Below are 72,089 nucleotides of genomic sequence, written 5' to 3'. Positions count from 1 at the left end.
AATCACTCCTTCCCTTCTGAGTCCTGCCATGCACCCAACTGGTATTTTTTGGTCACATGTGAGGCATTGCCGTACCCGGGAGAAATTGGGGCACAGATTTTGGGGTGCTTTGTCTCCTTCATTCCTTGTGAAAATGAAAAATTTTGAGCCAGATCTGCATTTTTGTGTAAAAAAATGTAATTTTTTACACAAAAATGCAGTTCTGGCTCAAAATTTTTAATTTTCACAAGGAATGAAGGAGACAAAGCACCCCAAAATCTGTGCCCCAATTTCTCCCGAGTACGGCAATGCCTCACATGTGACCAAAAAATACCAGTTGGGTGCATGGCAGGACTCAGAAGGGAAGGAGTGATTTTTGGTGGTGGAATGAATGGTGGGTGCTATGTCGCATTAGCAAGACCCCCGAAGCACCAATACAGTGGAACCCCCCCACAAGTGACCCCATTTTGGTCACCAGCTTTGGGAGGGGGGCTGGCGCTGCGGCTGGCGGGGGGGTGGGAGGGGTGCTGGCGCTGCGGCAGCCGGGTGGGTGGGAGGGAGGGGGGCTGCCGGGTGGGAGGGGGGGGGGGGCTGGCGATCGTTGGTGATCGGTGCGGTATACACACACACACACACACACACATATATATATATATATATATATATATATGTGTGTGTATATATATATATATATATATATATATATATATATATATATATATATATACAGATAGCGCAGGCCTTATGCTTGCTGGCGAATCGCCAGCAGCATGCTGCTGGCGATCCGCCAGCAACACGGCGCGCCATCTGACTGAGACGCGCGTGCGTCCCCCACGCACGCGCGTGCGTCCCCCACGCACGCGCGTCTCAGTATCCGGGCGGCCGGGCGGCGAGGCGGACACAATACTGTCCGCCTCCCGCTCGAGGGGGGCTGGGGGGACCCGAGGAGGCTGTGGGGGGGTGCGGGCGCCCGGTGTGGGCACCGGGCGACCGAGGGCAGCACCGTCGGAAGGGGACGCGCGCGTCCCCTTCCGACACACAGATGGCGCGGGAGCAGGGAATGGCGATGGCGATGCCATCGCCATCCCCTGCAAAGATGAGCCCGGCCCCATCTGTATATATACATATATATATATACACACACATATATATATATATATATGTGTGTGTATGTGTATATATATATATATATATATATATATATATATATATATATATATATATATATATATACACATTTGCAATATTTATTTTTGGAGTCTTATTTTATTTTAACTTTTCTAGCAGCATGCTGCTGCTGCTGCTGCTGCTGCTGCGGGAGGGAGGGAGGGGGGAGGAGGGCAGCGCTGCGTGCGCACCGGGGGAGCCGGGGGACCTGAGGGAGCTGCCGGGTGAGTGCCCGGCGGGTGGGAGGGGGGAACTGCACATCGGTGGTGATCGGTGCTGCACCGATCACCACCGTTTTCTGTGTTACCGAGCGGCTTAGCCGCCGGTAACACAGGAAACGCTGTGATTGACTGTTCAGATTTGAACAGCCAATCACAGCGATCGCCGACCGGGGGGGGCACCCCTGCCCCCCCTGGGCGACGAGGGGGGATGTCTGCTGTCAGGGACAGCAGACATCACCTAACTGTCACTGCGTCTCTAGACGCAGTGACAGTTAGAAGTCATGACGTATATATACGTCAACGGTCGGGAAGTACTTCCCGACCATGACGTATATATACGTCAAATGTCGTGAAGGGGTTAACAAAAGATCCATAGGAACGCACACGGGATCTTAACCACAAATTAAACAATAAATCACACGACACATGTCAATAGCTTTAACGGGTTTTATTTTAAAACATTTTTTAACCGATTTTTTTTTTTTTTTCATTTTCCAGCAATAACTTGCTTTTTTTTTTTTTTGGGAAAAATAAGTACAAAATAAATTAATACATCACACAGCATTGTTTTTTTGTCTTTTTTTTTCTTGTTTTTTAACTTTTTTTGGGCATCTTTAAGAAATTTTTTTTTTTTTTAAGAACTTTTTTTAGTTTAAAAAAAAAAAAAGATAAATACAGAAATACAGGTAGAACATAGGTTCATTAAATGCAGAAGAAGTTGATCGATCAGTACAAAGAGAATAGATGCCTGGCTATCACAACCAGGCAAATTGAAATGAGGCATGGGAAGATAACGGCACACTAGAAAACTGTGCCCACTAATGCAAACAATCACATGAATCCGGAAGAAAACACAAATATGCAGAACAGTGGTTAGTGAAGGAGCAAAACAAGTACGGTCATCGCAAACTTCAGGAAGACCGGACTGCAACGTTCACCAACCAAAATTGCAGTACATGACCAGAAACAGTTCATTATGGAGAAATCAGAAAGGAACAGAAACAAGAACATTGCTGCCAAATTATAAATTGAAACTCAAATTAGCCGAATTACAAATTAATAATTGAAGTAACGCTCTTCGTCTGGGGTGGGGGTCTGCACACTTCTCAAAGCAGACAAAAGACTCCCAGACAAAGACGAGGGATCACTGGCAGGTGGCATAGGGGGTCCCGGCACGTAGTAAGGGGCAGGCGGAGGAGCAACCGGCGCACTGAACATGGGGGGGGTGATGTGGGTATGGGCATGGTGGCTCTTCGTGCGCAGTGCGGCATGTCGTTACCTTGCAGTCAGCACAGAGGTCATCCTCGGCTGCCCGCAACATACAGTAATACAGCAAACGCTTAAAGTGGTGTACCGTTGGACGCTTCCACTTTCGCATTTCTGCGCACACATGATTTGTGAACATTTGAAAATCATCGGGGGGATTATTTAATGCTTCCTCCTTGTAGGGGCAGCAATGTTCTCGGCCAGTAGCAGCAGGTCTTGTCGGCTGTCTCCTCCTACGCCTCCTGGGGGGAGCTGATGACTTGCTCGCCACCACAGGAGCCGCCACCTCCGACACCGACTCAGCCGGCTGCGTTGACTCAGAGGGAATTACCTAAAATGAAAAGAAGCAAAAAAAAAATGTTAAAACATTGCATTTCACTTCCATTTACATGCTGAACATGTTTGAACTAGATACTTACTACGTCCGCACTCTCCTGTGCACTGGATGAAGAGCCTTCATCCGTAGTAGTTCCCTCTGCTTCTGTCCTTCCTTGTTCCTCCACAATGAACAGCATCCGGTCATAATACCACAACTTCGGTTGGTACACGTTGGCCGGATCGGTTCCCGAAGCTTGCGACTCCCGGACCCGATTATGCTCCTTCACCAGCACTGTCCGCATATTAGTGAGTTTCTTCCGGACCCATGTGACATCAGCATTAGGGACACGTCTCCTAGCGTAGGCCGAGATCTTCCCAAACGCCTCATTCCGCTTTGCCTGATTGTGAAAATCAATATGATCTTTTCGCCATAGGCATCTATTCTCTTTGTAGAGATCGATCAACTTCTTCAACAGATGGCGGTCCACATTACGCTCCATACTGTAAAAAAATATTCAAAAATGAACTTTACCCTGTAAACTACAATGCACTCCACTGTTATTCAGTAATACGCAACTGAAAGCCACTAATATTTACCTGAGGCGGTGTAGGTTTAATTAAATTTGAAAAATAAATCAAAAATGGCCTTTCAGGCACAATAAGTCAACAGAACTGAAATAGAATACGAGAAAAAAAACAAGGCTTTAATCTGAGACACTCATAGCATAGGACATAATAAATGCAATTTACACCACATTTGACAACAGAAGTACTGATATATTTGTGTCCCCCACTATCCACGCCATCCCGAAGCGTGGCGAGCGGCGGCGGTACGCGTCCTCCAACCTTTTCATACCCCCACTATCCACGTCGGCGTGGAGTTGAGAATAAAATAGTGTGGCGAGCCACCGAGCCCGAAGCGTGGCGAGCGCAGCGAGCCCCGCGGGGGGGGCGCTGATACCTTCACTGATCCCTGCGTCCCCTCGCGGGCCTCACAGGTATCCACGTCCCCTCATGGGCTTCACAGGTATCAGCGTCCGCTCGCCACGCTTCGGGCTCGGTGGCTCGCTGCGCTCGCCACACTATTTTAGTCTCAACTCCACGCCGACGTGGATAGTGGGGGTATGAAAAGGTCGGAGGACGCGTACCGCCGCCCCTCGCCACACTTCAGGATGGCGTGACATGGCCACTGTGATGGGACACAAGTTACTCAAAGTCTACTCCAACAAGTCATCCCAAAAAAAATGTGAAAAAAAAACCACCTCGCACATTAATACTAAAAGGACACATCATAATACACATTTCGAACACCAAAATTTAGAAAAATGCAGTTTTGCATGGAAAACACTACACACTCCACTGTTATTCATTAATACACTACAGAAAGCCACTAATATTTACCTCAGACGGCGGCAGGTTTAATTAAATGTGAAAAATAAATCAAAAATGGCCTTTCAGGCACAATAAGTCAACAGAACTGAAATAGAAAACGAGAAAAAAAACAAGGCTTTAATCTGAGACACTCATAGCATAGGACATAATAAATGCAATTTACACCACATTTGACAACAGAAGTACTGATATATTTGTGTCCCCCACTATCCACGCCATCCCGAAGCGTGGCGAGCGGCAGCGGTACGCGTCCTCCGACCTTTTCATACCCCCACTATCCACGTCGGCGTGGAGTTGAGAATAAAATAGTGTGGCGAGCGCAGCGAGCCACCGAGCCCGAAGCGTGGCGAGCGGACGCTGATACCTTCACAGATCCCTGCGTCCCCTCGCGGGCCTCACAGGTATCCACGTCCCATCGTGGGCTTCACAGGTATCAGCGTCCCCTCGCCACGCTTCGGGCTCGGTTGGTCGCTGCGCTCGCCACACTATTCTATTCTCAACTCCACGCCGACGTGGATAGTGGGGGTATGAAAAGGTCGGAGGACGCGTACCGCCGCCCCTCGCCACACTTCGGGATGGCGTGACAAGGTTGCTGAAATAGGACACAAGCAATACAAACTATACCCCAGCAGTTTAACCCACCCCCCCTTCCCACCCAATAAAAAAAAAAAAAAACATTTACATGCACATTACTACAAAGTGGACACAGCATACTGCCTGCTGCACCATTCCAATAACAACCACATGACACCTCAAACAGCTATATTTACATATGTGTACCAAGAAACCATTACAGTCTATGTCACCCTGCATTACTATCACAAATAGCAGAGTATTCTGCATGTATTACAACACACAGTACATAATTTCCAGGCACATGATACCCTCTGCACATAAACAGGTTTTACACAGATTTGCATTATTAACATCACCCTAAAGCCATACACTTCATAAACTCCTTCACATGATCACTTTCTGGCTCTATAGATAAACAGTACCCCTTGAACATAAACATTATCCACTCTATATACCCAATGGTGACCCCTAATCCACAAAAATTGATATATGAAGCACACATGTATATATATCATTAACCACACTAAGCGCCCCCCCCACCCCCTCCCCCCCAAACCCCCACACTCCCCCCAAGCCTGCATATGTTCCTCACAAACCCCAAGGCCCACCTATGCTGAGGAATCCTCAAATTCCACTTACTTTTTTCAGCAGGGGCAGGGAGCCAGACACAGGTGTTTGGTGTTCTCTGCAATTACCATTAAAATGGCTGCTGTTGTCCTTCCCCAGAGTGCTTTTGGCGCCTTTCCCCCGGCAGAAAAATCGCGTCGGTCAGGCGGTGATGTTACGCACCCGTCAATGCATAAGACCGACCGACCGATATTTCTTTGTAGACGTACGGCGCACCACGTATCATGTACGTCACATCGGTCGCGTGTAACTGTATAACGGAAAGTAAACTCCGAAAGACGCGATTAACATGCTAAATGCGGCGAGGTACTTGGAAATTGATCAATCGCGTCGGTCGCAGCCCTTGTAGAATGCTCCCGACGCGACTGACATGCTAAGAACTGTATTAACACTGTATAGTGCTTATACAAGGAAATGTCACGTCGGTCGGCGGCATTGAGCTGTAAAGCGGACAGTACATTGCGTCCGACGCGATATGCTTTTAAACATGTCAACATGTGTATCATGTCGACATAACATGTCAACTTCAAGTTGATCATGTTTAGTATACTGATAACAGCGGGTCTCTGTGTCCAAACCATGGTGAGGCCCACAAGCCCCAGATGCCTATGCAGATTATTATGTTAGTAACCCACGCACCCTTCTTGGGGCTCGCTGCGCTCACCACGCTTTGGACTCAGTGGTCCACTGCACTCACCGCGCTCCAAGAATTATTTGGATACTGGTGGTGTGACTGCAAAGCATTCATCCATCTGAAATCATTCAGCTGAGACAAGAAAGACAAGTTTTTTAAAAGCATTTTTTAAATTTTACTTTAGAAATGAAAAATGCAAAATTGTAGGGAATTCACTGAAAATAAAACATATAACAGCAACAGGAATGGGGGGAAATTTCAAGAGTACATGTCAAGGTTGTTCAAAATTCAGTCCTTAGGCAATAAAGTCAAGGCATATAATATGCGGGCAAAAGGATTTTCATGTCCAAGGCTCTTCCGCCACATAAATTCTTCTAAGTAGCTTTGAAGCATATGCCTGGCGGTGCCCCTGTGGCGTTTGTTACGCCATTTGCATGCCCCCCACATACGTTCAACATTTTGGGTGTGAACCCCTGTTGTAGGGTCCACAAAGTTATACCTGTGGTTCACCTGGGCATGCTCATATCCTGCGGCATTGAGCTGGGCCGTACTGTATGCTCTCCAACAATCTGTATAGACAGTAGACCCAGGCTCCACAAATTGCAGGATAGCTTCCATGAGGGTGTTGGCGTCCCGAGTGGCAACTTTGGTGGCAAAACACTGGCCCGTTTCTCTGCAAATGCACCAAAAACCCATTGCTGAGGTAAAACTCGGCCAACATTTGCCTGCCTCTTCACGAACAAGGTCTCGTCGACCTCAACGATCTTGCCGGGACCTCCAATCCGGCGCTGCGGCTGCGCCATGAGGTCGAGCAGGCAGGCCTCCCTCATGTATTTATTGTAGAGTACGGCCGTCTTCTTGGAGAGGGACAGGTTCTTCTCACAGTACTCTACACTGGTAAATTCCTGTACCCATGAAAAGATGAAGCGGACCAGCGTCAGGAATGGTAAACGGCAGCCAGGGAAGAACATTCCTGCTCTAAGACTCCTCTTCAAGCGGCAGTCCCTCACATTAAAGGCGAGGACATCTAGGGTAATTTTCTCGGAAATATTACCAGTGCCACGCGCTAGCTCAGGGAGGCAGAGGGAGATCAGGGAGGTAAATGTGTGGCTTAAGGATTGGTGTAGGAAAGAGGGATTCGTGTTCATGGAACACTGGGCGGACTTCTCGGTCAGGCGCCATCTTTTTTGCCGTGATGGATTGCACCTGAACGAGGAGGGGGCTGCGGTGCTGGGGGGAAGGATGGTTAGAGGGTTGGAGGAGATTTTAAACTAGGCGACGGGGGGGTGGGGGCAGCAAGACATTATGGGACCATCAGGGAGAGAAGCCGGACTGGGATCAGGAATCATATGGGGGAAGGAGATGGGGGGGGGGGACGGAGACATAGACAAAGTCCTGGGACATAACAAGGGTATAATCGGGGGTAACTCTCAGGGTGCATCAGGAATGTCATGTAATAAAATGTTATGTTGTAACAGTCACGTTACCCCATTACAGTTCTTAGGTACAGATGATCTTAGTATACGGGAAGGAGGGAATGACAGAGGAAGAATTCCCGGAACTATGGAGAGGGCAGGCAGTGTGCATGGTGGGGAGGCCTGTAGAGAGTCTATTGAAGGGGAGAGGGGAAAGAGGAAGCTAGTAAAGAATTCAAATGGGTCCTGGGGTGAAACTAATCACAATATTAGAGCCATATCTAAAAATAAACATAAATTAAAATGCTTACTGGCTAATGCAAGAAGCTTAGTGAGTAAAATCGGGGAGCTTGAAACGGTGATCAGTAGGGATGACTATGACATCATTGGTATTACAGAAACATGGTGTAATGAGTCGCATGACTGGGCATTAAACATGGAGGGATATACACTCTACAGGAAAGACAGGGAAAATAGAAGGGGCGGGGGTGTGTGCCTATATGTAAATAATAACTTAACATCATGTGAGAAAAATATGAGCACAGACCTGGAAGACGACAACTCGGAGACAGTGTGGGCAGAGATAACCGACAATAATAAGAAACCAAAAAACAAATTTATAATAGGGGTATGCTATAGACCACCAAATATAAATGAAAGGGAAGAGTCTCTTCTTTTAAACCAAATCAAACAAGCATCAAATCAGGGTCAGGTATTAATTATGGGGGATTTTAATTTACCCGACATTGATTGGGAAAACGAAACAGGTAAATCAGCAAGAAGCAATGGGTTCTTAAGCTTACTTAAAGACCAGTTTATTACACAAACGGTAGAAACTCCAACTCGTGATGAGGCGCTCTTGGACTTAGTATTAACAAATAACACAGACTTAGTTTCAAACACAAAAGTAATTGAACAATTAGGGAATAGTGATCACAATATGGTTTCACTGGAAATCAACTTCAGTAAATTACATCAAAAAGGATCTGCAAAAATACTAAACTTCAGAAAAGCGAACTTTGAATTATTCAGGGAAGCCCTAACAGGAATTGGGTGGGAAACGGTTATGGAGGGAAAAAATGCAGAGGAAATGTGGGACACTCTAAAAAAGGTGCTTGATTCACTAACTATTGAATACATTCCTAAAGTAACTAAAGGTAAATTCAACAAAAAAAAGCCACCATGGTTGGACAAAGAAGTAAGGTCAGCTATCAACAATAAAACCAGAGCCTTTAAATTCTATAAAAATAACTTGAATGAGGAGGCATTCGCAAAATACAAAGAATCAAACAAAACTTGTAAAGGGGTAATCAAAGCAGCTAAAATATTATATGAAGAGTGCATAGCCGCTGAAAGCAAAAACAACCCAAAGAAATTTTTTAAATACATAAATAGTAAACGTTTAATTAAGGAAAACATAGGCCCACTAACTGATACTAGTGGAAAAAGTGTTACTGAGGACAAGGGAAAAGCAAAACTGTTAAATGAGTTCTTCTCATCAGTATTTACTAAGGGAGAGCAGACTGTGGAACGAACATTTACCACAAACGGGACAAATAAGCCAGATCTCATTGTGGATTTCACGCCGAAAGAATTAATACTGAGGCTAAGCAAACTCAAAACAAATAAGTCACCAGGGCCAGATGGGATTCATCCGAGGGTATTAATGGAATTAAGGGATGAACTAGCTACCCCCCTACATTATATCTTTAGCAAGTCACTATCGTCAGGTATAGTACCAAAAGATTGGAGAATAGCAGAGGTAGTGCCAATATTCAAAAAAGGAAAAAAGGAAGATCCCGCTAATTACAGACCCGTTAGTTTAACATCAATTGTGGGTAAACTATTTGAAGGATTTTTAAGGGATGGTATCCAGGAATATTTAGATCATCACCTTCTACTCAGTACTAACCAACATGGGTTCGTGAAAAATCGTTCATGCCAAACTAATCTACTAGGGTTCTATGAAGAGGTTAGCAAAAACCTCGATAATGGAAATGCTGTAGATGTGATTTTCCTAGATTTTGCTAAAGCATTTGATACTGTCCCACACAAGAGATTGATTAATAAAATGGAGAACCTAGGATTGGGTGAAAATATCTGCAGATGGGTAGGGAATTGGCTATGTAATAGAGAACAAAGAGTGGTTGTGAATGGTGCCGTATCAGATATGATACCGGTACTAAGTGGAGTGCCCCAGGGTTCGGTTTTGGGGCCCATTTTGTTTAACATTTTTATTAACGATATTGGGATAGGGTTACTCAGCAATGTATCCATCTTTGCGGACGATACAAAACTTAGCAAAGTCATCAAATCACCAGAAGATGTCACCATGCTTCAAAATGATCTTGCAATTCTAGATGAGTGGGCAAAAAAATGGAAGATGAGGTTCAATGTAGATAAATGTAAGGTTATGCACCTTGGGAGACACAACCAGTGTGCAAGTTACAACCTTAGCGGAGAGGAACTGGGTAATTCCATACTTGAAAAGGATCTAGGAGTCCAAATAGACAGCAATCTAGGATGTAGTGCCCATTGTAATGTAGCTACAAAAAAGGCCAACAAAATTCTGGCATGTATTAAGAGGGGAATGGAAACTAGGGACTCAAGGGTAATTATGCCACTATATAAAGCATTGGTGAGACCTCACCTAGAGTACGGAGTACAGTTCTGGGCCCCACACTATAAAAAGGACATCATAGAATTAGAAAAAGTCCAAAGGCGAGCAACAAAGCTTATTAGGGGAATGGAGAATTTAAGCTACGGGGAGAGATTAAGCAATTTGGGACTATTTACATTAGAAAAGAGACGTTTAAGGGGGGACATGCTCAACATGTACAAGTATATCAAGGGCCAATATAAGGAACTGTCACACACCCTATTTTCTACTAGAAAGGAATCTAGGACGCGAGGGCATGAGTATAGATTAGAAGAAAAAAGATTTCATTCAGCTAGTAGAAAGAATTTCTTTACGGTCAGAACAGTCAAACTCTGGAACTCTCTTCCCAGAGAGGTGGTAATGGCTGGCTCATTAAATGCGTTCAAGGCAAAGTTGGACAAACATTTACTGGAGAAAAACATCCATGGGTACAAATAAGAAATATAATTTGTCTGTAAAATACCAGAACCAACCAAATCAGCAATGGATATCTATACCAGGTTGAACTAGATGGACGCAAGTCTTTTTTCAGCCTTACCTACTATGTAACTATGTAACTATGTAACATTGCAGCGCCACATGGTCTCCTTAAGATTCAACCGCATCGGATGACCATTGGCGCACATAGCCTCTGCTGGCAGCAGATGATGGCGCTGCAGAAATGCCACTGCCTCCTCCTCACTTGTAGGCAGTGAGAAGATATTCACCCCAGCCATCTCAGAGGTCAGGGAATCAACCACAGAGCAATCCACAGCACAGCAATCCACAGCACAGGACTAAGGATCAGCACGGCTCAGGGTCAGGATCAGCAGAAATCAACAGCACAATAGTCAGGATCAGCAGAAATCCACAACACAATAGTCAGGATCAGCAGCAATCCACAGCACAAGGCTCAGGATCAGCAGCAAATAGTATTCAAAGCACAGGATCAATCAGGGAGATATCACCAGCAAAGGATCAATCAGCCAAAATTTCACCAGCAACTGAATACACGTCTCACTCCTACCGAGACAAACCCACAAAGAGATTGGGGAAAAAGAAAACAGAAGGGGCTGTCAATGTAAGGGGCCGGATTACCACAATAAATATTGACATTGATGCTGTAACTGAGCAGATTACAGAGAGCAGATTTAATATTTACATAGAAACACACATTAGAACACATTAAAACATATGTTACTAGGAAGATTTTATAGGGGGCAGGACTACAAGGGTTAATTGGGCCTATTAAAAAAGGGCCTTAACAGTGGGAAAACCGTAGGACCAATGGGCCAGAATGACATCGTGTGCATCATGAACATCGTGTGCTTTTGCATAAACATGCGACGCGACCGACGGGATTAACGCGATTGACGGCATTTAGAAAAAAAAACGATCGGGAGTAAAGAAGTACATCGGTAGTATCGCGTCGGTCGCGCGTACATACTTAAAGGAACCCGACGCAATTAACAAGATGGCGATGTGAAGACCGCCGAAAAAAAAAACATCGGGAGTAAAACAGTACATCGGGAGTATCTCAAGGGTCGGGATCATCGTAACCTTAAAAAAAAGACACCGATGCGACGCGATGGTCAAGACTAACCAGATACATATCGGTGTGGCCGTGCTAGGAAACAAGTACCGACTTTTTATTAGTAAGACATAAAAAAACAAATTGTAGGAGCTTATCTTTTAAAATGAGATATGTTCAGGAATCACCCAACGCGTTTCAATGTGTGGAGCAGGCTGCATTGTTCAGCTCCTACCTCTTCTGTTGATGCCTTAAAATGGAGGCGCGGATGTTTCTTCTGCCCCGTGGCTGTGACAGCAGCGCGCACATAGAGTAAGTAGATCCGCAACAGGTGAGGGAGCGGAGGGGAGATAAGGAGGTACTGTAGGTGGTTGGTCATAGTTAAGAGAAACTACTTTTTAGAATAAGTTTTTTTTTAAAGATAATTGGGTTTTATTTTTGTGTTGAAGAGGCTAAGGGGCCCATTTATCATATTAAGGGGCCCATTTATCATGCCAATAGCCGCAAATATATTAAGTATCATTGGAATGTATCAGGAGGGACCACAGCAAGAATCTCTGATCCCTGCTGCGATCCCTCCTGCACTGCCACCGGCTGCTTCCCCCATAGGTTACTATTGGGTATGCGAAGCTGGCCGATGTATCAACATCGGGCAGCAACGCTTTGCATCCCGGGGCTATCACCATTCTGAGATGGCGGTAGCCCATTGTAGCCTATGGGCTGTAGATTGCACTTCCGCTGGGGCAGTGCGGTTAGTGGGGTCGGTAAGGGGTCAGCACTAACCACACATGTGCAGACACCCCCCGGCGCCCGGCTCAGCACATCGCATGGACAGGCTCCATTCGGAGCCCTGTCCCTGTGCGCCAGGAATGATACATCCCGCCAATAGGATCGCATTTTTACAATGCTATCCTGGGTGGTAACAATCCGCCCAGATCACATTGTAAATGCGATCTGTGATAAATGGGCCCCTAATGCTTTTAACTCCTTTGCCGCTGAGGGTTTTCTCACCCTGGTGCTTAGGGTATTTATATAGTAATTTAGTTAGAATCAGGGCTGGGTGCCGGGACACGGAGGCAGCACGAGTGTGGTGCAATGGGGGCCTTGATGGCCTCACTGGTGTCACCAATGTGGGCAGTACTGCGGCGCCAATGTCAATATGGGACCGGGTGGTCCCACCAACTACACCGATGGAGGCGTGCCCGGCACTTACATAGGAGAATGGGAATAGATGTCGTGTGTGTGTGTAGGGCATCTATTCATGTGACGGCACGGGCAGGGTGTTTTAGCAGGGTGCTGCTAAAGTGCCATACAGAAAAGGAAGAACCACAAGTCTAGCTATAGCTGCTGTATAAGGAGTGTGTAAGTATCCTATAAATTGATAGGCCAAAAAGAAAAAAGAATTATACAGCGCTAGGTTTGACTGAATGAAACACACTACCACATGTAAAAAGTTAATAACACAGGGTTGCCGACCCTCCCGGAATTATCAGGAGTCTCCCAAAAATCGGGTCCCCCTCCCAGACCCCCCGGAAGGGTGGGCAACCCTCTTGGAATCAGACCCCCACTGAGCCCCCCCGATCGCTGCATTTAAATGAGGAGGGAGCAGAGCTAAAATGGCACTCGTGTCGTTTTAGCCCCGCCCCCTCCATGGAGATCAGTGATTTTGACTATTTCCCTAATGGGGGCAAGGCTTAATGACGTCAGTCAAGCACCCCCCCAGCAGAGAATTTGAAAGTCGGCAACCCTGCGTTATACTATACAGTAACACCCTTATAAATGTTTTGTTACACAGTAGTATCACTACACAGTACACTACACAGTATTGCCACTTACACAGAACACCCACAGTAGTTGTGCCACACATCATGCCCACAGTCGTAGTGCCCAGTACACATAATACCCAAATTAACAGTGCACAATACACCCACAGTAGTAGTGCCACACATAACGGTACTTATGTACTAACTGGGCTGCCGATTTTGAAATCGGGTCCATCGCATCGCATCCGACCATATCGCATGCGATGCGATGGACCCGATTTTTCCATAGGATTCAATGTTAAAATGGACTGAGTCCATTTTAACATGGAATTCAATGGGAAAAGGGGTCCTTTTCATACCCCTACTATCCAAGTGGGCATGGAGTTGGATATAAACCTGTGGCGAGCGTAGCGAGCCACCGAGCCGGAAGCGTGGCGAGCGGACACAGAATACCGTCCCCTCGCCACAGGTTTATATTCAACTCCATGCCCACTTGGATAGTAGGGGTATGAAAAGGACCCCTTTTTCCCATTGAATTCCATGTAGTAGTTGGGTGGTGTGGTTATTACACAAGATATCTGCACAGTGCTTAGATTGGAAAACTATTAAGCTGCTGATGCGGCTGATGCTTTAATCAAAATAAATCTTCAAATAAAGACAAAGAAAACTTTATTTGTATAATCTATGCATCCATTTTTAAATGGTCAGTAGTGTGATTAGGGGATCAATCCTATTTTTTGCAGCTGCACTAAATCTCGCACCCTTAGCATCCTGGGGTAGCGAGCACTTTTGTTGCCGTAATGATTTGCATCAGAAAATGAATTATAAATAATAGGTTCAAACCCTGGGGAGAATGTGGAGAGGCTGTGGGATGCCAGGTATCCGCGTCCACCCACCTACCACTCCACCACCCACAGCACCCCCACATCCACCTGTGGAAACACCACACACACTCCTTACACACCTGCCCCTCCCCCACCCATGGCACACCAGGCTCTCCCACATCCACAGCAGGCCCAGACCCTGTCTAAACATTTTTTTAACTTATAAATGCAATAAAGCTGGGGTAGCCAACCCTAGTCCTCGAGAGCTACCAACAGTGCATGTTTTGCAGGTCTCCTCACAGAATCACAAGTGAGCTAATTAGCTCCATCTGCGTATCTTTTAAAATGTTTCAGTGATTAATAAGTGCAGCTGTGCAGCAGCTAGGTTGTCTGGAATATGTGAACTGTTGCATACCCTCCAACATTTGAATATAAGAAATCGGTACACATTCAGAAAGAGGGCGTGGTCATTAAAAAGGGGGCGTGGTCATGTGCAAAAAGGGTGCAGCCACGTCCCCTACTGAATATGTACTGTGCACCAACCAACTACTACACCCCATGGCTATATGTACCCAGGTTACCTAGGATTGCTGATGGTGTCCCCTGTCCCGTTTCTCCGCTTATTTATACAGATGGGCAGCTCCCCTGTCAGCCAAGCCAGCATCGGCTGTCATATTCTGCAGTTCCCCATAACAGCACCACTATAGTGGATCCCCAGCTGCTATCAGGCTCCAAGTGGCCAGCAGTGCATGCTGGGACTTGTAGTTCGGAACAGGAGATTCACGTTTGCAAAACTTGGCCAGCAGATGCGACTACTGGTATAAATTAAGTTCAGGAAAAGGAGACGAAGAGCGGAAGTAGCGGGAGCAGTCGTCCACCCCCGAAGACACTCCACTTTTCTTACCAGTTGGTCTGTATCGTCCATTGCGGGTCGGGTAGGCACAACAAGCTGGGCCACAGAACGCTAACTCCTGCTGCTCCAGTGTTGCCGCCTTCTCCTCCTCCCCCCGCACGCCCGGGACTGGTGCGAGCTTGCCGCCGCACATGAGTTAGGCAGCTTGCTCTGCATGACACCCAGGCCAGTGCAGGAAGGGAAGCGCCGCTGAGTCAGTATAATAGGGCTGAGCAACTACACGTGTGGGTTAGTTTCTCTGGTACTTATGTATTAACTGGGCTCCCATGTTAAATGCACCCCATTTTTTCATACCCCTACTATCCAACTACGCATGGATTTGATTTTATATAGTGTGGCAAGCCACCGTGCCCAGGGCGTGGCGAGCGCACGCGGTCTCATAAGAAAAACGTACCGTTTCTCTTCGTGGAACCCTTACTCTGCGACTGCAGCCAGAGTCCAGACACTCCTGTGCTGCCCGCACCTTCAATGACACCAGCGCAGGGTTGTCTAAAACCGGTACACTATGATTTAGCCGGTACAGACCATTTAAAAACGGTACTGTACCGACTAAATCGGTACAGTTGGAGGGTATGCTGTTGGTAGCTCTCGAGGGCTAGGGTTGGCTACCACTGCAATAAAGGACCTCACAAGTTAAGGAGGCGGAGCAATGAATCACCTAGTATAATAATATGTTTTGCAAATTAAGCTGAAAGTTGTCAGTACAGTCACACAGCGAGTCTGACAGCACAGTTACACGGTTCTAACTTAACAACAAAATGAATATTGCGTTGGTCCATGGTGGCTGTGCCACTACCAATAAAATGAATTGGTAACCCCATCGCCAAGGGGCCACGCCCGATAGCCATGCAATAACAGCCACGGGTGGGGGGGGGGAGGGGGAGGGGGAGTGGGATGGGATGGGTTTCTTTGTCTTCGGTTCCCAAGCCTGTATGTGGGTCTCTTTGTCTTCGGTTCCCAAGCCTGTATGTGGGTCTCTTTGTCTTCGGTTCCCAAGCCTGTATGTGGGTCTCTTTGTCTTCGGTTCCCAAGCCTGTATGTGGGTCTCTTTGTCTTCGGTTCCCAAGCCTGTATGTGGGTCTCTTTGTCTTCGGCTCCCAAGCCTGTATGTGGGTCTCTTTGTCTTCGGTTCCCAAGCCTGTATGTGGGTCTCTTTGTCTTCGGTTCCCAAGCCTGTATGTGGGTCTCTTTGTCTTCGGTTCCCAAGCCTGTATGTGGGTCTCTTTGTCTTCGGTTCCCAAGCCTGTATGTGGGTCTCTTTGTCTTCGGTTCCCAAGCCTGTATGTGGGTCTCTTTGTCTTCGGTTCCCAAGCCTGTATGTGGGTCTCTTTGTCTAACTCGTGCTGCACCCACAACGTTTCAGAAATTTGGAGGCCCTTGACCTGGATGAGCCAGGGGGCACCTGCTCAGCTGGGCAATCAGCCACAGACAGGGGTGGGCATTTGGGAGCATTGACCGGGTCTGCCTGCTTGTCCTTGACCAGGTCTGCCGGCTTGGTCTTGAATTCGTTTGCCGGCTTGGTTTTGACAGGGTCTGCCGGCTTGGTTTTGACCGGGTCTGCCGGCTTGGTTTTGACCGGGTCTGCCGGCTTGGTTTTGACCGGGTCTGCCGGCTTGGTCTTTAATCTGTCTGCCGGCTTGGTTTTGACCGGGTCTGGTGGCATGATGTTGAATGGGCCTGCAGACTTGTACTTGAACGGGTCTGCCAGCCTTCTCATGCGTAGGTCTGCCAGCACGTACTCCCATGGGTCAGCCGGCATGTACTTGGATGGGTCTGCCAGCAGGGACTTGACTTTGTCTGCCACCAGGTACTTGACTGGGTTAGCCGGCCTGTACCTGGATTGTTCTGCCAGCCTGTACTTGAATATGTCTGCTGGCTTGGATTGTTCTGCCGGCTTCTGCTTGACCTTGTCCGGGTCTGCCGCCTTGGATCGTTCTTCCGGCTTGTGCTTGACCAGGTCTACCGGCTTGGCCTTGATCGCCGTTGCCGGCTTGGCCTTGACCGTGGTCGTCGGCTTAGCCTTGACCATGGTCGGGTAAGTGGCCTCTGGGTAGAGTGAGATCCGCTTAGATGTGTGCCTTCGCGCCGGATGATTATTTACCACAAGTGCATACGGAGGCCAGTGTGGTGTTGCTGATATTTGAGCAGTAGGCATGTCAGCTGTGACTACTTTGGACACTCTTGTGAAATGAATTTCCGCTGTGACTTCTCTAGACTGTGACTTATCTTCTTAAGAGGCTGCAGCAGAATGAGGACCAGCAGCTCTGAGCACTCTTATTTATAACCTCTGTTTGGGCATTGTGATGTCATAATAGTTGTGTTCTATGCATTGTGATGTAATAAAGTACTTTCTAGATGCCCAGACATGCCCAAGCCAGTTCAAAAGTTTGGAATCGCATAGATATTTCCTTATTTTATAAAGAAAAGCAATGTTTATTTTTAAAATAAAGATAACCTTAAATTAATAAGAAATACACTACACTGTTAATGTGGTAAATGCATAGTTGCCTTCTCTCCTAAATTTTACAGGAGACTCCCTGAAATAGCAGCAATCGCCCTCTCTCCCTGATTAGTCTAGCAATCTCCCTCATTTCACCTAGCCCACATTATGTAGCTGTTACATTTTCGGAAAAAAAGGATAGAAGGATAGATGAACAATCCCTGACACGTACTAGTGACTCTTCTTTAGCAAGTATAGTGGCTCTTACTAACTGCTTTGGGGATCATCTACATTTGGATATGTAATTTTAATAGTTTCCTCAGATGTAGTAAAACACACCCACGCTTCTAGGTGCCAAATTCACAATATCTTCAAATATGGAACTAGACACGCCCTTTTGGGTGGAGCATGACACACCCCCTCAATGGGCACTGTGCTACATTCTGCTACCAACCATAATCTCCCTGAAATTAGTTTTGAAAAGTAGGCAAGTATGGACTAGTAAATAACATAAGCATGCTGCTATCACCATGGTTATGAGCCGGCATTCATAGTCTAGGAGCTACTACTGTAATAAACGTGTTCATAGATGACAGAGCCGACAGATATGTGTCAGTACAACATATACTCCAAAACTCCCCATTACATAACCTGAGGAATATCTGCCTTGCTCTACGGTGCAGCAGCAGGCAGCACGCGGCTAGACATCGTCCCCTGTCCTACCGTCACACACTGATCACAGCGGCTGCGTGGTGTGTGTGCTGCTGCTGCAGCAGCAGCAACGGAGGGGCTAGGTGACGGCGGGCACACGTGTCGAGGGCGAGTGTGTGCTGAGGGGGAGGATCCAGAGGGACCCGGGAGGAGCCGGGGACTCTGGGAAGGCGAAAGTGAAGTGATCCCATTCCGCAGCCGCTGCCTCAGTGATTGGAAACGAAACTGATAGGAAGCAAGCAGCCGTGTCACATACAGAGCCGCCTCACACCCGTAACCCGCCGCTGGTGCTGCTGCCCCAGTTTCTGTCCGGCGCCCTGTGTCCTGGAATGTCAGCTGGTGCTGCATTCCCGCATTAGCCGCTACGGGAGTCAAACGCGTGACCTGCCTACGCCGGAGCCCCGGTACCCAGCTGGTGAGTGATAGGAGTACCGGCCCCCATACCTCCCAACATGACCCTCTCCAGGAGGGACACACAATGCTCTGTTTCTGGACTTCCCGATAATGTATGATTGCCATCACCTGTGTGGTGAACACACCTTTCTTACCCATTAACCTGTTTATAACAGGTGATGGCAATCATACAATAAGAGTGAAGTCCAAAAACAGAGCATTGTGTCCCTCCTGGAATGGGTCATGTTGGGAGGTATGGGCCCCGCTACACCCAGACACACCTAGCTCTCATGTGTGTAACATACCCCCCCCCACTGCTCGTTTGTTTGTGTACATACACACATGCATAGCTCATAGGTGTATACTACCCTCACACACACACACGCCCACCTCCTGAGAGTTCACACATGTCCAGTGTCCACACACACACTATGATCAATAACCACTGTGATCACTATGATCTATAACCACAGTATGATCAATAATCACTGTGAGCATTTTAGTAAATACACGGTTCATATGTATAGGTCAGTGACTGATCTGAAAGTAAAAACTCCCCGCCATATGTTTTTTTGGGTGGGGATTGGAAGTATAGGGGGTATTCAATGTCCAACAGTTGGAATCCAATCTTCCGACTGTCGTAAACATTCCAACAGTGAGAACGACTGGACTGTGGAAAACGGCCACAAATTTGATAATCCATCATCCATTTTTGACCATGTAGATTTGTGACTTAAAAAAAATGGCTACATTGAATACCCCTCATAGTGTGCAAGCAAATAACATCTTCCTCTTGTGTAACAGACGTGTGTATATACAGTAATTATCTGCTTTAAGTGTGTACTCTCCAGGCCTTCATCACCTCCTGTTATTACAGTTGGGTGGGAATGCGCAGTTTCTACATAGTGCATAACAATTTAAAACCTAACCAGAATCAACTTTATTGGCCATGTGTGCTTGCGCACACTAGGAATTTCTTTGGGATTACAGTGCAGCATCAAGCAGGGATGAGGGATGGCGGGGAGCATTACGTCCATTTATACCCCTTTCCCACTGCAGGCTTTACACGTGTAAATGCCGTTTTTTTAGCCTTTTTAAACGGCTAGAGCTGCAGTGGGAAAGCTCCAGGTTGCTTTACACGGGTAACAAATACCGGTTTTTGTTACCCGTGTAAAAAGCAGTGTTTTTAACGTGTAATAGCCGTTTTTTCGGCAGTGGGAAAGGGGTAGCCCTTTACCCGTTAAAAAAAAAACCGGCATGGGGTCCCCCCCACTGCCGAAACCAGCACCAGGCTGAAGGAGCCGGGGCTGGTAATAAAAAATCAGGAAACCCGACAAATAGGGGTTCCCTGATTTTTTACAACCAGCCCCAGGCTCCAGGTCCGGGGCTGGTTCCCAAAATACGGGGGACAAAATGACTAGGGGTCCCCCGTATTTTAAGAACCAGCCCCAGGCACAACCAGCCAGCAGGGTAATGCCACAGCCGGGGGACACTTATGATATAAGTTCCCGTGGCCAAAGCATTAACCCTACCGACCAGTCAGCCTGGCCAGGGGCCCTGGGGGAGTGGGGACCCCCCCAATAAAGGGGTCCCCCCCCTCCAGGACTTACCTGACCAGGCTGAAGCCTGGTGCTGTCCCCGGTGACCCTGGAGCGGTGGTCACCGGGCTGATGGTATTGTGTAAAAAATAGAATAAAAACCATTGTCTTTTACTGGTGAACTATGAGTCCCAGCAAGCCTCCCCCGCAAGCTGGGACTTGGAGAACCACAAGTCCCAGCCTGCGGGGCATTAAAGGGCCCGCTGGGTCTTGTAGTTCCACAGTAAAAGAAAGAGTTAAATAAACACACTGACACACGTGAAAAATAAAAGTTTAATACATACATAACACATACATACTGATACTTACCTATCTTGAGCCCGTAGGTAGCCCTGGTCCTGATGTCCTGGTCCGTGTCGGCGTCTGTATCCAGTCGGCATCCCTGTCGGCGACGGCGACGGCGGTCCGGAGTCCGAAGAAATCCATTTGGGAAGCTGTGGAAGGAAATCCTACTCACCTGTCCCAGCGCGACGTAGTCCAGGTAAGGTCTTTGCAAAAAAAACAAACCGACACCCGAACCAAGCGGACAGCTGAGAGACGCACGGTGTGTTTACATCGTGCGGCTCCGCCCCCGAATGCCGCTATTGGCCGCCTTGCGGCCTAGCGGCCAATCAGGAGCCGCTAGGCCGGAAGGCGGCCAATAGCGGCATTCGGGAGGCGGAGCCGCACGATGTAAACAAACACACGTGCGTCTCCGTCAGTCCGGTCTGGTTCGGGTGTCGGTTTGTTTTTTTTGCAAAGACCTTACCTGGACTACGTCGCGCTGGGACAGGTGAGTAGGATTTCCTTCCACAGCTTCCCAAATGGATTTCTTCGGACTCCGGGACGCCGACGCCGTCGCCGACAGGGATGCCGACTGGATACAGACGCCGACACGGACCAGGACATCAGGACCAGGGCTACCTACGGGCTCAAGATAGGTAAGTATCAGTATGTATGTGTTATGTATGTATTAAACTTTTATTTTTCACGTGTGTCAGTGTGTTTATTTAACTCTTTCTTTTACTGTGGAACTACAAGACCCAGCGGGCCCTTTAATGCCCCGCAGGCTGGGACTTGTGGTTCTCCAAGTCCCAGCTTGCGGGGGAGGCTTGCTGGGACTCATAGTTCACCAGTAAAAGACAATGGTTTTTATTCTATTTTTTACACAATACCATCAGCCCGGTGACCACCGCTCCAGGGTCACCGGGGACAGCACCAGGCTTCAGCCTGGTCAGGTAAGTCCTGGAGGGGGGGGGACCCCTTTATTGGGGGGGTCCCCACTCCCCCAGGGCCCCTGGCCAGGCTGACTGGTCGGTAGGGTTAATGCTTTGGCCGCGGGAACTTATATCATAAGTGTCCCCCGGCTGTGGCATTACCCTGCTGGCTGGTTGTGCCTGGGGCTGGTTCTTAAAATACGGGGGACCCCTAGTCATTTTGTCCCCCGTATTTTGGGAACCAGCCCCGGACCTGGAGCCTGGGGCTGGTTGTAAAAAATCAGGGAACCCCTATTTGTCGGGTTTCCTGATTTTTTTTTATTACCAGCCCCGGCTCTTTCAGCCTGGTGCTGGTTACGGCAGTGGGGGGGACCCCACGCCGTTTTTTTTTTTAAATTCTCCCCCCCCCCCCCTATCTTTACACTGCTTAAACGGGTTTTTAAACGGGTAAGTGTGAATGTGACAAAAACAGCTTTTAAACGGTAATTTACCGTTTAAAAGCTGCAGTGGGAAAGAGTCTTTATGGCTCTTACCCGTTTAAAGACCCGTTTAAAAAAAATGGGTCTTTACCCGTGTAGGCAGTGGGAAAGCAGCATTATTAAGATATTACATGCGGGGAACGCATACCCGCCGAGCTGCACAGCACCTATGCAGCCATCAGCGGCACCACTGGTCGTTGCAGCAGAAAGGTAGGTAACAATATAAGCAGGGACAGTACAGTTAACACACAGGGAACATATATGCCGCCAAGCTGCACAGTGCCTAATGCAGGCATGTCCAAACTGTGGCCCTCCAGCTGTTGTAAAACTACACATCCCAGCATGCCTTGCCATAGTTTTAGCATTCCCTAATAGCAAAACTGTGGCAAGGCATGATGGGATGTGTAGTTTTACAACAGCTGGAGGGCCATAGTTTGGACATGCCTGGTCTAACGGAAGAGGTTTTGTTGAAATTTACTGCAGAATGCTCATTAGCGCTGCCGATTACAGATGCCTATTTATCAAGATTCTTTCATTACTTTACACCATGCTCAGTTGCTGTAAACTGTTTAAGCCTGTGGTGGTATAGTAGCAGGAGAGTGATCTTCCAATCTCTATTTTGCCGCCTCTGTTCTTCTCCAAATCTGGAAACGCTGGAGTCTTTTATACCCCTTTCACATTGGACCCGGGTTATTGCTGTGTTGCTCATCAATGGGCTTGGGTCCAGGTACGGTGTAAAAAGCACCACAGCTTATAACCCGGGTCGGCCAACCTGGTAATTCGACCAGGGTTATATAAAGAGTTAAACCTGGGTCACCCTCTGAATAAGGGGTGAACCAGGTTTAATGTGAAAGTGCCAAATCCGGTTCGGCATCCTGGGTTTGACCCAGCTTTGCTATGTGAAAGGAGTATCAGAAATGTCAAAAACTCTTCCAGAATTCTGGGGAAGTACAATAACTTGCAAGGACAGTGGATATTGTTACCACTGCCCGTGCAAGTTACAATTAGTATGTAGAAGGGATCTATTTAAAGGGGTGCCGGACGCGATCCCGACAGTCATTTACCCGACGTCGGGATCCTGACTGTCAAAACTCTGACCTACTGGTGCCCGACAGCCACCGCTATTCTCCCACGTGGGGGTCCACGACCCCCAGAGAGGGAGAATAGAATAGGTGGCGAGTGTAGCGAGTCACCGTGCCCGCAGCGTGGCGAGCACAGCGTGCCCGCAGCGTGGCGAGCACAGCGAGCCCGCAAGGGGCTTTGTTGTGCTCACTATGCTGTCTGAGTACGGGAAGTCGGGATCCCGACGTCGGGCTAATGACTGTCGGTACCCTATACCACACCCATTCAGAGGTGTAAATTCATTCCAGTCTCCTGGAGGCAATGGAATTGCTTTGGAATTTGTTGCCCCCTCCTTCGAAAAAGGTGTGACAATGACTGGTGGGTCCTGGTCTGACTCACAAGATGCAGCGATCTCCAGTGTGAATGTGTCCCATCTCACAGTCCAATAGCAGTGGCGTGCACACTGTTTCTTGCTGCAGCGCAGGCAGAGAGGTACTAGGCAGGAGCCACCATGTCCTCTATTCGGGTGTGGTATAGCACACTGACAGTCATTAGCCCGAACTCGGGATCCCGACTTCCTGGACTCAGACAGCTACACTCCCCACCTATTCTATTCTCCCTCTATGGGGGTCGTGGTCCCCCACAAGGGAGAATAGCCGGTGGCCGTCGGGAACCCGAGTGTCAGGGTTTTAACAGTTTGGATTCCGATGTCGGTGTAATGATTTGGTTTGTCGACCACCCGGAATCCCTCTATTCCAGGTGTTAGCAGTGCTGGGACAGAGCTGATTAACTATGCACATTAACAGCAGTGGGTGTGCTGCAGAGCTGTGTTGGAAAATCAGCGGTCACACCTGGGTCCCAATGTGAACCTCACAAGTGCTGCTGTAAATGCAGGAGTCAATGTTACATCCGACTTTCAGTAAATTTATACTGGTCTCTAAAATCAGCTTCCCTTACATCTATGGATGCCCATCCCGGGTCATTTTTTCAATCCCGGGAATCGGGACTGAAAAATGCTCAGTCCCAGTATTCCCGGGATTTTGGGATTGGCATCCCTAAAAGAAAAACCCAAATTTACTTACTTGGGAGCAGGTAAAAGCAGTCAGTGGTGGTGTGACATGTGTGGGTGTATGCTGAGCGCCATAGCTACTAAAGTGGAGCTGGGAGCGGGCGTTGTCCACCCTAATTACGTCCCACCCTTTATCACACTCGCATAGGAAGTGATACGATAATAATCCTGACCTAGTGTGAAACAGTCAAGCTTTTGATTCAACCAATAGAGTATTGTGCAACTTCCTAAGAAGGTACCTGTATTAAGATTATATTCAAGCCAAAGTGATTGCAGTCATGGACAGCGGCAGTGCCGTCCATCAATTCTAGTGTAAGGGGGAACTGCTCATCACTTATAAACATACATGTGATCTTGTTTGTAATATATATCGTTTATGGTTCCCTGGGGATTGGCTGAATACAGCAGCATGCTTCACACACTCCTATGAAACTAGTCAATGAGGGTCCTGGGGATGGCTTATACCCCTTTTACACCAGAGGTTGGACCCGGGATATTGCCTCTCCAGTCAGGGGCAGGGCATGGTGTAAATGGGCTGAAAAAAAATAACACGGGTACTGGTTCCCCGGGAATCTGACCCGGCAAATGTTCAGGGTCGGACACGGGGCTTATCCGGGGCTCAGGGTGGTGTAAATGGTCATTATCCGGGTTATTTGGCAGGGAGAAGGCCGCAAAGAGCTGATTGGTGCTTCTGCGGCTCTGGCAGATAGTGTCATCTGCCGGAGACCTGCACATGGAGCAGCGCAGCAGCAGCAGAAGCAGCGTTACCACACTGTGTGCAGACTGTGCCCTACACTACAGCAACAGTCTGTGCTGGAAGCACTCTCCCCAGTGAGTTTACAGCCTCATCTGCAGGAACACACGCTGGCTGTCACACAGTGTGTCCCAGTGTGTTACAAGTTTGTATTCATACGCATCTTCATCTTTCTTTATGAGAATACATAACATCTATAAAGATTCCAATGTATGATGATTTTATGCATATTTTCAGCTTAATAAAGCAAAAAAACTTGAGGAGTGTCATGTTCCATTTGTTGTGACCTCATCAACAGGCCAAAAATCCATTTTTTAATGACAGCAGCAAGGAAAGGCAGGGCTGATCTGTTCTCAGTGTAAAAGGGCATTACCCGGGAATAACCTGGATTGAAGTGCAGTGTAAATGGGGTCTGAGGCAGGGCATGCCCTGGTAATTTCCCGGGTTCAATTTCCCGGGTCCTACCCGGCATTCTGGTGTAAAAGTGGTATTAGTGTGTTAAGCATGCTGATTCCTGGGTGCCACATGGAAATTTCACTAGCTCCTTTGAAATGTAAGATATATTTATTTTATATTTTGCAAGATAGTTTGGTTAAGGGAAACTTGGTGTGTTTACCCTGTGTGATAGTTTCTGCTTGAATCCTATATAGTAAAAGGCTAACACTGCTCCTTACCTCTATGGTAGGGATTCACCACTAGGTGGTGCCCAATGGAGCAAGTAAAGTATTTCGGCAGGCGAGCTCAACCGCCGCTGCTAACATGACCATTATTTGTCAAGTCATTTTGATTGGCTTGTAACTAGTGGGATATAAAAGGGTATGTATATCTTCTGTGACATCAAGAATAATTATACATGTGTATGCTGTGACATCAAGAATAATTGTACATGTGTATGCTGTGATACGAACAGGCATACAGCTGTTCCTATCATACCTGGTCTCATCAGCATTTAGCTGATGGGATCAGGTATGACATCGGGATGTTATGTCTGCATGTTACTATTTTGACACGACAGGCAACCTAACTTACACACCCAAGAGGATATTGAACACCAAAGGAGAAACAAATACATATAGAATTCATTTATCAGCTTTTCACACTGATTATTGCAAGGATAGTGTTCCTTCTAGGAACTGTAAATGGGGGCAGCATAAGGGGGGGATCCAGCCGCTACCGTCAGTAAAGGGGACGGGTGTGGTATGGGACTCCGACAGTTGGGATCCTGACAGTCATTATCCTGACGTCGGGATCCCGACTGGCCGGAGTCAGACAGCATGGCGAGCGCAAAAAAGCCCCTTGCGGGCACGGTGGCTCGCTACGCGAGCCACCTATTCTATTCTCCCTCTATGGGGGTCGTGGACCTCCACTAGGGAAAATAGCGGGTGTCCGTCGGGCACCCGGCTGTCGGCATTTTGACAGTCGGGTAAATGGCTGTCGGGATCCCGACTGTCGGGAACCCGTCCGCCACCGACATGAAAGGGGGAGGGCCTGGCCCCGCCAAAGACACTGCGCTGCCAGTGAAGGCATAGTCTTCTATGGCGGCGCTGGGCTTCCCCGGGGACAGGCAGCATGCTCTTTTAGCAGGGCTCTGCTAGAGGGGCAGGGTGTATTTTGCCTGTTAAAAATCAGTGCCATGCTAAAACAGCCTAGTGGGAACACTAGAGATATTTAACAGTAAACCGTGTGAAAAATTTATAAGCCCATAACCACTAGAATAGAACATACATTTTCACCATACACTGAAAGTGGACAGTAAGTAGAGAATAAGGTGTTGAGTAAGATCTCTGCTGCTTTTGACATTGTTGACCACTCTCTTCTCATACAAACAGGTCTTTCCTGGTTTTCATCCTACCTATCTGATTGCTCTTTCAGTGTTGGCTTCAGTGTTCGCTTCTCTGATACCACCTCCTCTTCACTATCTCTGTCAGTTGGAGTACTGCAAGGCTCAGTTTTAGGTCCTCTGCTCTTCTCAATCTATACCTCCTCTCTTGGCAAACAAATCAGCTCTTTCAGATACCAGTATCACATGTCTCAATATCCTGTTACATGCATCTAAAAAACATCCACGATACGACCCTATCTTACACACAACACTGCTAAAACATGCTAATCCATGCACTCATTATCTCTCGCATTGATTATTGCAATAGTGTCCTCATTGTTCTTCCCAAGAATAAACTGTTGCCAATGCAATGTATTTTGAACGTTGCTGCGGGGCTAAGCTCTGCCAGTCCCTCCATTGGTTGCCCATATTCTACTGTATTCAATATAAAATACTTCTATTCACATATAAAGCTATTAACCAAACCACACCAGCCTATAGCTCTTTACTTATCTCAAAATATCTCCCAACTAGCTCACTCTGCTCTGCACAAGATCTGCGTCTCTCCTGCATGGATCACTAGCTCCCATTCACTGCTACAGGACTTTCATAAGTCTTCATGGAATGCCCTCCCATGCACAAAAAGACTCTCATCAAGCCTCCAAACTTTCAAGCGTTCCCTGAAAACTCACCTCTTCAGTCAAGCCTATAATATTTAGGTACTACCCAAATAACCCTCAGAGGCACTTCTGTATTATATAGCTTTTCTTCTGGACTTGTAACTTGGTGGGACTGCTATGCTATTACTGGTGCCTGTCCTTGTGTTTCCCTCCTATGTCCCTATAGATTGTAAGCTTGAAGCAGGGCCCTCCTTACTCCACGTATTGTATGTCTGTTATACTCAGTTTCTTCTTTTAGTCTTGTCAACATTTGTAAAGCACAACTGAATCTGCTGCTATAAGAAACTGTAAATTAAATAGAAACCTACTGTAGATGCATGACGTTACTAGTTACCAGTACATTTTAGTAGTTTAGATTAGAGTACACAAGTTAGTCCATGTTAATAGGGACCTTTTAAATGGAATAATGTTAGTTGCGGGTCAGCAATTAACAAGTACCATTATTGTTTTCTCTGTTAATTGTCAGCGCTGCAGCTGTCCAATTTAAAATCTCCAGGACACCGACATCTTTACTTGGTGTGGATAGTAATTTCAGGCTGGTATATGATATAAGCTACAGGTCAAAAGCAAGGAGTATACTTACGATAATACCTTTTCTCCGGAATACTTCATTGCAGCCTTAACATTGGGTTTATCCCTCTCACTCTTCCAATTAGACAGGCAGATTTTCCCCTAGGATCTAGCTCCTCCTCCTTCCTCCCCTATATATCTCAGCACCTCCCTGTTAACAGTTGTCTTTGAATGTCTCCGTCCTGATCCTAGGGAAAAACACAACAGGGAGGGTAATTTTTTTATGGGCTGCCATAAAGTATTCCGGAGAAAAGGTATTATTGTAAGTATAATCCTTGCTTTCTCCTTTATACTTCATGGCAGCCTTAACATTGGGATGTACCAAAGCAGTAGGGGGGCTTATACTATACCTCAAGCCAATACTTGTCTCAGTATCTCACTCCCAAAATGAGACTTGGAAACATCCAGAGCATAATGTTTGGAGAAGGTGTGCAGGGAAGACCAAGTAGCCGCTTGGCATATTTCTTTAGCTGAAACCTTCTCTAGCCCACGAAACCGCCATTGTCCTAGTTGAGTGAGCCTTAATACCTTCTGGTACAACATGACCTACTTTCTTGTAGGTAAACAAAATTACCTCTTTAAGCCATCGTGAAATTGACTGTTTCGACGGAACAAATCCCTTCTTTGCTCCCTGAGGAATCACGAATAGGGCTTCTGCTCAGCTGTCCTTTTCAAAAATATCTTAATAGCTCTGACGACGTCCAGTGTACGCAAGTTTTCTTCTCTTTTCCTGAGGGGATTTGGATAAAAAGAAGGCAAAATGATCTCCAGATTTAAATGAAACAATGAAACCACTTTCAGAAAGGATGGCCTGGTCCTAAGCACCACTCTATCCGGAAAAATCTTTAAATATTGCTCATTTATACATAACGCCTGGAGTTCACCCACTCTTTTAGCTGAGGTGATGGCTATCAGAAAAATCACCTTCCAGGTTTGAAATTTTAAATTAACTCTGTCCAATGGCTCAAACGGAGCCACCATTAAACCATTCAAAACTAAATTAAGGTCCCACTGTGGAACCATAGACCTAATTCTTGGTCGAATCCTCTTAATAGCTTATGTTCTGCCAATTTCCTGTCCAACAAAGCACTTAATGCTGATATATGTACTTTGATCTTAGCAACAGCAAGTCCTTTGTTAAAACCATCACATAGAAACTGTAATATCTGGGATATGTTTGGATTAGGAAAAATTAATTTGTCTCTACCAATTTGCGAATATTCTCCATATTCTATAGTAGATGGCTGATGACACTTTCTTCCTTGCCTGAAGAAGGACTTATACTACTTCTGGAGACAAATTCTTGTCTCTTAACTGTTGCCTCTCAATTTCCAAGCTGCTAAACTCAGTTTGTGAGGGTCTTGGCATTTGACCGGACCCTGACTCAGGAGGTCCTGTGTCACTGGAAGAAACAGTGGATCTGCCACCGCCATGTCCTCCAACATAGGGAACCAAGCCCTTCTCGGCCAGTATGGTAACACGATTATGACTTGAGCTCCCTCTGTCCTGATCTTCCATAATACTCTGTGGATGAGCGAGAACGGTGGGAAGACGTAGGTCAGGGCAAAATCCCACTTCTGGGGCAGTGCATCCACTCCACTTGACCCTTGCATCGGGAACCGTGAGAAAAACTGAGGAAGCTTCTTGTTTACTGCCGAGGCCATGAGGTCTATCTCTGGCTTGCCGAAGTGCTTTACTATCCATTGAAACACTGATTCCCTCAGTTCCCATTCCCCTGGGACTATACTTGTGCGACTTAGATAATCTGCCAGTTGATTGTCTTCTCCTGGGACATGTAGTGCCGATATTGACTGTAGGTTTTCTTTGGCCCATACCATGATATTCTGTACTTCTTTTAACAGCACTTGACTCCGCGTACCTCCTTGTCTGTTTATGTAAGAGACGGTTGTACGACGGTCCGAGAAAATACGCAGGTGTGACTCTGACTTCTTCACCAAAGAACTTTATCGCTTGCCACACTGCTCTTAACTTTGTGGTTGGAAGAGAATTCTACCTCTTGAGCTGACCATAGACCTTGACAAGTTCTGCCCAGCCCGTGAGCACCCCAACCAACGGCGCTGGCATCTGTGGTGATGACTTTGTACTGGGGACTTGCCAGTGACGACTTTCTTGGCCTTAATTGATCGATTTTCCCACCAGAGCAAGGTATTTTTTCTGAATTTTTATCCTTCTTTCCAACGGAATTTTCCTTCAGGTGTAACTTAGAAGAAACCACTACAGAGGTCTCATCCTCCACCTTGCCCATGGAATTACTTCCACTGTGGAAGCCATCATGCCCAACAGGCTCATAGCCGACCTCAGGGATACACTGTCGCTCTCGTAGATTAGGATGATTAACTGATGGATTTTCTCACATCTTTTTTTGGTCAACGACTTTTGGAATGACATGGTATTTATTAACACCCCTAAGAATTTACTGTTTTGTACCGGTTTTAAGCAACTTTTCTCCCAGTTTACCAGCCACCCGTGCTCCTGAAGAAACTGGATAGAATAATCTCTGGCTGCTACAGCTTCGTTTTCTGATTGCGCCACAATCAAGAGGTCATCGAGATAGGCTCAAATGATGATCTTCCTCCTTCCTAACTCCTCTATCAGTACTACCAAAACCTTGGTAAAAACCAGAGTAGATGAGGTAAGGCCTATTGGGAGGCAAGTGAACTGATAATGTTCTTCTCCTATGCAGAATCTTAGGTATTTTCTGTCGCTTGGTGTGATGGGGATGTGGAAATAAGCATCTCTCAGATAGAGACCATATAATCGCTTCTTCTGATTCCCATAAGAATAGACTTTGTGGTCTCCATATGGAATTTATTTTCTTTATGCGATTGTTTACATTTCTTAAATCTAGTATAGTTCTGTAACCTCCAGAACTTTTGCTTACTATGAACAGACGGGAGTAAAAGCCTGACCCCCTTTCTTCAACGGGTACTCTTACGACTGCACCTGAGACAATGAGCCCCTCTAAACTTGACTTCAGCGCTTCTCTTTCTATCTTCGAAAGAGCAAGCCTGGAACTTAAAAATTTGGCCCTTCTTGGCCTTGAAAGAAATTCTAGGCGGTAACCTGAGGTAACCACCTTCAGCACCCACTTGTCTTCTATGGTCCGCTTCCAAATGTGAGCAAATTTTAGCAGCCTTCCTGCTACCGGAACCTGCTCCACAGGAGGCCCACTGACACTACTTCTGTCCGGTTCCAGAACTTTCGCCTCTTTTCTTAATATATTGGCGAAAAAATGCTTGCGATGTGCCTGAGGCATATCTTTCACGAAAAGGCCTACCTGGCCTGTACGATCTGGCTTGTCTATATGATGACCTTGCAGAATAAGTGGGAAACCTCCCCCTTTTGTCTTGTGGCAATCTTACTGATTTGCCCCCTGACATTCTTTGAATCATTTGATCCAATTTACTGCTGAAAAGAAAGGCACCTTCATACGGCAATGTAGCCAATTTGTTTTTCGAATGTGAGTCTGCTGCCCACGACTTTAACCACAAAGCCCTTCTAGCAACAATGCCTGACGTCCGAGATTTGACTGCAAAATCTAATCCGTCTAAGGATGCTTAGTTTTTGCTAATTTGGTCACGGGACACCTTTTCTTGTAAGTCCTCCTGCAGTGTGGAACACCATATCCTAAGTGCCCTGGAAAGTGAAGACTTCATAGTAACTGACGTGGAAATATGCAGGCTTTTTTTTTTTTTTTTTTTTTTTTACATGTGTTTTATTGAAAATTTGCACATTAAGCACTGTACATGCAAACAAATTGAAACATCTTCAGTCATCATAGCAAGGATTGCAGTATTTAGGTAGTATATATTGTTAATGTGAGATTGTCATCATAAACTGTGACCATATAATCCTTACAAATCTAATAATACCAATGATATTGAAGTTTTGGTAACTGGAAAAATGAACATTTAGACAATTATATGTGTGCTTCTACATAGTAATCTTATGCAGCCTTTTTAAGGCACTCTCCATTCTCTTCTCCATCGCGTCTTTTAACGATGCCCCATCCTCCAGGGGAATGGTTGTACCTCCGACACTGCCGCATCCACCTTGGGAATGCTACACCATTTTAAAAATTCTTCATCTTCAATGGGAAACATTTGATCAATTCTCTTAAATGAACCCACTCTTTTCTCAACACTAAGCCATTCCTTAGACAAAATATCTTTAACTACATTGTGCACCGGAAAACATCTCCCTTTTTTAGATCTGTCCTCGAACAGGGCATCAGTCAGATTTCACAGGCTGTTTGTAGTTAGAATCCTATAATTAAATAAACGCTCCCCTTCCGGCACTTCACCAGATCCATCTTTATCGGGATAACCATCCCCAGATCCACAATCATCATCCTTATCCAGACTAGTCTGTGATCTAGACTTCTTATTTCCTAAGAATTCGTCTTTAGTGACAAAGTTCTTTTTCATCCAGGTCATTAACTCCGAAATCTGTGATACATTTGGAGCAGCATCCCTCCTTGCTAAACAATCCTGGGTACTTGTGTATTATCTGGGCGCCCAAATTTTTTCATCGCACGTTAAAAAATTGCGTTGCATCGCATACACTCATATCGCATGCGATGCGGCGCGATTGGACCCAATTTTTAATCGCACAGGCACCCAGATGCCTGATTCTTATGTTAAATGCCCCCCCCCAGACCCGATTTTTCATTGTACACCCACCCTGATGGGTGATTACTATGTTAAATGGCCCCCCGTTGTTAACGCCACCCCAGTATCAACGCAAACCCGTAGCGTGGTGAGCACAGCGGTACGCGTCCTCCGACCTTTTTCATACCCCCACTATCCACGTGGCGAACGGACGCGTAATACCTGTGAAGTAATGCGCTGGTATTACGCGGGGCTCGCCACGCTTGTGGCTCGCTGCGCTCGCCACACTATATAAGATCAACTCCACGCCGACGTGGATAGTGGGGGTATGAAAAGGTCGGAGGACGAATATCCAAGTTGGTGTGGAGTTGATTTTATATAGTGTGGCGAGTGCAGCAAGCCACCGAGTCCGAAGCGTGGTAAACGGACGCGTAATACCTGTGAAGTAATGCGCTGGTATTACGCGGGGCTCGCCCTGCTTCAGGCTCGGTGGCTCGCTGCGCTCGCCACACTATATAGAATGGACTCCACGCCGACGTGGATAGTGGGGGTATGAAAAGGTTGGAGGACGTGTACCGCGGGCTCGCTGCGCTCGCCACGCTTCGGGTTGGAGTTGATACTGGGGTGGCGTTGGGGGGGAGGGGGGGGGGCATTTCACATAGTAATCACCCATCAGGGTGGGTGTACAATTAAAAATCGGGTTTGGGGTGCATTTAACATTGTAATCAGGCATCAGGGTGCCTGTACAACGTATAATCGCATCGCATGCCACTAGTTAAGGCATGCGATGCGACGCAATATTAAAATTGTACACTCCTCCCGGGAAAGGCTCAAAATCGGGTACAATCCGATATAATCCGAATAATACACAAGTACCCAATCCTGACATAACACATTCTCTCTCTCTCTCTCTCCTGCAAAGGGCTTGTCACAGGCAGGACAGACTTTGGTATTCTTCTTCTTGTATGTCTTCTTTTTAGGGGCTGAAGGCACACTAAAAAGAAGAGTAAAGACAGTAACTAACTAATCTATAACAGAAAATAAAGTAAATAACCAGTCCTCAAATGAGGACTTACCTGGGCAGCGGTATATCAAGTTTGGGAGAGGCATCCTCCATAAGGGCAGCAGGTAACTCCAGCGCCTATAACACCGGCCAGGCGCTTTTAATAGCCCCACTTGCTGTGTGGAACGCATGCGGCCGCTGGAACGCAGGCCGCCTGCACTGGCATCATAACTACGCACCCTCATCGCTACTGCTGAGGCGCGAGCGATCCCCTGACACGCAGGACGTGTGCCCCGGAAATGAGATGCCGTCGGATAACATGCATACCCACGCCGAGGACACCGCCATGCTTCCCCGCAGTCTAGATCCAAACAGCCGCAGAAGGAAGCCACAGCAGGGTAAGAACGCCATTACTCACATGGGAATACCATTAGCTGCTATACTTAATTTCCATCCCTGCCACCGGCCCGGACAGCATAACAGGCTCAAGGCACCACCAACCTGCACTGCCCAGGACCCAACAGCATAACCAGCTTGCTTGGTATTTCAAAATAAAAGCCAAAATACTAACTAACTACCTGTCACAGACAGAGGAGACAGAAAAAATACTACTGTTAACAGGGAGGTGCTGAGATATATAGGGGAGGAAGAGGAGGAGCTAGATCCTAGGGGAAAAACTGCCTGTCTAATTGGAAGAGTGAGAGGGATAAACCCAATGTTAAGGCTGCCATGAAGTATGAAGGAGAAAGGGTTCTCTAAACTAGGACTACAGATGCACTCAGCCTTTTGAAACTTTTTTGAGACATGTGATTGGCCTCAGTTGCTAAGGTTGCTGGTGGTCAGGGATTTCCATGTGTACTCCCTACAAGCGTGGGGTGAGGGGGGGTCAAGGGCTTATGTAAGCCGATAGCAACAAGATGCATAGCTTTTATTGGCTTCAACTGACAAGCCAATGATCTGCAGATTGTTTTGTGCATTCCTGTTCTCAAAGCCCTCTATTTTACATGACTTTCAGTAGTTGTAAACTACAGAAAAGTAGTTGCGGTTACAAAAGCTTTTCAAGTAGGGGACAAATGATATTTATATATTTCATTAGTCCGTTGCAACAATTGTGAGCTGTAATGTCATTCGATTACCTCATTGTCAAAAGACAGATCATCAGCAGAAAAATTCTTAAGGTGGGTACACATGGGGCAATATGATCGTTGGCAATCATATTGCTCAGCAATCATATTGCTCAGTGTCCCATTTTCATTAGCGACCAGAGATGGTTGCTGATGACATGTCACACTGCTGGGGGAAGGCAGGGGAAGTCGCTGGTCGGACCAGCGACCGTTAGGGGGCTGAAAACGGGAGCACACACCCGGCAATTTTTATCGCCGGTGCACACTCCAATTGCTGGCAATTTGGTCGCTCAGTGACCATATTGCCAGCAATTTTTTTTGCTCTTGTGTACGCACCCTTAGCCTTCACTAATGCTGTTTGTCGACTTGTACAGTATCATTTGCTGCTTAGCCACAGACTTCTCCATTTCTCTCCAAGGGTTGCGCTAGCATGCCCTAGGGGATAGTGGGGCATGAAATACCGCCTGTCTGCTAAAAAAAAAAACCCCTGAAACCCCATGTCGATCTTGTGACTGTCGACCTAGCCCATGTTGACCTAATGCTTGTGTTGGCCTAACTTTAAACAGAAATAAATTATTGTTTCAAACTAGTATGCTACAAATACTTAAGTAATGGCATAAAACAGGATGAGCAATCAAAAAAAATCTGTGATTACAATATGCTGGTGTGTGTGTACTTCACTGATTACTGATATAAAGGTACAAAAAACATAGAAAAAGCTGATCAGTGGAACATTGTTAACCCTCTGCTGCCTGCCACAACATAGAAACATTAGCATAAAAACTGAGAATTTTGCAGTGTAATAGTTATGCCGAACTGACTAAGCTAAGGAAAGATCTTCTGTTTTATTGTGAAAACGGGATGTTGCCCATAGCAACCATTCAGATTGTGTCTATAACTTTGCAGGATGCAATAATGAAATTATAGCTAGACTCCGATTGGTTGCTATAGGCCTGGGGTAGCCAACCCTAGTCCTCGAGAGCTACCAACAGTGCATGTTTTGCAGGTCTCCTCACAGAATCACAAGTAAGCTGATTAGCTCCATCTGTGTGTCTTTTAAAATGTGTCAGTGATTAATGAGTGCAGCTGTGCAGCAGCTAGGTTGTCTGGAAAATGTGAACTGTTGGTAGCTCTCGAGGGCTAGGGTTGGCTACCACTGGTCTAGTAGAACTTGTCTTCCAATTATCATTAATAATTTTTTTTTTTTTTTAAAAATGCTGGAGACTGATAAAGAACATGTTTCGAAGATGCTGCGGTCTGTCTTGCAGTCAAACAAACATGGTGTAGTTTTACATCGTTTACAAAGCGAATATAAATCCCTCACTGGAGAATTTATTCCTTTCAAGGAAATGGGTTTCCACACTCTTGAAGCCTATGTGAAAGCCATCCCAACAGTAGTAAGGATTGATGTCAACCGTGTTGGCGAGGTAATGTGTTCGATCTTGATGCTAAATATTAATAAAATGTGCTGTAATCCTGTAGTAGATACTCAAGCGTAAACACCTTGGAGAAACTTGGTGAAAAATTAATGTGAATTTTGGTAAATTATGGGAAGACTATGCTTTTTCACGCCATTATGTGTTGTTGTTTTTTTTGGCGTGATGATTATACCGTTCTCTCATAAACTATGCATTTGTTTGTTGTGCTCCTTTGCCAGAAATGTGCACATTTATGAATTAGAATGCCATAGTCTTGTTATAAGCAGATGCTGCTTCTCTATTTTGTATATTGGCCGTTATTCAGTTAACAAAAAAAAGTAACATTGGCAGCAGGTTTAGAATAATCTGTTAATTGTTAAGTCAATACCAATTGAATTTTAGGTATATTTCCTGTATCATCATATTCATTTTCATCAGCTACAGGCTAGTATACAGTACTGTCCATTTAAGAGAAGAGAGTCCTGTTGTGATAGAATAACTGGACTGGATTTTCATCGTCAAAGCAGTCTGACTCGGTGAATGGATTGGACTTGCTGGACTGCATTTGGTTTTGATTGTTGCTTGCGTCATTGGGAATGTCTGAATCTATATAAGTATACACTGTAGGATTTTTTTTAGGGCAGGGTGCTGGCCACCGAGCAGGGCACATTTTACGTTAGAAACAACAAATCATATTTAAAAAAAATTGCTCACTGCACCAGTATTACTCCCGTTGCACATTGTCGCACCGTAATCCCTATTATACCACACACAGTAATGCCTAGAACATAATATACCACACACCATCATTCCTATAAAATTATTTGCCACACACCATATTGCCCATTACACACTATGATTCTAACCCTAATATGTCTCCACATTCCAACACCCCCTTCATGCCAGCCTGCTCGACCCCCTAATCTGCCAGACACACACACACAATTTCATCAGCATCCCCCCCCACCCTGGTATCCTGGGACTTTATGATTCATGCAGCCAGCAGCTCCATAGCACAACAGCTTGGGGAGCACCCTGCAGACCCTGCCCGTGCTGGCTCCATTGTTCCGCCACAGGCAGAAGGCTCCTCTCCCCGGGCTCTGGCCTGTGAGTTCTCTCCTTCCTCTCCAGGCTCCTGTCCCTTCACTCGCTGCTCGTCTCCTCACCTCCATCTCCTCACACCTCTCTGGCTGGGATAGGAGGTGGTGGGACCGCTGCAGCGTCTTCACTGTCCTGTGTCTGGGTTCGCTGGGCATTCACACCTTGTATCTTCCCGGGCGTCTCCTTCCTCCTGGGCTGTCATTAAGGCGGCTGCTTGCGGCTCCTTCACATTGACTGAATAGTATTGCACAGGGGAGGGCGACACCTGGAAGAGCTGACAGTCGCTGTAAGCATAGAGCTCAGCAGCTGTCAGCGCGGTGGTGGGCGGGTGTATTCGGGAGTCTATAATATGGGCATGGTGCAGCGCCCTGCAAAAAATTCTTGGCTGGAACCTTAGATTGTACAAAATTAATGTTTATTCTATACTGGCAAGAAACAAGACATGGTAGGAGGAGCTTATGAAACACCATTATAAATTCACCATAATAGAGAATACACTTGTCACCAAATAACTAGTTGCACATCAATATTTATTGTATGAACATGTGAACTAATGACCCCCCCCCCCCCCCCCCCAATAACTAGTTAAGCAATTTGAAGTTTCCAGGTTGCTTAGTTAGTCCATATTTACTCACCATCCGAAGCAGTCACTGACCCTCACTAGCAATGTCTTCTGCCGGCCCGCACAAAGGGCGGATGGAGGATGATGTTGATGACTTGCAGGGTCAGCTACATAACTGGTATACACTAGACCTGGGGTAGCCAACTCAGTCAGCAACATAACTGGTATACACTAGACCTGGGGTAGCCAACTCCAGTCCTCGAGAGCTACCAACAGTTAATATTTTCCAGATCTCCTCACAGAATCACAAGTGAAGTAATTAGCTCCACCTGTGGATCTTTTAACATGCGTTAGTGAGTAATGAGTGCACCTGTGCAGCACTCAAGTTGTCTGGAAAATGTGAACTGTTGGTAGCTCTCGAGGAGTGGAGTTGGCTACCACTGCACTAGACAATGTGTCCAATATGGCGGCCCGATCCACTGGATTGAATGGCATATAATCTAGTGCAAACATGGGCTACGTGTAGCTCTACAGCTGTTGTGAAACTACCCAGCATGCATTGCCACAGTTTTGGCATTCCCTAATCGCAAATCTGTGGCTAGGCATGCAGGAACTTGTAGTTTTACAACAACTGGAGAGCCACACGTTACCCATACCTGGTCTAGTGCGTACTAAGCTTAACACTGTGAACCTTTTTGTATATTATGTCCTTTCATTTCAACCCTAGGAATTCCCTCAACATCTCATGCATTCCTCAACCATCCTCCACACTGTGGGTTGGAAACTGCTGTGGAAGTACACATGCCAACATACCCAAACAGCAATACTGAACCAAGACATGCTGTAATGTGTAGTTCCACAGCATCTGGAGTGCCACAGGATGCCTACCACTGGTGTAGAAGATGGTAGATGGATGTCTATCCCTTTTCTACACCATTGTTCTCAAACTCTATCCCCATGGGACATTTACCAATACACCACCCCAGTCCCCACCATCAGTGGGGAGACTCCATATATTATGGAGCTTCACTGCATCCTAAATATTTATACTTCTACACCTGCTACTGGTTTCTGTGGAACTCAAAACACTCCACCTACCGTGGCCTAGGCTACTAAGACATGCTGAGTCTTCTAGCCAACACTGTCTCCTTCAAGGCATTACTATATACAGTTGAAACTCGAAAAATTTGAATATTGTGCAAAGGTTCACTTATTTACGTAATTTCACTTTAAAATGTGAAACTAATATATTATATAGACTTATTACATGCAAAGTGAGATATTTCAAGCCTTTGTTATAATTTTGATGATTACGGCTTACAGCTTATTATAACACCAAATCCAAAGTCTCAGAAAACTAGAATATTGTGAAAAGGTACAATACAATAATGTAGGATCAAAGTGTCCCACTCTAATCCGCTAATGAATCTAAAACACCTACAGTACAAAGGGTCGCTGTGCCTTTAGATGGTCTCTCAGTATAGTTCAGTAGAGCAGGTGCAGAAAACCATCATTAACGCCTCACACAAGGGGCCTTATTCTGATTCACTCGCCGTTTGGGGGGGGGGGGGGACTAAAGACTGATTGTTGGTTTAAGCATGCACAAAACAGTTGCCCTGGTAAATAATTAGAGGACTGGAGCTGTTATAGTGTACATATTGCCCAGCAGACAAAAACTGGGTCTGAGCACAAGGCCTGTATAGCTACTACTAAGAGGGCCAAAGGTGCCCCAGCTGTTGTTGAACTACACATCCCAGCATGTCATGCTTTTAGTTTTGCTTTTTGGCCATCTAAAACTGCTGGCATGCTGGAGGGCCAAAGGTTCCCCATCCCTTAGCTACAGGATGCTTGAGGGAAGGAAGAGTATTCAGGTGTGTTCAGTCCAACAGACAATTACAGATATTGGGGCAGATGTATTAAGCCTTAAGAAGAGATAAATGTAATGGTGCCCACACATGCACCGATCCCGGCGGTGCTATGCGATGGGGTGCGCGCTCCCACGGCACCTCATCGCACAGTACAAAAAGTATGTGCAGCACATACTTTTTGTACTAGCTTTTTATCGCATCGCATGCACAAGGCATACGATGCGATGCTATGTGTGCTAGTTAAGCACAGAACGCACGCCGGGATCGACGCGTCTGTGGGCACCTTAAAGGCCCCCATACGCTATGCGATTTTCGGCCGATTTCACCCGATTTCTGCCCTTTGGGCCGATAAATCGGGTGAAATCGGCCCAAAATCGCAGGTGTTTGACATCTGATCTGATCTGATGCGCGGTCCCGCGCACATCGGATCACAGCGTCGGACCTGCTGAACATCAGATATATCGGAATCTGACCCATCATGGGTGCTTTTTAGCACCCATGATGTTCAGATCCGATATATCTGTGGGTACCTGGGGGAGCGGCAGGCGAGGACCGCAGGCGGCGCAGATGGAGACGGGGGGCGCGGCGGGAGAATAGGAAAAAATCCTATTCAAAAGACCGGGCGGCCGCTGATTGGCTGAGCTCTCAGCCAATCAGCGGCCGCCCGGTCTTTTGAATAAGATTTCTTTATATTCTCCCGCCGCGCCCCCGGTCTCCATCTGCGCCGCCTGCCGCTCCCCCAGGTAGCCGTCAATGCAGGTGGGGGGGGGGGGGGACGCTGCGAGGCGGCTGGGGGGACGGACGCTGCGGGGGACAGACGCTGCGGGGGACACAGAGGTGACAATTATTTACAGCTGAGTCGGGCAGGGGGAGCCGGGAGCTGTCACTGTCAGTACGGAAGGAAAAAAAAAAGCCCATACAATGAATGGGCAGCCTGTGATTGGCTGAGCACTCTCTCAGCCAGTCAGCAATTGGCTGAGAGCGCTCAGCAACCAATCACAGGCTGCCCATTCATTGTATGGGCTTTTTTTTATTTTCTTCAGTACAGACAGCTCCCGGCTCCCCCTGCCCGGCTCAGCTGTAAGTAATTGCCGCCTCTGTGTCCCCCGCAGCGTCCGTCCCCCCAGCCGCCTCAATGGCCCCCTGCTCCCTTCACATTGCAGCTCCCTGGGAGTTGCAAATGATACATCGCATGCGATGTATCATTTGCAAAACTTGGCACATCAAGTGCCAAATCGTGTGTCCCTCTCCCGGCGAGCTGCAGAGGGGAATCAGGTCCGACTTGTCCTTAGGACAAGTCGGACTAATGTATGGGGGCCTTTAGGGTGATAAAGAGAGATAAACGTCCAGCCAATCACATTGTAACTGCTGTGTCTGAAAAAAGTCAGTAAGGAGCTGATTGGCTGGATGTTTATCTCTCCTTATCACCCTTGCATTTATCTCTTGTTAAGGCTTAATACATCTGCCCCAATGTGAATTGGAGACCATTTCAGGTGGCTTCTTACTGAACAGTACACTACATATTACATTGTCATGACTTATACCGGTGAACATTATACAATGCTGTACGTTGCATTTCAACTAAATGTACAATCCATGCCTAGAGGAATTAAAGCTATTTTTTAAGCTAATTCAAGCTATATTAAGGGCATATGGTTATATTTCTATTGATCTATTCCATTTATCGTGTTCTATATTTGAGAGTTCTGGTACCATGTGTGGAGGTTTGTTATAAAACATCTTGAATACATCCCTTTTACCCAGGAGGTTGGGTCATGGCAATCTCGGTGGCTGTCAGGAAGTCCATTCTCCGCATCTTTAACTTGTTTTCTTTTTACTTTGTTCCAGCTTCATAATTAAGGGCCTTTGAGATTTTCATTTACTTCGTGTGTGTGTGTGTGTGTGTGTGTGTCTGGTACAGTGCTTTTAAGCTGTTCCTCTGTGTATAATATGGCTAGACTAATGCTGGGTGCACACTTGAGAAATGGAACAACTGGCCACATGTCTAATGGACTAACAGATTTGACAATATTGGTAAGTGTTATGTACAAACAATATTGTGCATACACACTTACAATACGACTCCAAACATGGTTGGCCACAGAAACAGATATCGCATTACCCTCTCCAAAATTCTGCAAAGTACTAAAACACAGTGGTTCTGGACTGCTTCCTCCCTAAAACCAGCTTGTAGTAAAACTCACCAGCCTCCCCATTGTCAAAGACCACTCTTGTAGTCATATATGACCATTGCTCTACAATGGCCTCTGTTGTGCTCTATAATAGGTTTGTGAAGGAAGTGAAATGCTAGTTTCTTAGGTGTGCGGTGCTGCATTTATACGGTTCTGTGTTTTGACAATTTGCAATTCTAATCATAATTGTAGCCCTGATTATACACAATCTGGTTGTTAACTGTAGAGTCACACACTCTTTGCATATTGACTGTAGAGTCACACACTCTTTGTATATTTCTGATTGTAATTTCTTCTGTTCTACTTTTCGCTTGTTACAGCATGGTGATTGTTGTTTGCTCCATTGTTACACCCCCCTTACTTTTGTCAATGTTCTTGTCTGATCATTTTATTTACTGTACATACATTTATTTAAATGTGCCCTGTATTTGAAATGTGGAGGTCCGTTATTAACAAGTATAATTTACTGTACCTATACACCGAAATAAGTTATTAGAATCTTCCATGTAGCTCTTTTCCCAGTGCTCCAGACAGGTTTTTTTATTCCACATTAAAGCCCAGCAGGTAAGTAAATATAAAAAAAAAATTCGGATTAGGTCACAGGTTCTCTTAAATGTTATTGGTTATTCAAACAGCATTATGGATTTGATACCAGTGCTTTGTTGAAATGCTAAGTATTTGAGCAGACCCTGTCACACAGATGGTTTAAGGAGCTCATTATAAGAAATGAAAGTGTTGACTATCTTTTGCTTCAATTAAAATACTAAGTCGCCACATGTGATTTTAGTCCTGGAGAGAAGTTACAATAGCCAAGTCCCCTTCAACTTTTTACTTAAAAAAAAAAAAAAGCAATATGTTGTGTATGTTGTGTGGCGTGTCTGCCATGAATGCTAACACTCCATTAGTGCGCCAAGTTAGTGTTGTCGTTGTGAGGTATTCTCTCACCTGGGTGTGGATCTTGGGGTCACCGGTTATCGGGCGACATGGATAATAAAAAATGAAAAAGGTAAATGCATTCTCATGCATCGACCATTGTCATGTTGACCTTTTAGCTTGTGTCCACATGTTGATTTATTGACTCTGGACCTATTATCCAGATCTCCTCTCGCCTGCCCGCAACATTCTGCCAGCTTACTGCAGTTGGGCGCCTCTCCTTGTTGCTGCCGGCAGTGGCGGACTCTTCTGATCCCAGAGTGTAACCCATGCATGGCGTACAAGATTTAAGCTGAGCAGTATCCCTTGGACTGAACATTTGGAAGCTGCTATGTCAAGTTTTGTCTCCCTGTACTGTTCCATTGTACTGCGAAACACTTGTGGCGCCCTATAAATAAAATTATAATATAAGGAAACGCTATGCTTTGCTTTTTTTTCTATAATTGTTTGTGAACATAACATGGGTCAGTACGGATGGTGTAATGGTTAGCATTGCTGCCTCACAGCGCTGAGGGCATGGGTGCGATTCCCACCATGGCCCTAACTGTGCAGAGTTTTGTATATTCTCCCCGTACTTGCATGGGTTTCCTCCGGGTACTCCGGTTTCCTCCCACAATCCAAAAATATACTGGTAGGTTATTTGGCTTCTAACAAAATCAACCCTGGAATGAATGTTTGTGCGTGTACATGTGGTAGGGAATATAGATTGTAAGCTCCACTGGGGCAGGGACTGATGTGAATGTTCAAATATAGGTGACGCATCTAGGCTGACGGGGTGTGACATCATCACCCAACACTGGCGCCAGTCTATGCAGTACCTAATGTTCTTGTGCATGGGGGTGGGAAACCTTTATAGGTAAGTCATTTTCACATTCTTCTTTGTACTCTGATGAAGGATTAAAACTCTGCAACTAGTAAGCACCTTTAGCTGCTTGTGGTGTCAGCTTTATTGCAATCGTACCAAGTCCTCTTATTGACTGCCACCAGTGCCACACACAATGCTGTACTATCTTCTCTCGGAGGGCACCGGGGCTATTATACTCAGTCGGATTAAGCCTCAATTAAGCCTCATCCCCTGAAAAGTACCTTGGCCTAGCCATAAGCTCTACTGCTCCGACTGTATGAACATATATTTTATAATATGCTAGATGAACTAAAATTAAATAATAATGTTTTATTTGTTTTCCAAGGCTACAAGACATGGATTGGAATGATATATGTGGATCACTATCATACTAACCCGGTGCTTGTATGTTTCTGCAACATTCTTCTGACAATGAGTGCCGAGAAGAGGCTGAGCGAGTCACCTGCATACTATGCATTTAGTAATACAACAGGTTAGTGACACAGTTCTCTTTCTCACCTCTAAATCTTATAAATCCCAAATGCCACCAAATCCTGGCCACATTCTAGACAACTAAATTGCTGCCATATGTGTCTGAATTAATTTAATTCAATAGCACTGCATGCACCATGTCTGTTCACCATTGCCATTCTGTTCCACTCACATTGGAGCTTTGAAGTATTGACTGTAGCCATAATGGTATCTTCATTGCATTCATGGGACTAAGGGCCTGATTCAAACATAATCGCTAATTAAAGAATTCGCAAATCGAGCCGTTATGGAACCACTGTACATGCTTAATGTTCGCATTGTGCATGTGTGAGGGTGAATAGTGACAGATAATGAATCAAAAACGTAATCCTCTCGCAATTTCACTGACAGGAAGGCAGCGTTTGTAGGTGGTAACCTGCTGTTTTCCTGGTGTGTTGGAATAAATGCAGGCATACCCAGACATTTTTAAAGGAGGGTTTGTGAAGTCACGTCCACCCTGTCTCAGTTGCAGATTAGTGGAAGCCTCAGACATAAGGTGCCCATACACTTGTCCAATTTGAGCCAATTTCATCCGATCCCGACGCATCGGGCCAAGAAGTCAGCCAAAATCGGATGTGTTTGACACCCCCCTCAGGTCTGAAGTGTGGTCCCATGCCAAGGTACAATGTGCGCTCTTATGGGTCGTTAACGCCATCTGTGCAATACAAACATGGGAGCAGATCGTTAACGCATGGCATTGACCTTTTGACTGTCGACCTAACCCATGTGTCGACCAAGACAATTGTTGACCTTGCCCCATGTGGCCATGTCGACCTAGACACCTGATGACTTTCCAGCCCCAAAGGTGTCGACCTAATGATTGTCGACCATCTTAAGGTCGACCCATCGATCGTATCCCGTAATACAGGCTTAACAGTCTTAACACTGCAATATTATGAAAAAGAGTCATATACAGCTCATCCCTATGCAGGGCTAGGCTACCGCTAGAAATTGTGTGGCCTGGGAATGATTTCTGCTTAGAAGTTCAGCCATGCGTGAAACCATTTACATAAGAATTTGTGATTGCTAAAATGTGTCATGGTTTTGGATCTACATGTTCTTTTGGTTTAGCTGCCCAGAAAACATATCATTTTTCTTCTTTTACAGGACCTCGTACATCAGTAAAAGCCAGAACAAGATGGCTCCTGTATTATACTCTCTTGAAAAACCCTAGACTCATAATACAAAGGAAACTAAAAGAAATGAATAATGTTGATTTGGGGAACATGGTGACACAGACCAGACTTATTCAAGCTTCTGTAATGGAGGCTGAAATAAGAAATAACCAAGAAAGACCAATTGATGTAAATTGTGTGGAAATACATGAAAGGCGCTAAATACTTATTAAAGAATTGAAGAGTGTATGGAGGGAGAGAGAGAGAGAGAGGGCCAGATGTACTAAGCTTGAAACATGATAAAATGGAGCGTGATAAACTGCCAGCCTATCAGCTTCTACCTGGCATGTCACAGGCTGTGCTTGAAAAATTACCGGATGGAGCTGATTGGTTGGTGGTTTATCACTCTCCATTGTATCACTTTTCAAGGCTTAGTACATCTCACGGAGATAAAGCGAGGGAGCGAGATACAAAAGCATTTACTGTGGAGTGACTACCCCTGTGCCAGCTGCTGCAAAATACAAAATGTAACCATTGTTAATATTGAAAAGCATGAGCCTTTAGGTACAGGAACACAATATTCTATTCTATGCAAGAGGCTATGGCTTACATGGCTTTCAGTGCACCTTTAAATCTTTATGAATGTATTCATAATATTAATAATGTGCCATATCAGCCCGGGGCAAACTTATAAATGTACTCTTATTTATCTTATCTACTACCCCGCAGCCAGTCGGTGTTCCCCAAGGGTCAGTCCTTGGCCCTCTCCTCTTCTCCCTCTACACCACCTCTCTGGGCACCCTCATCAGCTCTTATGGCTTCCATTACCACCTTTATGCTGATGATACATTAATGTATCTCTCCTCCCCCGACCTTTCCCCGTCACTCCTGTCGAAGGTCTCAGAATGCCTCATGGCAATCTCAGCCTGAATGACCCAACGCTTCCTGAAACTAAACATGGCTAAAACTGAACTTCTAATCTTCCATCCCCCGAACATCCCCTCTTCTCCCACTATCTCCATTAGCATTGGTGAAACCGAGATCACCTCGACCGACCAAACGCGCTGCCTCGGTGTCATCATTGACTCCTCCCTCTCTTTCACCCCCCACATTCGTGCTCTCTCACAGTCTTGCCGCTTTCACCTCCGCAACATCTCGCGCATCAGACCATTCCTCTCCACTGACGCGACCAAAATTCTCATTCACTCTCTTGTCATCTCCCGCCTTGACTACTGCAACATCCTTCTCTCCGGGCTACCTCTCGCCCGCCTCGCAAATCCATTCTTAACGCTGCTGCTAGGCTCATCTTCCTCTACCGCCGCTCTACCTCTGCCTCCCCCCTCTGTCTATCTCTTCACTGGCTCCCCATTCCTTTCTGAGTTCTTTTTAAACTCCTCCCCACCACCTACAAAGCTCTCTCCTCCATCGCTCCATACCTCTCTTCACTGATTTCTATCCACACTCCCTCCCGTCCTCTTCGCTCCACCGCCGACGGACCTCTCACCTAATCACCTCCTCCCACTAACCTGTCCAAGACTTCTCTCACGCTGCCCCCCTCCACTGGAACAACCTCCCTCCACCCATCAGGCTTTCTGATTCCATTACCTCCTTCAAACTCTCCCTCAAAACCCACTTCTTCCGACTAGCCTATCCCTCCTCCTCCTAACCTCTTTTGCTCCTCCTATCTGTTCCCATCCGTTCCTACTTATCCTATTGTTTTTCGTTCATCCACCCACCTCCTTTTAGTCTGTTTAGTCTTATGAGTAGGGTCCTCCTTACTCACGTACTCACCCTACCTCTCTACCTCACCAGTGCTCCTGCCCTGTTCTTCCCTTCCTCTACTTCACATGTCTTCAACCTGTGGCCCTCCAGATGTTGTGGAACTACATGTCCCAGCATGCCCTGAGGTTTTTTGGCATGCTCTTATAGGAAAAAATGTGGCAATGCATGTTGGAACATGTAGTTTCACAACATCTGGAGGGCCACAGGTTGAAGACCCATGCTCTACTTCATCTTCAGTCTCCTCGACAATTTCCACACCTACTTCAGAACTGATGCTGATTTTAGTTCTACCAGCTATACCCCTATTTATGCTGTATTTATCACACACCCTATACGTTACTTTGTGATTTGTTTTTTTGTTTGCTATGTACGGCGCTGCGGACACTTTGTGGCGCCTTATAAATAAACGTACTACTACTTATTTGTGCAAACATTTGCTAAAATAATAATAATCCTATTGTGGCACTAAATGTGTTCTGTAAATGAACTTAGGGCTTGATTCAGAGTTGCAAGCAAATTTGATGGTCTGCATCCAACTGCGCTGTTTTGTGATTGGTGCAACATCTGTACTGAACATGTGCCCCCTAAGCTGCAGCCTGTTAATCTGTTTTGGGCAGGGAGGGGGATGGTGACATTTTACAAAATGGGTGGCAAGTCACCCATGTTTTGGAGGTGTACAAACCTCATGGTCTGCATCTTCCAATGCCACATTTATAGCCACGGCAGCATGAAAACATCGGTCACTCAGATGGCGAATGTTCATACCAGTGATTCAATGACTGCGTCTTCTGATGCAACAGCAGATCACAGAAGCCATCTAGAAGTGTTGATTTACATATGAGGCCTAGTGTGGCATTACCACTTTGACAACCTACAATTTAAGATCAGGCCTTTAGTGTGTGTGGGCTGTGTAGTATCAGTCCCAGTACAACTGTATACAGATGTAGATGTTGTTGCAAGCATGTGCTGGTCATGTAGCATGAGAAAAGTAGTTAGCCATAACACAGCTGGAATATGTAGATAAACACGGAAACTAATATGTATTAATTTATATTATTATTATTTACGCAATACTGCACCCTGTTACTTTTTGCTAATAAAAGTGGTGTATTAATATATGTTTACTGTATTGGAGTATATATTTTTATCGATAAACTGCTGTTTGCTTATATAATGTTATAAACCTGCTTCTTTTTTATGCAGTTATGACCAGTATTCACTGATGTGCAACAACTCAGGTGTAGAAAGTTTCTACCAGAAACACCAGGGTACGTTGAGGGCAGCTGTGGCTTAGGTTGAGACAGGCAGTTATGCTTTCTGGTGGATCATTTAATTAGGAAATGAAAGAGCCAACATAACGAAATGGGACTTGTAGTGTCACTGCAGCTAGAGAGCCCCAGTAAATAAAATCCACTATAGTATCATTAGATAGATAGATAGATAGATACTGTAGATATGCTAAATGTTTATGTGGAGATACAACAGTATTATGAAAATAAACAATATTGTTGACCCCAAAAGGCCATATGAGATCTTCATGATACCAACATGTCAAACAAGCATTCTAACATGTATTTACAGCCTCGTTCCTTTATTACTTCTCTTTCTCCACCTTTGCTGTCATCCCAAGCTGCTGATACACTGATACTGTGATGGTTTAGGGATCATGTTGCTTGGGATGCCAGCATTCAGAAGATCAACACTTTTTGGGTATGCAAAGAAAAGTGACTGTGGGCCTTATTCTGATCGGATCGGTGAAACGTGCGTACGGTCCGTCACACCGTGTGTTTTCCGTACGCTCACGGTGAGCGTAAGTCCGCCCACAGAACAGCCACACACAGATGGTCACAAACACAGACAATGGGGTGTGGCGTTCACTTGAGCGTACGCCACCGTGCATGGACGGATCTCCCTCTTAGCCACCGATACCTGGCGTACATCAGAGCGTACGCCACAGTGCACGGACGGATCTCGTCCGTTTTCCCACCGACACCTTCCGTATATCTGAGCGTATGCCACAGTGCACGGACCGGTCTCTGGCCATTTTCAATGGAAAACTCAGGGTGTGTTACCAATCGTGAGAGGAAGCGTACGTCCGTGCACTGGGCCATACCCTTCACATATATGGGCCTGCAAATATTGCCTTTGAAGTATAATTAAGACAATTACTTAATTATTCTAAGTGTTATTTAATAATTGTTTTCTATTACCTCAATTGTCTACCTTAAATAAACATCCTAATAAAACAACATTTTAACCCTCGTTACATGTATATTTATTATGTTCTAATGTGGCATTTTACTCACTATCTATGTGTCCCTCACATTGCATTAACTTTTAAATATAGTCATGTTGGTGTTTGTGTGTATGTACTAAATTATGCCCATAATTAGTTTGTTCCTAATTTTTAACATGTATACCTACCCTAATGTTATGTGTGATGTTTGAATGTAACAACAACAAACAATCATGCTTTTACACAATGTGTTATTTAACCATACAACCCATACATTCAGACCACATTCATTCGTTACCCTTCACGTTACATTACATATTTAAGTCACATTACACATCTGTATGTACCTGCCCTTACTAACACTCTAACATATTTAAAAAAAACACATACAACTTCTAAATGTATATTAAATTTTATTTTTAACCAAATAATAATACAAATTTAAAGGAGGTCCTCAAGTTGGGCAAACAGGATGGCCAGGTAAATGAGGGTGAGGTGAATCTCACCCAATGTGTGGACCACATCTTCCTGGTGCTGTTGATTGTCTGTGGTGAAGGGAAAAAATGGATCACAATTATGTTATAATATACACAAATGATTGTTGTATTTTAAAAGAAGAAGTTAACTGTGAAGGGCAAACAAATTTTTATTCAACATTGAAGATGGGCCTGCTGTGAACATGGTACAAGCTACTATGATGTTTACACACACACATACATATGACATAACATCAAATAAGTAAGTTCCTCCTTCTTGGATGAATGTATGCTGCATCACAATTGGGAGGTTTGTGCTGGGGGAATCACCTCAAACCTCAGAATTACCCTGTGCGATTTAAGGGTAATGACATTGTTGAGGCTTAACCACTCCTTACTTTTTAAAATGTAGGACATTGCTGTACATATCATGGGCCTAAAGCTGTTTCTGAAAAGCATGCCTCCGCATGGCCTCACACAGTATTAACAAACCAATATATAAATGTATGTTGCACATCATGCTGGGAAGTGTAGTTACACAACAGCTGGGCCCACATAACTTCAACACCACTACTGTATGATATGTCATTGGAGGTACTGTTATGTCAATTACTCAAGGGGTGAGGCATGCCCACACTCAAAAAATACACCAAGGGGACCGTTGTTCCTAGAGGAGGACAGGCCACAGCTCAGGGTGGCACTGCAGTGATTTGTTGCAACTAATGATGATGTGGGCTACACATATGTGGGTGTTGTGATTGTTTATGTGTAGAAATGTGTATGTAAACATTAGGCACATTGTTTACTTATGGCTGCCAGTCCCATCCTGCTCACTGCTGGATGCGGGTCCTGTGCTTGGGGGTGGGGGGGGGACAGGAGCAACGTGGATGGGATGGGAGTTGGGGTTAAGGTGGTGGGGTGGAGTGGGGATTGGTAAGGGTTGGGGGTGGGAAGTAGTAGGGGGTTTGGAAATGGGGTTGGGGAGGGGAGTGGGTTTGTAAATAGGGCAGAGGAGTGGGAGGGGGCAGAGGAGTGGGATGGGGCAGAGGAGTGGGTGGGGGCGTGGGAGTGGGTGGGGGCAGGGGAGTGGGAGGGGGCAGAGGAGGGGGGAGTGGAGGGGGAGATGGGGTGGGCACCAGCGGGCCCCAAGGTGGTCTCCCCATCATCTTCCTCCTCTCGCTGGGCCTCTTCTCTGGCCCTCATGCATGCCCTGGCGCGTGCTGAAATGTTCATGTTGATGGTATTGATTTTGAAGGTTGCGGATCATGAAAATGGGGGAACAAAAATCTCACATTAATCATGGTCATAACAGTACTAATGTACATTTTTCAAATAACTATTTAAAATATCATGCAAATGAATAGATATGCTCAGAGGCGTAACTAGCACTTTGTGGGCCCCATAGCAAAATGTTGAACGGGGCCCCCCTACTATAAATGAAATTAAAGTGCCGTGAGCACACAGGTCTCCATTTCGGCGTGAGAGAAGGGGAGACGGAAAGAGAGAGAGAGAGAAGGGGAGACGGAGAAAGAGGGAGACTGAGAGGGAAAGAGAGAGAAAGGAAGACGTAGAGAGGGAAAAAGAGAGAGGGAAATGGAGAGAGGAAAAAGAGAGGGAAACGGAGAGAGGGAAAAAGAGAGAGAGAGAGATAGACGGAGAGAGGGAAAGAGAGATAGACGGAGAGAGGGAAAGAGAGAGACGGAGAGCGGGAAAGAGAGAGAGAGGGTGGCGAAGAGAGGGAGAGCGAGGGAGTCGGAGAGAGGGAAAGAGAGTGGGGGGACGGAGAGAGAGGGAGATGGAGAGAGGTAAAGAGAGAGAGGGAAAGAGACAGAGGGAGACGGAGAGAGGGAAAGAGAGAGACGGAGAGGGAAAGAGAGAGAGAGAGAGGGGGAGACTGAGAGGGCGAAAGAGAGAGGGAGACGGAGAGAAGGAAATTGAGAGAGAGAGGGAGATGGAGAGAGTGAAATTGAGAGAGAGGGAGACGAAGAGAGGGAGAGAGAGAGAGGGAGATGTAGAGAGAGAGAGGGAGACGGAGAGAGGGAAAGAGAGAGAGGGAAAAAGAGGGAGATGGATAGAGGGAAAGAGAGAGAGGGAGACGGAAAGAGGAAGAGAGGGAGGGAGACGGAGAGAGGAAAAGAGAGGGAGGGAGAGAGGGGGAGGAGAGGTAAAGTTTAGTAAAGTTCAATTACCTCCAGCAGCGCTGAGTCTCCAGGGCCTCCCCTCCTGCCGGGTATCCAGGGACAGGCCTCCCCTTCTACCGGGGACGGGTCTCCCATTAGGTGCATAGGTGCCGGGCCTCCTGACTGCCGTGCCCGTGCTCCAGCGGCTTTCTTCCTGCAGATGTAGTGGGCAAGGTTTAGTTCACATGTCGGTGTTGGTCACTAGGTTGTGACGTGAGCCCAGGCACCAGTACTACCAGAGAGGGAGAAGGGGAGAGCCTGAATCAACTGGCCCTCCTCCTCCTTCATGTAATGTGCAACCCGGTTCCGGGTCAGTAGTAGTTTGTACAAATTCCAGAGGGTGCAGGGGGCTTGCTGGGTCCTTGGCCCCCCCGGGCCCCGTAGCAGCTGCACCCCCTGCACCCTCTATAGTTACGCCACTGGATATGCTACACACAAATGCATACATTAGCCATATATACCCATATAGACACTACCCATATAGACCCATATATACACCCATATAGGCCCATATATACACCCATATACGCACTACACATATATACACCCATATACACACTGCCCATATAGGCCCATATATACACCCATATACACACTACCCATATAGGCCCATATATACTCAATACACATATATACACCCAGATACTCATTCACATATATAAAAACATTCCTTAAAACTTTGCTAACAAACGCATACATATTTGTGAAAATAAAATTACTTACAACGGCTAATATATCGCCGAATGCTACAGAGGAGCTCCGGGTGTCTCCTTTTCAGGTCCAACCACCTCCGCTCTAACTGGGCCACGGTCCGCCGTACGCCCGTGCGGGCGTAGATTCTGCGCTGGGCAGCCTTATATGCCTTGCGCTTTTCATTGTTTGTGACATAGGGGCACCTGCCACTGGTCCATGACCTGAACCAGCGCCAGCAGCTCCCGCTTCCTAAATGGGGCAGCTCTAGTGGAAGTCATATTGGCAATGGCACGGCAAATAATTCCCGGTACATATATAAGTTTTGCTGGTCACCGATTGGTCGAAAACATAGTTTTTTTTGTTGTTAACTTTATTAATTCATCTAAGATTAACAATATGTATGCAAATGAAAAGATTCGCTAACCGTTCCGATATGCACGCACGAACATACAGTATACATTAAATGTAGGGAGACACGTACTGTATATACAGTATGCGAAAATGTCTCCACGCAACTATGTGTTAATACATATTTACGCTGATAATAACGCACATACAACATGTTGCTCTGCGAATAATTATTACACATAAGAAATGTAAGGAAAACATTGTGACGTTTGAATGTTTGTTTTTTTTATAATAAACCATACAAGTACTCCAGCAGAGACCACCCGAAAACACATACTCATCAGTGGAATAACATGTGAACACATTTAGCCATGTAGCACAGAATGGTCAACAACCTGTGTTTGTTCATGTACAGGTGCATGCTCAGGTGCGTTGATACCGCGTAATTTACGCTGGATTTTTGTTGGGAATTAGCTACATTAGCAAAAAAAAAAAAACCTTGTGAAAGGCGGGATTTTAGCATATAAATATGCAGCTAGATGAAGAGCACTTTTGCTGCAAACATGTCAGATTCTAAAGATTCCGCAGCTGAGGAAGCCCTATTGAGAGCCAAACTTCAATCTATGACAGATGAATTGTTCAGGAGGGAACAGGAGCGGAGAAGGAGGAACCAAGAGAGGAGTAGCCCAGCAGAACAAGGGGCACCCTCTCAAGCAGACCCTGTCCCAACTGCACAGCCTCAAGAAGGGCCCAGCAACCAGCCAGAACAAGAGGTTGCATCTCTGCAAACATGTGAGACCCAGCAGCTGCATGGTGAGGTGACTGGGCACACCACCAAACACCGTGCATCATCTAAGAAGAGTGCTGGGCAGGATACCAGCAGCAAAAAGAAAAACCCTGCATTTCAAGAGGCTGAATTGAGAATTTTAATCCCCCGAGCACGCAAATGGATTGAATTAGTTCCCAGGAAGCTGCTTCCCACTGCAAAGATGAAGATTTGGAAGACAATCACAGAGGAAGTCAATAAGGTGGCACCAGTGTAGAGGGATTTGGCAGTGGTGAAGAAAAGGCAAGTGTGTTTCTCCTCCTGATATTCAAATATGTGTGTACATATGTTACATGTATGTTTTGAGAATAGAAAGGTGTTTGTAGATAGTGTTACACTTCAATGACACAAGTGAACACAACCATGTCTAATAACCCACATTTATATATGAAACATGCACCATTGGTGTGATGTGAGGTTATGTCCACAGTTCTGCTCATGTGAAGTATGTGATGGGACAACAAGTGTGTTGTTTTAAAAGACTTGTGGAAACATGTGCCATATGAAGCAAATTAAATAAGGATGTCCAAACTGTGCACATTTTGCTGTTGAGAAACTACACATCCCAGCATGCCTTCCCATAGTTAAATTACTCCCTAATAGCAACACTGGCAAGCTATGCTGGGATGTGTAGTTTCACAACAGCTGGAGGAGCATACTTTGGCCATGCCTGCTCTCATTTCAGCATAGTGAGATATGTATGTGCATTTAGCGGCCTAATGAGTGATATAGGAGACACTGTAATGCTTCATAATGGTGACATAAATGTGTGTGTGGCAAACGTATGCATAAAAATAACATATCAGCCACACTAGTAAATGTAACGTACTAATGCTGTGCAGTAGCAGAGTGGTAAACATATGTCCTGATTATACTTTGTTTTTATTATTTGTAGGTGGACAGATTTCAAAAGTGGGCTGAAGAAGAAGATGAGTGACCGGTATGCTCACAGCATGTCCACCGGGAGGGGGCCTATGCCATCCAATTTGGAGTATACCCCCCTGGAGCTCGAGGCATTGGATGTTGTGGATGTGGTAGAGGTCAGGGGGGTATCCAATATGGATAGTAAGCTCCCGGTGGAGGTGTTTGCTGCTGAGCTCGCAGGTAAATTAGAGTCATGCATTGACTGTGGTAACAGACATTGTTTGTGTATGTGATGGTGACATTGATTTGTCTTTTCACCATATGTGAGCCGGCGAGTCCTGAAGTACCGGCACCATCTTCTTCTTCAGGCTCACCAGCCTCCTCCAATAGGATGCCCCCAGCCACAACAGCCAGTGGATAACATGGCGACACAGCTGCTGGAGAGGATCCTGCAGCAAGGGGTGGAGGATGCGGCCCGTCAAGAGCCATGTCATTCTCAGCCACCAGAATGACATTCTGGCGGAGCTTCTCACCACCGCCAGGTCGCTCATGGCGGGCCAAGCAGCCACCCCATCTGCTGCCCCACCCCAAGCTGCACCTCCACCTTCTTCCAAGCCTCCTGTGCCCACTGGCCGAAGAGGGCGCAAGGCCGCTGCCCCCAAGGACCCATCAAGCAAGGGGAAAAGAGGGCGGAAGTAATGCCACCTAATATTGTTCAAAATAAGACTTTAGAGTGTGATAGGCAGATGTTGGGATCCTTTGTTAGAGATATGTGATTGCAATAATGTGCTTGGTGGCATCTTACATACAGAGTGTGCTACATAAAATTCATAGCAGATATGAAAGTGCATAATGTATGTTGTTGGAAAAAAATATACAGATTGTGTGCAAAATAGTGGCCATGGCCTAGGACATTGCTCCACCATTGCAAGTAGAAATTGAGTCCAAAAACATAATTGTTGCTCTTAGACGTGGGTTATGTGTCTTTTTCATAATAAAAAACTGGTATGTTTGTTACAGTGAAAAAGTTGACACATGTTGACTCCTGTGAATTGAGTGTCCTGCTTTTTAAAGTATAAAAAAAACACTTTCTGAATGGGTGTAGATGGTTATAAAATAACTACCTGGACATATATCACCAGGTATTAGAATGAATATTACTTCAAATTAAACCAACCTTTACATGTTGAGAAGTGTAGAAAGATACGATTCCAATGTGTTTGAGGGCTGTGTGTGGCTTGCAGGTAGTGAAATAATGGTTTTCACGTAATAGCCTGCAGCATTGCTTATTACATTCAGGTGTATGTGTTTGTGTAGTAATCAGTGTTAATTAGCAGACCCAGGCATCCGCTCTCATGTGTTAGCTCTGGGGGGTGGTCATGAGCACTCTTTGGCGTCCGCCTGTTTTTGTGCCAAAATGCACGGCGTGTTCGCCGATCGAGGCGGTTGTGGCACTGTGAATTTTTCTTTACACACCCCCGTGTACGCCCATGTTTACGCCCAGTTTCCCTCATTATTCTGGCCGCTCCCATAAAAACGCCCCCATGCCGCCCACAATGACCGTGCTCTTGCGGACAAGCTTTTTCGCACGGAGAGACCCATCCGTGAGCGGTGTGCGGTCGTCGCACATGCACATAGCAAAAGATACGCATGCGCAGATGAAAAAAAAAACGATCCGACCGTGTACGGTCCCACCGCACCAACCAGAATAACCTCCGTGTCACTCAGTAGTGCTCGTATACCTGGTGGTCAGTTTACAATAGTTTTTGAGTCAGCAGCAGCCACCTATCAGAGGGAATGTGTACCTCTGTAAACTGAAATTAAGGATGTAATATGGTATTAGCCATGAGCTATTACCACTAGGTGGCGCTGCTGTACTCAAATGGTGTAAAGATAGATATATACTGAGCCATTTAAAGGAAAATATAGGAAAACTATTTGTATACAGTACGTATCTCATAATAAGCCTAATAGAAGCATACTCATGATAATTGTATGTATGTTTATTTGTATCTTCCTTTAATCTTTTCTGTATTAAGGAGTAACTTCATATCAAATTCTACTGTACCTCATAATTTGTATAAATAAATAAAAAAAAAATATATATATATACTTAAAAAAATGAAAATATAGTTTTTTTTTATATAAAAAAATATCAAAATCCCAATTAAAAATACAATTCATATAACATAAGTGCACTTTCAATAAGACATACAAGACGTACAACATATAACATAAAGAAAGGCAATACTTTTTAGTGAGGCTTGTTTGGCTGTATATGCAAATTTCTTGGCAATTGTTAATATATTGAGGCTGATATGAACAATATTTACCAGTCCCGTATCTTAGTAAATGGATCTCCTTTGTGGATATTTGGATGGGCACTGTTCCCTTTCCCAGAGCTCCTTTTTAGTGAGGTATATTCCTCTTTTCTTCTACCTCCCCATGGCAGCCATTACAACATGGGTTCCTCCCCCGTGGGTAGTGACAGGAAAGGGAAAAAAAGACACCATCCCCCTATATTAGGGCGCCTCCTCCTTGGCTCAGTGTCTTTTTTTCCCTTTCCGGGGTAGTGAAGGTGTGAGGGCTTACCCTGTGAAGTGCAGATATCTCCCAAGCCACCGCTGCGGCGTTCTGGCAAGCGGAGGAGAGGTGGAGCTGGCCTCTGGGAGCATCGGCTCCAGGTGCTGCATGCGACCCCCAGGGTGAGCTACAAGCGGCGGCGTCCCCGGCGTGGCACATAGGCAGTGTGGAGCGCGCGTCACGCCGGGCCTGCGTTCATCCATAGGGAAAGCGGGCGGACGTCATCAGGCGGCGGCGGCGCATAAGAGTGACGACTTCCGCCGGAGTGTGGCGGAAGTCGGGGGACAGCGTTCTGTGAGAACGCACGAGGACGCGGAGACGCCGGTAAGCACTATACCACCAACGGTATATAGATTTTTCGCTTACCTATCCCTCCACTGCACCACTTAAAGGAGCGCTGGGCTCATATATATTTTCTTTTATGTGTTGATAGGTTAGCATTATTGCGGAGAAGTGCGGCTGTGTATTGTATTTCAGCTGTTACCTAGTATTGGAAAGTGGTGCAGGTAGGATCACTCATTATGCAGGAGGAGTGAAATGTGTTTTTTCATATGGTAGATTCACTCTGGTTTTTTATTATTGTTAGTGCTGCGCCCCTGATACCATGGAGGAGGAAAAACGGCAGTCTGTTAAAAAGTCAGGGTAAGCCTGTATCCCTGTGATTGTTGGTGTATAGCTTGCAGGGATTTTTTTCTGAGGGTAAAATATTCTTTATTTTTATTGTGTTGTAGATCAGAGTCAAGCAAGGACAAGGAGTCCAAGGCTAAACCAAAAAAAGTCAATGTGCCTAAGTGCAGTTTATGTGATCTTTTGCTGCCAGAAAAGCATGTGGGCAATATTTGTGATGGATGTAAATCGCCTCAGATTCTGCCTCCGGCGCAGATGGCAAGCCTGGTGGAGATGCTTAGAAGTGCACTCGCAGGTTCTTTTGTAACCAAGGAGGATTTGGTTAAAATAACGGCCAAAAGGAAGCATGCAGTCTTAAGTGAGGACTCTGATGATGCAATAGAGGGGCCAGCTAAGGAGCCTATGTTAAGTCAGAGTATTGACGATGAGGATGATACAGGGCTGGATAAATCTGATGAAGATTTTAATCCAGATATGGTGGACAATTTGCTCACGTTGATCCATACAGCCCTTAATATAGAAGACCCACAAGAGGATTTGAATCTTCAAGAACTATTATTTAAAGATAAGAAAAAAAAGGGGAAAACATTTCCTTTATCCCAGTCTTTAAAGGAGGTGATAGCAGAGGAATGGAAAGTGCCTGACAAAAGGGTCACGGTTCCTTTAAAAGTAGGGAAAATGTACCCTTTTCAAAAGGATCAAGTCCAATCTTGGGATGAATCCCCTAAGGTAGATGCAGCAGTTGCACGCCTGTCTAAAAAGACTACGCTTCCGCTCGAAGAAGCGAATATCTTTAAGGACCCCATGGACAGAAAAATAGAATTGGGGTTAAGGAAACAACACCTTATGATGGGTGCGTCCTTAAAACCGGCAGCTGCTATGGCGGTCACGTCAAGAGTGGCTAGAGGTTGGTGTCACCAATTGGAGGCAGATTTGTTGGACGGTATCAGGAGGTCTGATTTACTAAAAAGTATCCAGGATATCCAGCTGGCCATTGAGTTCATGTGCGAGGCTTCCATGGATTCAATACGTTTAGCGGCCAGGGCAGCAGCAACTACAGCTGTAGTTAGACGGGCGCTGTGGCTGAAGCCTTGGGCAGCTGATGTCCAGTCAAAAAACAAATTGATCTCTTTACCGTTCCAAGGGAACTACTTGTTTGGGAAACAGCTGGATGAGTTAATCACAAAGATTTCAGGGGGCAAGTCAGTATGGCTGCCCCAGGACAAGGTGGCAAAAAAGAATACCACCGGCAGGTTTGGCAGGTTTCAGCCGCAAGACTATAGAGATACAAGGGCCTATAGGCCGGGGAGAGCATTCAGAAGAGGGTCGTGGAATTCAAGGATGAATTTTCGGACCCAAAGAGGAAAGGACAATAAGTCCACGTTCCAGAAGGATAGTCAATGACGCCAGGACTCCGGTGGTAGGGGCCAGACTATTGCAATTTCACCAGGTCTGGCAACAAACCACCACAGACCAGTGGGTGTTAGAGATAACACACACAGGATACAAAATAGAGTTTTCAAAGTATCCGGGGAGGTGTTTTCTGGAATCACCAGTCCCCAGAGAAAAAGAAGAACGAGAAGCGCTGTTCTCAAGCTTGGACCTAATGTTACAACAAAAGGTGGTCGAAGTTGTGCCAAACGATCAAAGACAGATCGGGTGGTTCTCCAGATTCTTTATAGTAAAGAAGGCCACAGGAGGTTTTCGAACCATATTGGACTTAAGGAAACTAAACCAATTTGTGATAGTCAGACCATTCAAAATGGAGTCAATCAGATCAATTCTTCCGGATCTCAGGCAAGGAGACTATATGACATCTATAGATTTAAAAGATGCCTACCTACACGTCCCCATTTTCTGGAAACACCAAAAGTTCCTGAGATTCTGTATACAAGGCATTTGTTACCAATTCACGGCACTACCATTCGGCCTGGCCACGTCGCCAAGGACCTTCTCCAAGGTCTTGGTAGTGGTAATAGCAAAACTAAGGAAAGAAGGTGTTACCCTTTGGCCATATCTGGACGATATTCTGGTAGTCGCAAAATCGGAAGAAGCGGCGAGAAGGGACACAGAAAAAGTTATCCAGTGTCTAAAGGAGCATGGGTGGCTAATCAATGGAGAGAAAAGCCATTTGACTCCGACTCAACAAATAAAATATTTAGGGGTGGTGATAAACACTCAAAGAATGACAGTAAAACTGACAGAAGAAAGAAGGAACAAAATTGTAAACCAGGCAAGAGCAATGTCCAAAAGAATGGTGGTGTCATCAAAAGACTGTATGACAGTGCTAGGCCTCATGGCAGCGGCGCTAGATACAGTACAGTGGGCCAGGTGGCACACAAGGAAATTACAAAACGCATTCCTGGCGCAATGGGACGGAAAGAGCAAGGATCTTTCACAAAGGATCGTCCTAACAAGGGCCGCAAGGTCAGACCTAGAATGGTGGGCGGACGAGAACCGCCTAAAAAGAGGCAAGTCGTTCGCAACAATCGAACAAATCATAGTGACTACGGACGCCAGTCAATCAGGATGGGGGGCGACCTGCGGACAAAAGGTGGCCCAAGGCGAGTGGTCAAGAGTTTGGCGAGAGGCGCATTCAAACTTGAGAGAAATGAAGGCGGTAGTGCTGGCCTGTCAGTTCTTTCAGGAAGAGCTGGTCGGAAAAGAAGTTGTGGTGAGGTCCGACAACCAGTCAGTAGTGTCTTATGTCAATCGACAAGGGGGCACAAGAAGTCGTCAACTTATGAAAGGTGTAACAGAGCTGTTCGAATGGGCAGAAACCAAAGTCCCATCAATCATAGCAGTCTTTCTTGCAGGAAAAGAGAACCAAATCGCGGACGAGCTGAGCAGGAAAAGATGTCAGCCAGGCGAATGGGAGCTCAACAACGAAGTGTTTGCAGCATTAACAAGCAGGTGGTGGGTCCCACAAGTGGACCTTATGGCGACAGCAGCCAACAGGAAAGTTCCAGTTTTTTTCTCAAGGTTTCAGGAACCTCAAGCATCACAGATAGATGCGCTGACGGCCACTTGGAACATGGCAAGGGCATATGTGTTCCCACCTTTCCCGATCATTGCAAAATTACTCAGGAAGATCCAGAGAGAGAAGACAGAAGTTCTGGCAATATTACCTTTTTGGCCAAGGAGAGCTTGGTTCAACAAAGTCCTCCAGATGGCGGTAGACGAACCATGGACACTCCCATCAACACCGGACCTTCTGATACAAGGCCGAGTACGTCAGGCGCAGCCGGAGGCCTGGAGGCTGACGGCCTGGCGGTTGAGGTCAACTCTTTAAGAAGTGAAGGTTTTTCAAAGAATGTTATAAACACACTTCTGAAGGCAAGGAAAGCTTCAACCTCGAAGTCCTATTATAAAGTGTGGAAGAAATACATTTTTTGGTGTCGTGAGAATCAAATGATTCCGAAGAAAATTTCTTCTATTTTGGAGTTTTTGCAAAAAGGGTTACAAATGAAACTAGCAGTCAACACGCTTAAAGTACAGGTGGCAGCGCTTGGAGCAATGATGGATCGTAGAATTGCTGACAATAAGTATGTACGCCGTTTTTTTCAGGCGGCCAAGAAAATAAGACCAAGAGTCAGGGCAACAATGGCACCATGGGACTTGAATCTAGTATTGGGGGTGTTGGCAGCTGAGCCATTCGAACCACTGGAAGAAATTAATCTAAGTCTTCTTACCTGGAAAGTTATTTTTTTAGTAGCAATTACCTCAGCAAGGAGGGTGTCCGAGCTGCAGGCGTTATGGGCGGAGGAGCCATTTTTGAATTTTTTTAGCGATAAAGTCGTGTTACGTACAAATCCTAAGTTTTTGCCGAAGGTAGTATCGGAATTTCATCTTAATCAGGAAATAGTATTGCCTTCGTTATGTATGAATCCAGGGAATGAGAAAGAAGACCGGTTAAATAAGCTAGACCTAGTAAGGGCATTGACTGTTTATACAGAAAGAGTCAAGAGTTTTCGTAAGGCAAAGAATCTATTTGTGCTTACAAGTGGAAGAAACAAGGGTCATATGGCCTCAAAGGCCACAATTGCAAGATGGATCAGGTTATGCATAATTAAAGCATATGAGATCAGAGGAAAAGAACCGCCCATGGGGCTCAAAGCACATTCTACTAGGGCAGTAGCCGCATCGTGGGCTGAGAAAGAATCAGCTTCGGCAGTAGATCTGTGTAAAGCAGCAGGGTGGTCGTCCATCCATACGTTTACCAGGCACTATCGGATTGATGTCCTTTCTTCGGCAGACGCGAAGTTTGGTAGGAAGGTCCTTAGTGCGGTAATATAAAAAAAAAAAAAAAAAAGAAAAATTATATGTGTATATATATGAAAAATTTATGTTGTTAACCTATGGTTTTTTCCCCTCCCAAGTGAGGTAACTGCTGGGATAGTACCCATGTTGTAATGGCTGCCATGGGGAGGTAGAAGAAATATCAGATTCTTACCTGATAATGTGTTTTCTTCTACTCCACCATGGCAGCATATATTCCCGACCCAATTGTGTTGTATTATGCTGGTATGTACTAACTGTGTTTTATTTAAGCTGGAAAAGTCAAAAGACACTGAGCCAAGGAGGAGGCGCCCTAATATAGGGGGATGGTGTCTTTTTTTCCCTTTCCTGTCACTACCCACGGGGGAGGAACCCATGTTGTAATGGCTGCCATGGTGGAGTAGAAGAAAACACATTATCAGGTAAGAATCTGATATTTCAGCTTGGGGACCGGCTCCAGGTGCTAGTGTCCCTAATATGCTGTCTCATACAGTAAGATCCAAGAGAAGGACCTACTGTATACAGCCCGGTATTACCAGTTGCCAATGCTAATAACTTTTCTTGGAACTAATACCCCGTTCTCACTGCCGCAAAAACCCGTTTTTTTTCCCGGGGCATGCGGAAAATTCCTGTGTCTCGTCTCAGTGTGAAAGTGTCTTTTCGAAATTTCCGGGTGTTATGCCCCGGGAATTCGACACGGGTTTTTTGCAGGGTTTTTCCAAGGTAATACACGGGTGTACGGCAGTGTGAACGGCACAGACCCGTGTTTTTCTCACATGATGCCAAAAACAAAGCTCATTGGGGGATGTAATCATGTGATATGTGACGTCCATTAAATGCTACGCAGAGGAGGGGAGAAATGGCGCACTGGAGGGATGATGAAGTGCTGGAGCTGCTGGCTGTGAGAGGAGAGGAGGTTATTAAAAAACAAGTCACCGGCACAGTGAAGGACTCGACAGTGTACTATAACATCGCTAAAATCCTGTCTGCCCCTGGCATCATCAAAACCGAGCAGCAGGTAGTAAACAAACTGAAAGATCTGCGGAAGCAGTACAGTAAGGTCCATGACCGAAATAGGAGGAAGAGTCGTGCGGCCCGCATTGACTGGGCATTTTATGACCAGTGCAATGTCATATTTGGGAACTCTGCACTTGCAAACCCCATATCACTGTCCTCCTCCAGCACTTTTGCTGCCAGTGCTGCAAGTGAGTGTGAAGATAATGATGCAGAAGCAGCACCAGTAGCAGCAACACCTATTGATATGGAGGCCATAGATAGTGAAATGGATGCCTGCTCAGTCCAAGATGAAGGTCTTGAAACAACAGTTGTCTCGCAGACTTCCACACTGGGTGAAGCTTCATCACCACCGTGTGGCCAGCTACCACCATCACCATCCCCATCTGCGTCCGGAACAGGGCACCGTGTTGAAGGGAGTAGTGCTGGCCGTGAATCGACGTAGCAAACCGATAATACACGTCCGCAGTTACGTAGTAACAGTAACTTTTTGTATTACATTTCCACATACCTATATAACACAATCCACAGTTTAAAAACATATCAAATATTGCAGCATGTAGCTATTGTGCAGGAGGGAATAGGCCTCAAGCACGTATGGGACCACACTGCTTTGTGATTGATGTATGTTGTAAAAATGAACACAAACTTGATCAGTATGTGTATATTAGGGTTCAGAATCATCCCTGTCAGCAACATTGCTAACAGTTATGAATGTGAATTGGGCCACAGCCCCCCCCCCTTACCATCCTCAACACGGTATGCAGTCCTTATGGTGGGTTCCTAGTGTATGGTCACCAACAATGTACTTTTGTAAGGTGTTGAAACATCAACTTTGTAGGCAGGGGCAGCTGGCAGCAGCATCTCTGGGTGCCGCGGGGGATGCCTGTGACAGTGGGGTGAGCGGCGGTGATAATCACAGTGCTCTCACTGTGCAGCTTGCTGACAGCAGCGTCTCTTCTTGCAGCGGGGGATGCCAGTGACAGTGGGGCGGGCAGCAGTGATAATCCTCATGCTGTCACTCAGCGGGCAGGCAGCGGCGGCTATTACATCTTTAAAATAACAAGTCAAATGACTATCCGCTTTCTGATTGGCTGAGATAGCACACTCTCAGCCAATCAGCGGCCGCTGATTGGCTGAGAGTGTGCTATCTCAGCCAATCAGAAGGCGGATAGTCATTTGAGATGTTATTTTAAAGATGTAATAGCCGCCGCTGCCCGCCCGCTGAGTGATAGCACGGTGATTATCACTGCCTCCCGCCCCACTGTCACCAGCATCCCCCGCTGGGCACTCATCCCCCCCCCAGCCCACTGCAGGAGGTTGGACGTGATCGTACCTGCTAAACGTCCGACCTCCTGATCCGGTCCGATGCGCACGGGACCGCGCATCGGATCGCATCAAATGTCAAACACATAAGATTTTGGGACGATTTCACGCGATTTATCGGCCAAAGTGCCGAAATCGCATGGAATCGGCACAAAATCGCATAGTGTATGGGTGCCTTTACTCTACTATACTTCCTCCTGCTGAGCCTAGCAACCCAGAGAGATGGGGCTGAGCCTGCTATGCTATAATGTTACTGCCTCGAGCATCAGCGAGTGACTCGAAATGATTCGAGTCACTAAGCCGGGGGGGGGGGGGGGGTCCGCAATTCACTAGCCATCTCTAAACTGCATCTCCCTGCTTGGAGCGGAGGATGTAATGTGTGGTATTATACATACCTCCCAACTTTCGCAGATCAGCAGGCGGGACGCTGCTGCTGCGAGCCGAAATGTTTCGGGGCGTGGCATAATTTGGGGCGTGGTCTATACTCGCGGCTCCCCCCGTAAGGCCATGCCCCCATTTTGCCGCTATGGGGGCATGACCCAGAGGCTCGGTGAGCCTCTAGCCATGCCCCCTGGCTGCGGGAATAGACGCCCCCCAGCCTCCCCCCCACACCGCGGGACACTGCCGCCCGCGGGTGGGACAGGCCCTGACAATCGGGACTGTTGGGAGGTATGTATTATAGCTGACTGCACATCACTCCTGCACTTCTCTCCTCTCCAGTACAGCAATGCCGGTGGTGGGAGCATTCCGAAGGTGAGCTGAGCAGGCGAGCTGCCCCATCCCATTACGTGTCCGCCCAGTATGTGTCTCTAGTAACAATTAGCAGCACAATTCTTAGTACCCAATACAGCTGAGAGGTAGGGAAGCGGGTGAGAAGAGACGTGGTTATAGATGGTATAGATGGTAGGTGAGTTTAGAGAGCTGTAATTGAAATGCAAGACAAGTGCTGTGATAACATGAGAGAAGAGGACTGGCAGCCACGCTGCATTGTTAGCCGGGCAGTTGCGGTCATGCACTTATATAGCTTGCGACTGCTAAGGGGACTTATTCACTGGCTGCAACTGAGTAACAGCCCACTGAATGACAGATAATAGCTCTTCTTAATGATAGATGGGCATGTGCCTTGGTGCCCCCCCCCCCCGAATCTGCCACTGGGCAGAAAGCTCAGTGAGGGGTGTCCAGGCTGTGGATTCAGTGTTTGTCAGAGGTGTTGACATCCTGTAAGATGTAGATAGCAGTTGTTTGCTGCACTTTCACCAGCATCCCCCGCTGGGCACTCATCCCCCCCCCCAGCCCACTGCAGGAGGTTGGACGTGATCGTACCTGCTGAACGTCCGACCTCCTGATCCGGTCCAATGCGCACGGGACCGCGCATCGGATCGCATCAAATGTCAAACACATGCGATTTTGGGACGATTTCACGCGATTTATCGGCCCAAGTGCCGAAATCGCATGGAATCGGCACAAAATCGCATAGTGTATGGGTGCCTTTACGTTACTATACTTCCTCCTGCTGAGCCTAGCAACCCAGAGAGGAGGGGCTGAGCCTGCTATGCTATAATGTTACTGCCTCGAGCATCAGCGAGTGACTCGAAATGATTCGAGTCACTAAGCCGAGGGGGGGGGGGTCCGCGATTCACTAGCCATCTCTAAACTGCATCTCCCTGCTTGGAGCGGAGGATGTAATGTGTGGTATTATACATACCTCCCAACTTTCGCAGATCAGCAGGCGGGACGCTGCTGCTGCGAGCCGAAATGTTTCGGGGCGTGGCCTAATTTGGGGCGTGGTCTATACTCGCGGCTCCCCCCGTAAGGCCATGCCCCCATTTTGCCGCTATGGGGGCATGACCCAGAGGCTCGGTGAGCCTCTAGCCATGCCCCCTGGCTGCGGGAATAGACGCCCCCCAGCCTCCCCCCCACACCGCGGGACACTGCCGCCCGCGGGTGGGACAGGCCCTGACAATCGGGACTGTTGGGAGGTATGTATTATAGCTGACTGCACATCACTCCTGCACTTCTCTCCTCTCCAGTACAGCAATGCCGGTGGTGGGAGCATTCCGAAGGTGAGCTGAGCAGGCGAGCTGCCCCATCCCATTACGTGTCCGCCCAGTATGTGTCTCTAGTAACAATTAGCAGCACAATTCTTAGTACCCAATACAGCTGAGAGGTAGGGAAGCGGGTGAGAAGAGACGTGGTTATAGATGGTAGGTGAGTTTAGAGAGCTGTAATTGAAATGCAAGACAAGTGCTGCGATAACATGAGAGAAGAGGACTGGCGGCCACGCTGCATTGTTAGCCGGGCAGTGCGGTCATGCACTTATATAGCTTGCGACTGCTAAGGGGACTTATTCACTGGCTGCAACTGAGTAACAGCCCACTGAATGACAGATAATAGCTCTTCTTAATGATAGATGGGCATGTGCCTTGGTGCCCCCCCCCCCCCCCCCCCGAATCCGCCACTGGGCAGAAAGCTCAGTGAGGGGTGTCCAGGCTGTGGATTCAGTGTTTGTCAGAGGTGGTGACATCCTGTAAGATGTAGATAGCAGTTGTTTGCTGAACTTTTGGTGGATGTTGAAGAGTTTTCTGTCCTTCTGTTTCTCTCCTGTTTAGCTCCGGTTTATCTTTGATGTTCATATTGCTATAATTCTCATACTTAACACTGACATACTTCAGGCTTCACAGCTAAACATGTATTGGTTAAGTAGAATTTCAGATGCTAGTCATTCCCACCCTCTAAAACTCCACATACTGTACAACAAAAACTTGTATCAAGGTGTGATCAGCACCGGCCCACTGCCCCCACAGAGATTTCCTGTTTTAGTATAGGCTGCAACAGAAACAACAGTCAATTACCTGGCTGAGTACAATAGGCATGTGGAAGTTACAGTAGCGGTTAGTGGTTAACAAGGACCATCAAGTAGTCCCCAATGCAAACACCTCATTAACAAATGTTGTCTCAATAAACTGGCTCCAGTCTAGCCCAGTGATAAGGGATTAGCAGATTGTGCAATTTACTTATGTAAACATACTGAAGAAATAAAGTACTGATATTTACTGTCTTCAATGGGAACTTCTCTTGTTTGTGATCAGACACTTATGGGCCCCACACACAGCACAATTTTCAGGCATTTTCTGAGCAATTTTAACAAATCACTCCCTGAATCAATCCCTGAAAACGCATGTAAATCGCTGTGTGTATAGCCCACACAGCGATTTACATGCGCGCCCCCGCCGTTCTGAATCTGCCCAGGATTCAGAACGGAACCGTCTGTCAATTCAGAGCATTCGCTCAAAACCCCCTGCTCATCTCCCATGTGTGTGGCCTCTGGCAGATGAGCAGGGCCTTCTGAGCGACGCTGGATGCCGCCCTGATGTCCCACGACGCCGCCCCGTTGACCCGCTGGACACCGCCCCCAATGACCCACCACCCGTCTCTCACTGCAATGCCTAGGGGTGACTCAGCGGCGCTGCATTGGGAGGCTTTGCACCCACGACCCTTGCTGATGCAGCCTCAGTCAGTTACTGTAGGTCAGCTCGGCCGCACTTCCAGCAGCCACCCCGCTCGGAACGACACATGTTTATTACTGCCAGCAAGTGGAACCTCAGATCAGCACAGCTGCACTTACAGCGGGCACACCGCTCGGAGTGACGTGCATTTATTACTGGCAGCGAACGGAGCCTCTGCACTAGCTAGAGTAGAGACTCTGCTTGCTGTCAGTAATGAATGTCGCTCTAAGCAGGGTGCCCACTTGAGTGCGGCTGAGCTGTCCGAGGCTGCAGGTTTCACTTGCTGCCAGTCAGTCGCGGATAGGCCTGCTGGGATGTTGGGTAAAACCTCATTTGGCGGTTCAAGAAGGCCTCTTCAGGTCCGGCAGATACCAGGCCAAACTGACACTGTGTGGGCTTTATTCCCTATTGGAGCTCTGCCTCGGCGGGAGGAAGCGGCCAGGACTGAAGTGCCTCGGCGGGAGGGAGAGCAGGGAAGCAGCCAGGACTGAAGTGCCTCGGCGGGAGGGAGAGTGGGGGAAGCTGCAGAAGTACGTAGCTTCTCAGAGGATCCATCTACATCAGTGTTAAGCCAGCACACAGCTCTCTAGCTGTTGCAGGACTACAGGTGTCATTGTGCTCGGACACCTAACAGCTGTCCTGGTGAGCTGGGACTAGTAGTGCCACAGCTGCCTACCAGCCCGGTCCCTTTAATTCAGAAGTGACAATAAAGCAGTGTGCTCGGACACCTAACAGGAACATAAGTGCACATCTCTGGCAAACTTCACTTATTTTACACCATAACTCCAAAGTTTAAAGAATATCCTGTCCCACACTGGCAGGGGGGGGGGGAGGATGCCTGCCCAGCAAGCCATGTGAGGAGGAGGAGGACACCAGAGGTAAGGTCAGCTGCTAATGAGGGCTGCTGTAGAATGCAGGGGAGGATGGGGTTACAGCCACTGAGGGATGGAGAGGGGGGTACGGTCATTGAGGGCAGTGACAGTACTATGGCTATGAATCGCTGAAAAAATGCCCAAATTGCATGTGAATGACAGCAGGTCTGGTGCAATGCGCCATCCTGTGCACATTGCAGTAAAGCCCGCAAGTGGCACAAGCACTGTGCCACCAACGAATGTAATATTCCCCATTGTGGGGGTCCCATACCAGTTTGCCACCAATGACAGGTGACACTCCCCCAGGCTTTATTCCAACCCCTTATTTACATTTGAATACAATTTTTTTTTCCCCTGAAGTTTCTGTGAGAGATTTGAAATCTCTCATGCTGAATCTGCCATTATGAATCTCTAGCACAAATCTCTGTGTATGTAGGGCCCTTTACACTATAGATGAGTGTCAGTTGTAGGCTCAATGACTAATAGGTTTTTTTTTTCTTACTCCAATATCCATGAACCAAAAAAAATATATTGACTTATTTATTAAAGAATATGGTACTTGTGTACTAGCATGGCGCCCATCGCATCGCAGACCATAAGGCATGCGATGGTATGCGATATGATGGCAGCCGATGTTATACAATTTTAAATTGTATACCATCTAATTGTATGGCATTGTATCGCATATACAATGGTATGCGATTTAAAATTGTATAAGCACCCTAATGGGGGCTTAGAATGTTAAATGCACCCCCACTATGAACGTGAACCCGAAACGTGGCGAGCGCAGCGGTAAGCATCCTACGACCTTTTCATACCCCCACTATCCACGTCGGCGTGGAGTCGATCTCATATAGTGTGAGAGTTTCATATATAACGCATATATATTCCACAGCACTTTACAGATGATATTTGAACTTTCACATCAGTCCCTGCCCCAGTGGAGCTTACAATCTATATTCCCTACCACATGTACACTCACACACAGACATTCTAGGGTTAATTTGTTGGGAGCCAATTAGCCTACCACTATATTTTTGGATTTTGGGAGGAAACCACGCAAATATGGGGAGAATATACAAACTCCACACAGTTAGAGCCATGGTGGGAATCGAACCCATGACCTCAGCGCTGTGAGGCAATAATGCTAACCATTAAACCATCCGTACTGCCAATGCTAGATGCCAACTAGAACATAAACTGGACACACTCCCTCATCCCGCGGCATGCGCTCTGACACACTCCCTAACCCTGCGGCCTGCACTCTATCCCACCGACACACTCCATCATCCTGTGGTCTGCATTCTATCGCACCAATGTGCACCCTCACCCTGCGCTCACTCACCCTGTGGCCTGAGCTCTATCACACTGACGCACTCCCTCACCCTGCGCTCAATCACACAGACCCACTACCTCACCCGGCAGCCTGTGCTCTATTACACTGACATGTTCCCTCAGCCTGCGCTCTATAACACTGATGCACAACCCTCATACTATCACACTGACATGTCCCTGCTTCCTAAGCCTCCGTCCCGACCCAAAGTTCTGACCCTCCCAGCTAGTGCTTAACCCTCGCACCCTGTGGCCTAACCCTTACCCCCCAGCAGCCTAACCCACCCCACATATATAGCCACATCCATACACCATCATCCTTACCTTTGAAATATCCGCAAATTGCAGGCAGGCTGGGCGGGCCTGGCTGGAACTGACTGTAGCAGCCTCTCCTCTGTTGTGCAGCAGGCCTGCCAGGTAGCAGCAGCAGCCACCTATAGTTCCGCCACCTGATCGGGTCCCCTTTAGCTCTGCCCCCATCGGGTCCCATGTAGCCCCAAACACCCACCGACGGGGTTGTCAGGTAGCTAAGCTCAGTTGGCTAGCCATTTGAGGGGGGAGAAAGGCAGTCGGCAGGACCACTGAGTGAGTGGGGTGACCTGTTTGGGGCCTTTCAGATCGGCGGGGCCCGGGTCAGCTGTCCCCCTTGATCCCCCCAGTTGCCGGTCCTGACTAGCAATATAGAGTTATTGCTAATCTCTTTTGAACACCGGTATATGCTATGCTTCAATTGAACCCCACTAAAATTATTTAATCATACACAGATGTTTTGATCTATTTTGTTGCATCAGTAATTATCCCTCTAATTAAAATCCAGAATACATTTATCTGTTTATTACCAGTGATTTATATAATGCACACATTTTCCTCAGAGAATATTTGGCCATTCACAACCATGCCGTCCTAGTGGAGCTTACAATCTATAATCTAAAGGTCTGGTTTAGAGATGTTCCCAAGGCTGCGTATGTTTGCATCCCGCTGAAGACCCCCCCCGAATCCTCTCTCTAACATGCGGGGGGATGTGTACGCTAAGCCATTCGCTCAGGGACGAGGATGAATTTGCACCATAATGAATGGGTCTAAATTGACCCCTATGTTTCCTACCACATGTATAATGATTAATGCTAGGTTAATGTTGTTGGGAGCCAATTAACCTACCAGTATATATTTGGATTGTGGGAGGAAACCGGATTGCCCGGAGGAAACCCACACAAGCACAGGAAAAATAAATAAACTCCACATACTTGGGGCGATGATTGGAATTTAACCCATCAGGCAGTAATGCTACCCATCACACCATACATGACCTGTTGGAGATACTTGAAGACTGGAATTCAGAACCACTGAGGTGGTTCCCAATTTGCAGGTTGAGCATCTACACTGTGAAGCATCAGTTTCCCAAACCCAGGTCTACAGTAAGTCCAGGTTTTAGAGATATCCATGCTTGAGCACAGGTGACTGAAGGCTTATACAAACAGGGCGATGTGTATGAGCCTTGTTTGCTGAGCAAACTAGTCTAGTCTGATCACTCAGCACACATGGCTTGGATAGCAATGTGTGTATAGGCAATCTAAGCCTGGGGTAGTCAACCCTAGTCCTCGAGAGCTACCAACAGTGCATGTTTTGCAGGTCTCCTCGCAGAATCACAAGTGAGCTAATTAGCTCCATCTGTGTATCTTTTAAAATGTGTTAGTGATTAATGAGTGCAGCTGTGCAGCAGCAAGGTTGTCTGGAAAATGTGCACTGTTGGTAGCTCGCGAGAGCTAGGGTTGGCTACCACTGATCT

The 72,089-nt window shown here is 46.5% G+C and overlaps 1 long non-coding RNA gene across 2 annotated transcripts; it reads left to right on the top strand.

Annotated features, from left to right (window-relative positions):
* The first annotated feature begins 18,482 nt into the window (after window positions 1-18,482).
* LOC146074973 (uncharacterized) lies at window positions 18,483-50,646 on the top strand. 2 transcript variants are annotated; one of them, XR_014473484.1, is made up of 4 exons: window positions 18,483-18,830; window positions 36,020-36,223; window positions 44,061-44,207; window positions 45,353-50,646. It is a non-coding gene; the product is annotated as an uncharacterized LOC146074973 (long non-coding RNA). The 2 variants fall into 2 exon arrangements; XR_014473485.1 differs by lacking the exon at window positions 36,020-36,223 and having other exon boundaries at window positions 18,484-18,830.
* Window positions 50,647-72,089: the final 21,443 nt, after the last annotated feature.

The sequence above is a fragment of the Crinia signifera genome, chromosome 1 (genome assembly GCF_055691185.1).
Source record: "Crinia signifera chromosome 1, ASM5569118v1, whole genome shotgun sequence".
NCBI classification, from domain to species: domain Eukaryota; kingdom Metazoa; phylum Chordata; class Amphibia; order Anura; family Myobatrachidae; genus Crinia; species Crinia signifera.
This window is presented reverse-complemented; position numbering and strand designations above follow the sequence as displayed.